Below are 72,089 nucleotides of genomic sequence, written 5' to 3' on the forward strand. Positions count from 1 at the left end.
TTTTAATTGCTATGAATAAACGCGTGTAAAAAATAAATGCGAAATTAATTCATATGCTAACGAAATTATTATTGTTATTATTAATTTTTAGTTTCGTATACAGAAAAAAAGGAAGTGCCAAATCAACACTGATATAGTTGTATGTACGCAAGAATATATATATAATCTTCTTATAAGAAAATACAATTTTTTATTTCAACTTTTTTTTCTTGAATAAACTATGTATATAAAACTTCGTTTAACTATATAAATGACTTCATTCAAGCAAGTTTTCTTTGTTTAATATAATCTCATTTCAAGATTAAATATATATTCTTGCTTATATATAAGTATATATATAAGTATTGATTTGACACTTCTTTCTTTCTGTGTACTAATTGATTTAAAATGTGATGGCCTCTTCGCGACGCGTTCGTGTTTCGCGCATCGTATAAAAGCGTAAAATGTTACGCTTATTGGTGCAGCAGCAGGAGTATTTCTCCTTACTGCCGATCTCTTTCTGGCTATATAAAGCCAGGTGCTGCAAGAGGTGAGTCTATACTCTAGCTAGAAGAATGAAAATGAAGAGGATTAAGGTAGGTTGGTGTACCACACCAATCAATGTATAAAAGTACAGGTAAAGGTAAGCCTGTAAAGTTATCTGTATACGTGCGATTGTATACATAATCAGAGACGCGCGTGGAAAGATGTCGTCTCGTAGTAAATTTCTATTCCGTGTAAATGAAACTCAAATAAAACTTTTAAATGGTCCTTTCAAATGATTTAAAACCGATTAAAAACCCGATTTAAAATTTGCGCGCGTTTGTCTGATTACGGGTAATCGCGGTCGTAACTATAGGTATACTATAATACATAAAGATACGGATGGATAGGCAGGAATACGAGTAAAAATTAGATAAAAATCGGGTAGGTAGGAAAACGAATAAGCAAGGGTACAGGTGGATAGGGATATGAGGATGTAATTTTTGACTATAGAAAGAAACTTCATTATAATGAAGTTTCTTTCTATTAAAAATATTACCTATAATTGTAAGAAACTCAAGTAGAAATAAATGAGCATACGGGTAGGTAGGGATGAAGCGGGATGGTGTAATTCAACAATAAACAAAAATTAATTTTTTTTTGTAATTCTAAGAAATTTAAATTTATGTGTGTAAAACTGTAATAACATATAACGCTAAGAATTATGTAAAACGATATATTCTGTCGCGAAAATTGTCAATTGTATACTGAGAAAAAATGTTCTGGATTTTAGTAAATATTAGTTTGCATACAACTATGACTCCATTTACTAAAATGACGAAAATTTTCCTTTTTATTAGACCTGAATTAAAGAAATTCGTGACAACATTCAATTTCGTTTATTTTTATCATATATTTGTGATTTTATATGATATATACACATAATCTTGGCAGCTATTGTTGCACCGACGATTATCGTTAGGTTTGGCGCGATAAATGCCATTCTACTTTTATATATTCAATAATTTTTAATTTACAGTTATTCAATTTTATTATTATATCACAAGCTTCACAAATAGGTTGTCTTTCCTCTTCTGTCAACAGCTGACCCTAAGTGATCGATGCCGCCGATAGCAATTTCTATTATAACTTGTCTGCTGATAATTCGGTTTAAATTGTGATTGGTAATTTGGGCTCTATATATATCATTTCCTAATTCTTTAACGATCATTACATAGGATATGGTATTTATTGTTACTAAAAGTTTTAGCTCCGGGAAACGTTTTGAGTATTTCACTTGTGTGAATTTGTGTATAGTAGCTATTTCGTTCTTTATTTCAGCTACCATATTATTAGCTTCAACTATGAACTGATATTCCGGATCGGATTCTATAGGTTGTATGATATCAGTTGACTTCCTGGGTACCTCTTTGCTGTACCTCTCAATTTGTGACATAACTTGCTGCAGCTGTTCCGAATCTCGTAACTTGGTTAACTCTTGAATTGAGGTAAATTAAAAAAAAAATGTGTTGTTTATATGCAGTAATATAACAATATAATCCCGACAATTATATATTATATATATTTATATACAGGATATTCCATTTTAAATGTGACCTCAACTATCTCTTGAACAATACATTTTAGAGAAAAATGTTTTAAATAAAAAGAGGGTTTAAAAGGGGCCAATAAACGATCTTATCAAATTTTTGATCTGGGGCTCGTGTTAAGCCCAGTAGAGCCCCAAGTCAATTTTTTCCAATAGAAACTTTTATTTCTATTCTATTATTTTTTTTCTACTAATTAATTTGAACAACTTTTATCTGAAACAGCTTTTATTTGTTTTTTAAATTTTTTGAGATATTCAAGGAAAACTTGGTGACTTTTTTAATATTTAGCTTACGATATTTCAATAATTGTTTGTCAGAGGAAAAAAGTGATACAGAACTTTTTGACTTGATTTGGTCTCAAGAATATGCTGTTGCAATAGTGTCCCAATTCTTTTAAATATTTGTAAGTATACATCTCCTTGGTGCTTTCATGTAGATACATACAAATATTTAAAAAAATTGGGATACTATTGCAACAGCATATTTTTGAGACTAAATCGAGTCAAAAGTCCTGTACCACTTTTCCCTCCGACAAACAATTATCGAGATAATGTAAGCTAAATATTGAAAAAATAACCAAGTTTTCCTTGAATATCTCCAAACAAAAGTTATTCAATTTAATGAGTGGAAAAAAATGATACAATAAAAATAAGGGTCTCTATTTAAAAAATTGGATTTGGGCCGTACTGGGCTCAACATGGGACCCGAACCTAAAATCTAATAAGATTTTCTATAGGTTTCTTTTGAACCCAACAACTTTTTTCTACAACATTTTTCTTTAAAATGTATTGTTCAAGAGATATTTAATTAAGGTTGGTCATTTAAAATAAGACATCCTGTTTACACATACCTTTCAAATTTTTGTATATCTCTGAAATTTCAAGTAAGGCCCGATTGTCAACAGTACGACAGTCATTTAATCTTAAGTGCGTTAGACTCCTGCCGCAATTATCAAGAAAGTTTACAAAATCCGTAACATTAAAGGTGCTTGCTTTAAGCTCCAACTGTTGCAAATATTTACATCTAGATGTAAGGTAACAAAATAAATAGCGCATCTCCCTGGGACATCCCTGTTGAATGTTTAAACGTGTATAGAGGCTAGAGTCCCGTATTAAATCGTTAAAGCGCCTATTTACTTTATTCATGCGGCATAACGTCATCAAATCTAAGTTTTCAAATATTTTTAACATTATTTCATCCTGCAAAATCAAAATATAAAACTTTAATACACGAGATAACATTGCAATAAATATTATTACGAGAAGTACGTAGACTTTTTAGAATACTTTACAGGAAACTCAGATATACTGTATACTGCAACGTGATAGCTCCTTGGATTCATCCGAAGAGAGTTTCATATGCTTTGCATCATTTGAATGACTTTCTAATAAAATATGACGCGAGTTTTTCTCTCCATAAGGTCGCACATAATCAGGGATCACTTCCTGAGATACATCTTGGGGCCTCAAATTATTGTTATAAGAAGTTCTTTTTATATGTAGCTGCAAATAATATTGGAACAATTTTATATTTATTATCAACAGCATAAAAGGATTTGAATATTACCTAATGTTGACGACAATACCTTTTACAAATAATGCAATATTCAGGAAAATTCCTTTGCAGATGAACTATATCCATATGTGCATTTTTTAAATCTGCTGTTAAATTATGAATATCCTCATGGTTTTGAGAGTACATGCAGTTAATTTTCCTTAACAGATCAGTTAAATCCTCGTAAGGATTTCTAGAAAGAATCAGTTCTGATGTACCAATAAGCATTACAGCATCTAGCTTTGTGTTAGCTGTTTTTGATAGCTGAAAACAGCTATTTTTCAATAATAGTCTAAGCATTTTGGTTTTAAAGTTACACGGGTGTGATAAGGGTGGAGAAAATAATCTTGATGTCGAGACAATCTGAGACCATTCATTCCACAACTTAATCTATTCGTTATTAGGACCTCGAGACAGAATTACGTTTCCAGGATTGTATATTTCGTATATAGAAACTCTGATTGGATATACCTACAGCTTCATGAAACTCGATATCTTTAAAATAGAAAATATAATTATATTCTCTTCTAAAAAAAACCTATCTTCTTTAATAATACCTTATTTACCAATTAAAGCATTACTTACCAATATAATTCATTTCGATCATATCATTGCATGTTCTTATAGGGTCTTCGTCTTGCCTCGGAGAATTTGATATTAAAGGGGGGATAAAGGTTATCTCGCTGTTTTGAAAACTAAACATGTATCAGATGATTGACGAATCGGAACGAGTTACCGCTCATTTTCTTCGTTTTTTCAAGCTCTACAACTTTCTCAGGAGCGAAAAAGTGCTATCTATTAATCGAAACGAGATAAATGCAAAAAACCGCGAAAATTTTATTTTTCGGGGGAACCAAAATTTTCGTTTTTTCGCAATAACTCGGCGAATGTCGATAAAGAATGAATGACTAACCCCTCATTTTGTAGCTAAAGGGTTTCGTTCCATCGAACGTTTTTTGAATGGACATTTTTACTCATGAGAAACGTTTCTAGAAATCGGTTATAAAACGTTTCGGAAACGTGTATGTGTTACCTGAGTATTTAGGTTAGGTAATAGTGTGCTTGCGTTTGCAAAAAAATCAAATTTTAACAACATATATATTATTATGAATAATTAAGATATGTATTATTATTAATATAATTAAAATTTTAAAAATAATTAAAAAATTTTTTTCCTAATAATGAAATGGTTCTTTGCAAATATAAAATATCGCAAGCACGTGTTTTGTGTTTTTAAAAAAAATTTAAAAAATAATTTTAAAAATATATATGGTATATATGTATATTATTACACATAGTATATTCAATTCAAAATGGTACTTTATTATCCCAAGAGGTCTAAAAGAGCGTTTTGTAGGGACGTACGTACCCAACCCTGTATAATTAATTTACAATTATTTCCCAGCCTGGCCATTGAGCGACCTCACAACTTATTTCCCTTCCTTCCCTCTTCCATTCTGCATCTCTCTGGCCATCTTCTTCTGCTTTCCTTGCTCAGTACTCCTCGGATTTCCTCCATCCTGTCACGCGTCCATTATATAGATCCTCTTCCCTTCTTTTCGCTGCCTCGTCCTCCTTAGTCCTCTTTGACCTCTTGGTTTCCTCTCCTCTCTTCTCCTTTCTCCTTTCTTTCTCTTCTCTTTCTCCTTTCATTCTCCTCTCCTTCTCCTATCCTTATTTCCCCAATTTTCGTCTATTACTTACTCGCTCTCTCGTTCTCTCGTTCGCTCGCTTGTTCGTTAAGCCTTCGCCATAATCACGATCACCTACGTTAATACGATCGGGAGCAGCAGTTACACTGAAGTCAAGGATCCTGTTATCCACTTTGAACATCTTTCCCTTCTTTGGTTTCTTGGATTTTCCCTTAACCTCTTGGAATTCTGCAGGTGCATTTGGATTAATAGCGGGTGCTGGGTTATTAGCTGGCTTGCACAAGTCATCAGCTTGTACCTGAGGACGTTGCGCTGATCGCAGTTTGCTTTGTTTTTCGAGGAATTGCTTGGCGAATTCCATGCTCTGCTTGGTATCCCCAACGTAAACGCGAACGTACTCTCTAACTTCATACGGTGTTTCGAGGTCTCGCAAGAATGTAACGAACGTAGGGATGTCCACAGACGCCTGTATACTGCTCAATGTTTTACTACACCATTGCGTGAATTCGTCGGTCTTGGCAGTGTTCTGTTCAAGCAATTTCTTCACTAGTTCCTCTTCTTTCTTATTCTTATTTTTGGACGCTTTATTATTACTATTTTGCTGTTGTTGCTGCTGCTGTTGCTGGCTAGATACAGGTTTTGTAATTGTAGCTTGTTTAGCCGGCTGTTTTGTGGTGGTGGACAACTTAACAGCTGTAGAATCGCAGAAACCAGTAGTACCGGAATTTATGGACCACCCTTGGCTGCTTGATGCGCTCGAATTAGCCCAATTCAAACACTGTGATGATGTACCCCATATACCGGCGTTCTGGAGCATACTCGCAGATTCCTTCTGGCCGGCTTTTTCTAATCGTTCTCTTTTCTTTACCTTAGCGACGCGCTCTTGCTTCTCCTGCTGAATCTGCGCTAGACTCTTCACTTGAAGTAATTTAGAAGCAATATATAGTATATATTATTATTAAATAAATTAATATTTTAAAGAAAAAACAATTGTAAAAAATTTTGTTTAATAGAGAAATGTTTCCTTGTAAATCTGAGATATATCGCGAGCACTAAAGAAAAAAATTGTAAGATTTATATTGCTCACGTTCACTACACTTACGCTTATTTTATTGAAAGTGACTCAGATTTTTTAAAATGTATTTTTTACTTTATTTAATGTATCTTATTTTATTTCAGTTTTTGATGCAGATTGTAGTGATTAATTGTAAGTCAAACAAAGGAATACAGAGACTAGAAAATATTACTGGAAATTTGACCCAAAATTGACTGAAATCTTAATTTAAAAAACTTATAATTTGTGCCAATTTATTACTTACTGTTTATCAGCAAAGTAGATTTGATTTTTCCGTCCAAAATGAAAAAATCACGAGAGAGAAAGAATGTTGGGACACGTGGTCGGTGAGTGCATGCACACTTCTGTATGAGTCCACGTTTATATATTTTATGTATACTCGACTCCCACGAAATATATGGACCTATCGATCGTGTATCTTGAAAAGAGATAGAAATTACAAAAGTGAGGAAATTCACTAGAGTATCTACGATTTCAATGGTCGAAATGTAGTAAAACTGTATGTACGTATGTACACTCGGCGTCAATAATCTGTTCGTTTTAGCTGTATTTCTTGCACGGTTCATCTTTCTCCTTTTTCTTTTCATGTTGGAGAGAAAAAGAGAAAAGATGAACTTTGTAAAAAGTTCAGCTAAAACAAACTAATGTCTTCTACCTGAAGTTAGGAATCCCTACCTGAGGGATCCCTAGAGGATCCCTACCTGAAGTTAGTCACGTTTGATGTCAGATAATCGCGTCTAGCTATATTTATGCATCATGACTGTTGGTTCAACCAATAGATTTACTAAATTTTCGGTTGAAACCTACTGAAATATATGCAAACTGGGTAGCGATCATGTAACTTTTTCCCTAGAGCGGAAACGTGAAAAGTGAAAAGTTTCATTTAACTATCTCTTTCTATTAGTGTTGAATAGAAAGAGATAAACTTTTTACTTTTCATGTTCCGTCCTAGAGGAAAAGATACATGATCGATCCCCTGGAATGGAGTGCTATAGAAATCCACGGTAGGCGAGCGATATAAGACAGAAGTCCCAAGTTCCTCTTTTCTTCTTGTCTAGCTCACAACAGGCCGATCAAAAAGACTAGACAAGGACAGAGCGTTGCTCGAGACACTTTGATGACTTTCTCTTATATCATACAGGCAGGTCTATTTTTTTTAAACTAACTTTTTTATTTTTGTTTTATTAAGGTGATGCTTGGAGTCGTCTGGCAAACTTTGGCGAACAAAATTTAATGGCAAAATTGATAGCGTCTGTAACCTTCTCTGTCCACCGACTTTTTATGCATAAGCGCAGCCAAACAAATCTACGAGATACGTACACGTCACTGTATATTGGAGATCAAATAATTTTAAATTTACATACGTGTACTTACCGTTTTTTTTATCAATCTCTATGTTGAAGAGATATACATAGATGATAAATTATTGTATTCTTTAATAAATAAATTTTAAGTAACCTTTAATAGAATTTTAATCCAAAATTTTTGTCTTACATAAATCGCATGGGGGTAATATGCCATTTTGCAACACTTTTGTATTTCTTTCTTTTTAATAGTAAAGAATCAAAATATTTCATTAAAACCATGTATAAATAACAGATAAAAGAAGGAAAAAGAAGACCGGTATGCAAAGATACCCCAAAAAGAAAGAGAAATAAGAAAAAAAGCATATTTTTCTCAAGTGTGGCATATTCCCCCTATAATTTAATTCTATATAATTCCAATTAATGTTATTTCGGATAATTTCAATATTATTTAATTAACCATATGCACCGTACTCAATTGAATATCAACGAACTAAACGAAATAAAGAAACATTACTAATGAGTAGATATAATAAACTCATTAAGATAATAACAAAAATATAATAGTGTACATGAGAACAAAAATGGGTGAAGCTAGTTTTTGAAAATTGATATAATATAAAAAATGTATATATTTTGTTCCGTCTGATCACGCTTTAGACGATTAAATTCTAGCACAATCAATATATTACTAAGAACTAATCCTGATGCAATATCGGATTTTGGTTTATATTCTTAATATTTGCTGTTTTATCTTCAATGAATTAGATAATCACACGCAAATTGGACCGGATATAATATTTAGCAGTTAGAGAATTATTATAAGAAATGATCATAGATTTGCATTTCGATGCGTTGTTTTATTCATTGATTTAGATAAATAACTTCTGCAAGATATTTCTATAAAATTGCTTCGCAAGATTCTGTTAAGTCATTTTCAAATATTGCACTTCTTTTCGAGATTCATTGAACCAATCGGGTAATTATTCGGCAAGTTGTATTAAAGTGATCTAAATTCGATGCAGAACCTATAACTTCCAGTTACCAAATGCTATATTATTGTTCTTGTAGAGTTCTGTTAACTCACTTGAATCAATTAACGCTTCGCACCATAACTATACATGTTATTACTTAAATATAATTAAAGCACAAAAATATAATTGATTGTTATTTTCACATGATAAAATTATGATGAGCACTTCAAACCTGTAACGGAAAAAAATGTACGAGTAAATGTAAATGTCTTTACATTATATGCCTTATTATAATATTCATCGATACGTATAGATATACAACTTTTGTCATTTATTTTATATTTTCGTCAAACATTGGCAAGTTTAATTTATAATAAACGTATAAGTTATTCACTTCCAGATATGGCATTTCTTTGAGGGATTCATTGCACTGCCGATCGGGCAATTGTAAGCTTCGGCGAAGTCTTGTGAATTTGAAACGCTTCCTATAATTCTCAACCGTCCGGGGCTATGTGGGTCACGCTTAGCTTTATTTATAGTACTATTCATTTTTGCAGCTTCGCAGCACAACTGCAAGCGTTACCTCAATTTTATACATACATATATTGACGCACATAATTATTCTTTAAATTTAATTATTACAGCTTTGAATTTAGCAACTGAATTCACGATACTTACGTTAGCAAAGGATAAGAAGAAAAGTTGATCGTTAGTGAGATCCTCAAGACCTGGCAATACAGTATCCGGTTTCCCGCATTCTCTTTGTCTCCTTTGATATGCTTTAAACGCTGCCTCTAATCCCATTGTATCCGCGATATTCTCTCCTGCAGTCTGATTGCCATAGTTCTGCAATTGTTGACAATTTTGAATAAGTATGATCAATTATTTTTAAAATGTACGTCGAAAAATAACGGTAGTGTAAATTAAACAGTAATTAAATGTAGAATAGATAACGCACCTCTATTGTGTAATTCGATGTCTTGTCAATGGAATAATTATTAAATTGCTCGACAAAACATTCTGCCCTCTTGCCATATGCTTCGGCCATTGCGGATAACCATTCCACAGCATTTCCGTTTTTATCATATAAGTGTCCTAAAAATTATTTAATATTAAGTATTCTTTGTTGTTCTTGTCATACTTTTTAAAATATTTTCAAAAAGCTTTTGAGATGCATTTTAAAATAAGCTGATGGATATTATTATATTGTTGCAACAATAAAGCATTACAATTTAATAAAGTATTTAATAAAGTAAACCATCTAATAGCAAATATTACTTCATAACGTTACCTCTATTATCAAATCCGTGATTAACTTCGTGACCCATGATCATTCCAATAATACCATAATTAATAACTCTGGAATAAAGAGTAAGTAATTAGACAAAATTTTATTAAGAATTATAAAATTTTTAGAAATTATGTAAGCTTATTTGTACTTATCGTTATAGTCACGTTAATAATTTTAATTGTTCGAAATTGTTCACTTACTGTGGTCGACCATAAGCAAATAATGGGCTCTGGAAATCCGCTGCCGAGATAGCTATAATCGAAAAAGAGATTAATGTCAATAAACGTGAATATAGTTGTAAATTATATTATAGATTTAATTCCACTAAAAAGAAATATTATGAACCTATGGAATTAGCACCCGGGGAGAAATAAGCATCTACCGTTGTGGGGTTTATCATCATTCTGTAACACGGAATTTATTATATGAATTTGCTTTGCAAATTAAAGAATAAAGCTGTAATTACACTGGAACAAATACAAATGCGTTATCTTACGTGTCATCAGTACCTTCGTCATCTTCTAATAATTCTCGAAGGCTTTTCCACTTGCTATATCTATCATAGCTGAGTATATTCTCGTAATACGATTTGCCGGTAACGAGCTTTAACAGAACAGAATAATTAAGTAAAACAGTCACTATGTAGTGGTAATTAATACATTTTGAGAAACTTACTCCTTGAAAATATTGTTTAACCTTAGTGTTATTCTTAAACCAATCTGGATATCCGATAAATTTGTCTAGATTTACTAATTTTGCTAAAACAAAATCCTTAGTATTCTCATCCATCCAATTTGATTCTTTAATTTGATACTCGACTTCTTTTTGTATATCGTCCACCATGTCCGATGCCTGCAGTAGGAATAAATGATATGATTGAATAAATATATGGTGGTCTATTTTTTATTGCTGAACTGGCTGCTGCAATAGTTCAGAGTTTAACTTTTTTACTTCACATTAGAAGGAAAAAGATAAACTCTGAACTAGTACAACCAGTTTAGCTATATAAAACAGACCCATAGTCAGAATAGGTATTGTTATAAACGTCAGATAAAATAAAACTTTCAGTAATCAAGATAAAGTATTTACAGTTGCCGTGATTTCATCTGAGAAATGGTTCCTGACATATTCGTACGCCAGAATGACACTCATCTCGGCTACTTCGCGTGTGCATTTGTGCGATCTATGAATACGATTTATAATTTATCAGTATAATTTAAAACAAACTCAATTTTGATTTACGCGTTAAGATTATATTAAGAATAAATAATGTGACATAAAAATAGAATGTACTAAAAACGAATTATATTTCTACCGACTTGAAGAGCAAATGGTTACTCTGATAATCATGTATGAAACAATTTCCAAAGATGTAAAAGCTTGTATCACACCTCAAGGAAATTCCGAGAACCGCTTTATCATCATTCTCCTCTCTTCCTTCCCATGCATAGTATAATTTTCTCATTTCACTTGTGGTAGTTTTTATTATTCTGCTTAAGAAGTTCCAATGTATATAGTTTACTGAAACATATCTCGCGTGAGCACGTTCATCGACGATATTTCCTTATTATCGATGTATTTCTTTTAAAATTTACCGATCGTTCGACTTGATGTCTTATCCAGCAAAGCAACAAGATCCTTGAAGTAATTTTGTTGACTAATTCCTACAGTTAAATCATCACCTATTTGCACGTGGGCCTCATCAAATAATTCCCCAATTTTGTACACCCAGTTAATCTGTGTTGCGTTAATCAAGCTTAGTTATTCAGGGAGATATAATTTAACAAATTAAATTTGTCAATTAAGGAACGCTACTTACTGCGCTGTTGGGAGTTTTAGGTTTCTTTTTATCATACCATTTCTGAAAATTATTGAGCGTCATACTCTCAACATCTCTGTATCTTATAATATCTGCTCCTGCAGTAATCTAAAATATATTATTATTCAGGCTATTATACACTCTTCTCTTTTCATTGCCTGTAAAGTAGATTGCACTTACCTCGACTAGTTTCAGTTGAAATTCGATCATGTCTTGGATATCTTTATCCATATGTTCCTCTGAGACTTCGACGCCTCTTGTTTTAGCTATAGCGCGAGCTACTTTCGAGATGTAATTAGCGTATTTTTTCAGATCGTTATCTTCGTCGATCATTTCTTTTGTGTTATCCTGCGATGTTGTCGCCTCTAAAGTTTCTTTCGGTCTTTTTATACGTTCTTGCTTTACGTGATTTTTTTCGGTCTTCCATACGCGTAATTTCTCGCGAATATTTGTCGGTATTGCCCGTTTTTTTATCTCTTCTTTTTTCGTCTTATGATGGTTGTTTTTGGAGTGGGTATTAGTCTTTATCTTTCTACTATGTTTTAATTTTTTGTTTTTCGCTAACTTGCCAGTCTTTTTCTTCGCATTATCATCGTCATTCTGTTCGTTTGTATCGATATCGTCATTTTCTTCGTCATTATTATCATTATCTTTATTGTCATTGTTGTTAACACTTTCATCGTTATCGTTATTATCATCTCCATTTTCACCGTTTTTATTATTACCACTCTTGTCATCGTTTTTTTCTTTGCTTCCACGTTCTTGGCTATCTTTCTGCTCGTCGCTGACATTCTCGTCGCGTTCGTCTTCTTTCTCTTCGCTGTCGGTTTTACTCCAAAGTCTATTTGAACCCGTAGGTAGATCCGGAATATTGATCTAGCAACAAGTACTTAAACTAAAGAAAAATTGATAGTAAAAAATTAAGACGAATGTTTTGAATATAAATTTACGTCCACATATAATGCAAAGAGCAACGTAGAATATAAGCGCTCGATAATACTCGATAATATACTCTATACATTATAGAGACGCCAATTACATCGCAAACACGCTTTTGGATTTGAGTAATGTTATTGCAAGCATAATGATAATCTTAACAAGAAGCTTATAGGCCGATATCACAGTCTCCGATTAACGTGATCCTCTGATTAAACTCACTCTTTATCTCTTTCTAGGGGGATAGTTAGAAAGAGATGCAGAGTGAGTTTAATCGGAGGATCACGTTAATCGGGGACTGTGATATCGGCCCTATGTCGTGATAAGTACATGTACTACTTTCCGAGTCTTGTTCAAACCATAATCGATTGCCACTCTCACGTCGTGAAAAGCATTTCTTCCTGTCAAGCGCACATATTGATCATCCACTTTTTGCCAGCTGTACTCCTGCTCGTTCCATTCGTCCTGTTCCATTGTCAATGGCCAGCCGCCTATCCGCGATAAGGTAAAGACGAGCGGCTCGAGCCCATCCCTCTCAGTTGCATCTGGAAGCATTTCGTGAATCAGAAATCATATTGTAGAACGCGATTATGTATAATAATAATAAATATTAGAATTTTCGCACAACGTTTTAGTGATTCGAGAGCCTTTCGCGCTTACCTGTATCCATACACACCGCATACCACTTCTTAGCGAGTTTCACCGCCAAAAGATCGTTTTTCTTCGGACCCTCGTCAAGAATTTCTACAAAATATTATTTAATTTTTATTTTTTTAATATCATTACACACACACACACACACACACAAGTTCAGGCTGATTTGGCTTTTACCTTTTATTTGTTTCTGGACATTTATTTGCGCTCTTCTAAACATACTCCAGGATTCCAACCCATTTGGGATAGGATTATGTTCTGGCCATTTTCCACAAGCGTATTCATAGAAATCGTCGCACGGATCCGCAGATTTGTCCATGCTCTCCGATATTATCCGAGCTGGAAGAAGAGATAGAAACAAAGAAAAGACAATAAATAGATATTGATTTAAATTTTCAGATTAGGCGTTAATTAAAATACAGCTATATATCTATTGCCGTTTAATAAATACCTATTTTTCTGCACTCCTGAGATTGGCATACAGTCGGCTTGTCATCTTTCTTTTCTTTTTCCTTATTTTCTTTCTTATTTTCATCTTGTTCATTATTTACGCCAAATAACCAATCCAAACGTGAAGAATATCCCAGATTGTTCGATGGTGCGGCATTTTTTACTAGAAGCACGCCAATAAAGGCGCTGAAAAGTGCGATTCAAAATGAAATAAGTATAATGTATTACACTGAGGGAAAAATTTTGTTGAATCAACAAAACAATTTTGCTTGGCAACATACAATCTTCCGGTTTTATTAAATCAACAAAATTTTTTTTGAAAAAAATAATTATTTCTCTTATCAGTGTATAGAAGTAATAATGTATATGAAAATAATAAGCAAAAAATAAATATAATGTATAAAGAATAATTCTTAATTAATTTCAGTATTTGTCAGAAAGTAAATCTAGAATTCAAAACAGGAAAAAAATGTCATGTAAATATGAATCGTTTAGACTTTACCTTTCCTGAGTTACAATCAATCAAGGCGAATTAGTTCCTTTTAAAAAAAGTTAAGTATCCGATTTGCTTATTATTGATACCGTATTAAAAAAGAAGGATTATTATAAGTTACTTACAGAAGGATAAACCATCTCATTGTCGCAAAACTATCTGAGGTTGATATAAATTTTAGTTGTGCTATGTGGTAAATACGTTCTCTGTCGCTGCAATGTAAAATTATTTGTTGCACAGCATACTTTTATACATTACTATTTGCAGGAAGGATCCTGCAACGCAATCATATCAAATTGATAGAGCCGAAGGCCGGAAAGGCCGGAAAGGCAACTTTTGTCTTTTTGATTTATATTAATTAAGCGGTACTTGTGATAACGGATATCAATGCTGTATCTCAAACCCACATATTAATTTAAACAATTTTCTGATTTTTTCTCGCGTAAACTTTTATTAATATTGAAAAATAAAACACGACTTTTGAATAGTAGATCTCTAAGAATAAGGCCTTTTTCTTTGATTTCAGAAACGATATGTAAGGAATAATGATAAAAACGTGTGATATAAATGCCGAGTAGTTCTTTAACAGCTTTTTATGGTTAAGTTATTTTATTTACAGGTATTATAAGGTGATTATATTATATAAGAGTGTAAGAAATATATTTAAATATTGATTTAGTTTTTCTCGAAAAAGATATTTATCATTTCGTTAATAGTAACAATGCAATTTTAATTTTATTTGTCTACTTATCTACTGAATAGCTTTCTAATGGGAAATATAATTTGTTTCATTACCAACGGAATCTTGTATATCTGTTTAATAAGCGTATATACAACAAGTTTTTAGGTCATTTGTTCGTCATTATGTTTATCATATATATTTATGTAATGTAATATAAATAAAATACAAAAGTGAGGACAAATTGTTTGCAGGAAATTGTGTTGCACATTACACAAACAAGATTATTACAACGCTTTAGAATCTCTTTCACATTTATTAATCACATATCGCAAACGTAAAGTAAATTAACATTTTTTAAATTTTCTAACAAAATATTATTATTATTTCGTAAATATAAATCTCTATTGACATTTGCAAAAAACTAATAATATTTCTTAAAAAATTTATATTAGAATGGAAATAATTAATAATCGTCATAGTTCTACAATGACCGGCAAAAATAAGATGCCTCATCTATATGTGACTGGATTGCTTAAAACTATGTTGAAAATTATTTATTTATGACTAAAATAAAAAATTTATTTGTTAATTAAGTGTTTTTAATAAAAAAAATTAATTTTTTATTTAATATACTGTGTTTATTTGTAAAAAATTATGTAATTAAAAGTGACAAAATGAAAATGCCAGTTAAGATAATATAGTATTTCAATTTAAAGATATAATAATATTAGTCTAATTAATATTTAATATGATTTTTATTAGCCACAATAACTTTTTGGAGTCTTCTTGGTATACTTTCAAGTAAATTTTACGAATGTTGTAAGTCTACAGGTTTTCCTATGCTAGTTGTAGCTCTTTAAAGTAAGAGTATATATTGGTTATTCTGCATCAACACTTATTATCCAGGATCTCCCACAGATTTTCGATCGGATTCAAATCTGGAAACTACGGAGACTGTTTGAGCTGTCCGATATTGCAGGAACGAGAAAAAGCTTGACTTTTTTTATTGTGTGTTTTGAATCGTATCTTGCTTGAAAATACAATTATATTCTAACTAGAACCTCAGCAGAAAAAGACTACTCCTTTTCAAAATATGTCAATGTAGATATCTGCCGTCATATTTTCATCAATTTTTGCAAGATTTCCTATTCCTGTCTATAGTAAACATCCCTAGACCATAATATTTTCTCCACCAGGCACCCTCCATTTTACACTGAGGAACCCATTTTAGTTGAATCAACTAAATTTTTTGGTTGGAAAACCGAGGATTCTTTGGTTGGATATGAACAAACAAAATTCCTTAGTTAATATAACAAAAAATTTAGTTCACATAACAAAAATTTTTCCAACCAAAAGATTTAGTTGATTCAACTAAATAGGTTTCTCATTGTACACAGTTTTCCGAATATGATGATCTTGAAGTTCCTCTCCGTGCTTTCTCCAGACTCTAATCTGCTTTTTTTGTCTAAATAATTTGAATTTGCTTTCATTTGTCCATGGAATTTTTTTACACAGAAGTTCAGTGACATATTTGCGAACTTCCGAGCAAATTGCAAAGAATTTTTCTTAAGTTCTGGTCAAAAGTCGTTTATCACGCGCGAACCGGCCGTGTAAATTTGCTTTACTAATTGTAAGTCTACGTATAATGCGGTTAGAAACATTCAGATGAGTGTTTTCCTGAATTTCTCTGACAGTAATCTTTGGTTATTTTTATTTTTGTCGGTCACTGCATATTGTAAATGTGTAATTTAATTCTATATATAATTTCGAATAATACTATTTTGAACGATTTTTACATTATTCAAATAATGCACAGTGTTTAACCCAATATTGATAAATTAAATAAGAGCAATAAACTTATTAGGATGTAATAAAAATATAATAGTATACATGAGAACCAAAAAAATAAATATAATTTTCAAAAATTGATATAATATCCAAAGTATTATTTCGTTCCGTCTGATTACGTTTTATACGAATAAATTTTAGCACAATCGAATATAACTAAAAATTGTCGGATATCGGACATATCGGATTTTGGTAAATATTTTTAAATATCTGCTGTTTTATCTTCAATGAACCAAATAATCGCACACAAATTGAGATATAGAATATTTAGAAGTTAGAGAATCATTAGAAGAGACGATTATAGATTTGTATTACAATACGTTATTTTACTCATTGATGCATTTAGATAAATGACTTCTGCAAGGTATTTCTTGCAGAAATTTTGTGAAATTGTTTCGCAAGATTCTGTTGAGTCATTTTCAAATATTGCACTTCTCTTCGAGATTTCCCGAATTGCCAATCGGACAATTATTCAACAAATGGTATCGAAGACATCCGAATTTAATACAGAAACTAGCTCTTAGTCACCAAATACTATGCTTATCGTTTTTGTCGAGTTCTGTTAATTGACTTGACTCAATCGCTTTGCACCATAACTATACACATTATTACGTAAATATAACTGAAGCAAAAATATAATTAATTGTTATCTTTATATGATGAGATTATATGATGAGCACTTCAAACCTGTGATGAAAAAAATGAACGAGCTCTTTATTTATGCTTTATTTTATTCATCAATATATGTAAATAGACAACTTTTGTCATTAATTATACATTTTTTTTTAAGCATTGGCAAGTTTAATTTATAATATTCGTGTAAATTATTCACTTCCAGATGTGGCATTTCTTTTCGGGATTCATTGCACTGCCGACCGGGCAATTGTAAGCTTCGGCGAAATCTTGTGAATTTGAAACGCTTCCTATAATTCTCAACCGTCCGGGGCTATGTGGGTCACGCTTAGCTTTATTTATAGTACTATTTATTTTTGCAGCTTCGCAGCACAACTGCAAACGTTACCTCAATTTTATACATACATATATTGACGCACATAATTATTCCTTAAATTTAATTTATTACAGCTTTGAATTTAGCAACTGAATTCACGATACTTACGTTAGCAAAGGATAAGAAGAAAAGTTGATCGTTAGTGAGATTCTCAAGACCTGGCAATACAGTATCCGGTTTCCCGCATTCTCTTTGTCTTCTTTGATATGCTCTAAACGCTGCCTCTAATCCCATTGTATCCGCGATATTCTCTCCTGCAGTCTGATTGCCATAGTTCTGCAATTTTGACAATTTTGAATAAGTATGATCAAATATTTTTAAAATGCATGTCGAAAAAATAACGGTAGTCTAAATTAAACAGTAATTAAATGTAGAATAGATAACGCACCTCTATTGTGTAATTCGATGTTTTGTCAATGGAATAATTATTAAATTGCTCGACAAAACATTCTGCCCTCTTGCCATATGCTTCGGCCATTGCGGATAACCATTCCACAACATTTCCGTTCTTATCAAATAAGTGTCCTAAAAATTTAATATTAATTATTCTTTGTTTGTCTAGTCATACTTTTGTAAGTATTTTCAAAGAGCTTTTGATATGCATTTTAGAATAAGCTAATAAATATAATTTATTGTACCAATAAAGTACTGTAATTTAATAAAGTAAACGATCTAATAGCAAATTTTACTTTACAACGTTACCGTTGTTATCGAATCCGTGATTAACTTCGTGACCCATGATCGTTCCAATAATACCATAATTAATAACTCTGGAATAAAGAGTAAGTAATTAGACAAAATTTTATTAAGAATTATAAAATTTTTAGAAATGATGTAAACTTATTTGTACTTATTGTTATAGTCACGTTAATAATTTTAATTGTTCGAAATTATTCACTTACTGTGGTCGACCGTAAGCAAATAATGGGCTCTGGAAATCCGCTGCCGAGATAGCTATAATTGAAAAAAAGATTAATGTCAATAAACGTGAATTATAGTTGTAAAATTATATTATAGATTTAATTCCATTAAAAAGAAATATTATGAACCTATGGAATTATCACCCGGGGAGAAATAAGCATTTACCATTGTGGGGTCTATCATCATTCTGTAACACGGAATTTATTATATGAATTTGCTTTGCAAATTAAAGAATAAAGCTGTAATTGCACTGGAACAAATACAAATTCGTTCGCCTCCCAAAAAAATAATCTTAGTTTTAACGGAATTTTCTAAATCTTAGAGGATTTTATTCTTATATATGGCCTCAAGAGGAATCCTCTAAAATCAAGAGGAAAATATTCTAAGCACTATATTTTTACAATTAGAGAAATTTCGTCTTGCATCTACAATCTTGCTCTTCTTATTATCATTTTCCTCTTGTATACAGATTATATTCCGTTTCAAGTTAAACATATTTTTCTTAATACAAGAGGAAAACCGTTAGAATAATATGTAATAAATTTTTGATGAATAGTCCACTTTATTGACATAGGAATACTCTGTCTGTCAAAGTTTTTGCTTAGAATATGGGATTATAGGAAACCACTGCCAAGGGAACGGGGGCTTGGAAAAACTAGCGGGGAAAGAAGACCCTGTTGAGTTTGACTCTAGTCTGGCACTGTTCTACTTGGTACTAAATGATAGTCTATAATGAGTTATGAATCCTCCGAAAGTTTCAGATTGAGCCGGCTTTTTATTTTAAAGATATGGAGGGTCAAAGTTGGTTGCGTATTCGCTGTTTTAAAATGTTGAAATGGAAACTTACATAATAATAGGTTCAAAAAACGTATTCGTTTGCTGTTATGTGATTATTCACAGGTATACGCGAATATATGTTAGTATAAATATGATTAGAGTGAGTTCCCTCGCCTCTCACTTTCGGGGTGATTGATTAGAGTAAGTCCCCTCGCCTCTTTTTTTCAAAGCCGGCTCAATCTGAAACTTTCTGAGGATTCATGACTCATTATAGACTATCATTTAGTGCCAAGTAGAAGTCTAAATTCAAAAGTGAAAAAAAGACAAGGGTGAATTAGGCTATTTTTGGCCTGTTTTTGCGGTCACTCTTTCACTTTGTAAATAGAATACTTTTTTCTGGGTGTATCTTACATGTCATCAGCATTTTCGTCATCTTCTAACAATAATTCTCGAAGGTTTTTCCACTTGCTGTATCTATCATAGCTCAGTATATTCTCGTAATACGATTTGCCTATAACGAGCTTTAACAGAACAGAATAATTAAGTAAAACAGTCACTATATGTAGTGGTAATTAATACATTTTGAGAAACTTACTCCTTGAAAATATTGTTTAACCTTAGTGTTATTCTTAAACCAATCTGGATACCCGATAAATTTGTTTAGATTCACTAATTTTGCTAAAACAAAATCCTTAGTATCCTCATCCATCCAATTTGATTCTTTAATTTGATACTCGACTTCTATTTGCATATCGTCCACCATGTCCGATGCCTGCAGTAAGAATAAATGATACAATTGTATAAAGATATGGTGGTCTATGTTCTATTGCTGAACTGGCAATAGTTCAGAGTTTAACTTTTTTACTTCACATTGGAAGGAAAAAGTTAAACTCTGAACTAGTACAGACAGTTTAGCAATAGAAAATAAACCCAAAGTCAGAATATATATTGTTATAAACGTCAGATAAAATAAAACTTTCAATTATCAACACAAAATATTTACGGTTTTCGTGATTTCATCTGAGAAATGATTCCTGACATATTCGTACGCCAGAATGACGCTCATCTCGGCTACTTCGCGTGTGCATTTGCGCGATCTATAAAAACGATTTATTATTAAATTGATATCAGTATAATTTAGAACGAACTTAATTTTGATTTACGCGTTAAGATTATATTAAGAACGCTGATTTACGCTGATAATCATGTAAGAAACAATTTCCAAAGATGTAAAAGATTGTATCATACCTCAAGGAAATTCCGAGAACCTCTTTATCATCATTCTCTTCTCTTCCTTCCCATGCATAGTATAATTTTCTCATTTCACTTGTGGTAGTTTTTATTATTCTGATTAAGAAGTTCCAATGTATATAGTTTACTGAAACATATCTTGCGTGAGCACGTCCATCGACGATATTTCCTTATTATCGCTGTATTTCTTTTAAAATTTACCGATCGTTCGACTTGATGTTTTATCCAGCAAAGCAACAAGATCCCTGAAGTAACTTTGTCGCCTAATTCCTACAGTTAAATCGTCACCTATTTGGACGTGGGCCTCATCAAATAATTCCCCAATTTTGTACACCCAGTTAATCTGTTTTTCGTTTCAAGCTTAGTTATTCATAGAGATATAATTTAACAGATTAAATTTGTCAATTAAGGAACGCTGCTTACTGCGCTGTTGGGAGTTTTAGGTTTCTTTTCATCATACCATTTTTGAAAATCATTGAGCGTCATATTCTTAACATCTCTGTATCTCATAACATCTGCTTTTGCAGTAATCTAAAATATATTATTATTCAGGCTATTATACACTCTTCTCTTTTCGTTGCTTGCAAAGTAGATTGCACTTACCTCGGCTAGTCTCACTTGAAATTCGATCATGTCCTGAATATCTTTATCCATATGTTCCTCTAAGACTTCGACGCCTCTTGTTTTAGCTATAGCGCGAGCTACTTTCGAGATGTAATTAACGTATTTTTTCAGATCGTTATCTTCGTCGATTATTTCTTTTGTGTTATCCTGCGGTGTTGTCGCCTTTAAAGTTTCTTTCGGTCTCTCTATACGTTTTTGCTTTACGTGATTTTTTTCGGTCTTCCACACGCGTAATTTCTCGCCAATATTTGTCGGTATTGCCCGTTTTTTTATTCTTTCTTTTTTCGTCTTATGATGGTTGTTCTTGGAGTGGGTATTACTCTTCATCTTTCTACCATGTCCCAATTTTTTGTTTTTTGCTAACTTGCCAGTTCTTTTTGTACTAACTTTTTTCTTCGCATTATCATCGTCATTCTGTTCATTTGTATCGTTAGCGTTATTTTCTTTGTCATTATTATCATTATCTTTTTCGTCATCATTGTTATTACTTTCATCGTTATTATCATCTTCATTTTCATCGTTTCTATTATTACCGCTTTTGTCATCGTTTTTTTCTTTGCTTCCAGGTTCTTGGCTATCTTTCTGCTCGTTGCTGGTGTCCTCGTCGCTTTTGTCTTCTTCCTCTTCGCTGTCGGTTTCACTCCAAAGTCTATTTGAACCCGTAGGTAGATCCGGAATATCGATCTAGGAACAAGTACTTAAGTTAAAGAAAAATTGATAGTGAAAACTTAAGACGAATGTTTTGAATATAAATTTACGTCCACGTACAATGCAAAGAGCAACGTATAATATAAGCGCTCGATTATACTATGAGATACAATTGGTGTATATGTGTATAATAACATTATAGAGACGCCAATTATATTGCAAACACGCCTTTGAATTCAGATTTGAGTAATGTTAATGCAGGCATAATGATAATCTTAACAAGAAGCTTATGTTGTGATAAGCTACATACATATACTACTTTTCGAGTCTCGTTCGAATCATAATCGATGTTCACGACGCTCACGTCGTAAAAAGCATTTCTTCCCGTCAAGCGCACATATTGATCATCCACTTTTTGCCAGCTGTACTCCTGCTCGTTCCATTCGTCCTGTTCCATTATCAATGGCCAGCCGCCTATTCGCGATAAGGTAAAGACGAGCGGCTCGAGTCCATACCTCTCCATTGCATCTGGAAGCATTTCGTAAATCAGAAATCATATTGTAGAACGCAATTATGTATAATAGTAATAAATATTAGAATTTTTGCACAGCGTTTTAGTGATTCGAGAGCCATTCGCGCTTACCTGTATTCATACACACCGCATACCACTTCTTAGCGAGTTTCACCGCCAAAAGATCGTTTTTCTTCGGACCCTCGTCAAGAATTTCTACACAATATCATTTAATTTTAATTTTTTTAATATCATTACACACACAAGTTCAGGCTGATTTGGCTTTTACCTTTTATTTGTTTCTGGACATTTATTTGCGCTCTTCTAAACATACTCCAGGATTTTAACCCATTTGGGATAGGATTATGTTCTGGCCATTTTCCACAAGCATATTCATAGAAATCGTCGCACGGATCCTCAGATTTGTTCATGCTCTCCGATATTATCCGAGCTGGAAGAAGAGATAGAAACAGGGAAAAACAATAAATAAATATTGATTTAAATTTTTAAATTAGGTGTTAATTAAAATACAGCTATATATCTATTGCCGTTTAATAAATACCTATTTTTTTGCACTCCTGAGATAGGCATACAGTTGGCTTGTCATCTTTCTTTTCTTTTTCCTCATTTTCTTCTTTATTTTTATCTGGTTCATTATTTACGCCAAATAACCAATTCAAACGTGAAGGATATCCCAGATTTTTCGATGGTGTGGCATTTTTTAATAGAAGCACGCCAATAAAGGCACTGAAAAAAGCGATTCACAATGAAATAAGTATAATGTATTATAGAAGTAACAAAGTATATATGAAAATAATAAGCAAAAAATAAATATAATGTGTAAAGAATAATTCTTAATTAATTTCAGTATTTGTCAGAAAGTAAATCTAGAATTCGAAACAGGAAAGAAATGTCATGTAAATATGAATTGTTTAGGCTTCATTTTTCCTGAGTTACAATCAATCAAGGCGAATTAGTTTTTTTTAAAATAAGTTAGGGGTATCCGATTTGGTTATTATTGATACCATGATACCATATTAAAAAAAAAAGATTATTACAAGTTACTTACAGAAGGATGAACCATCTCATTGTCGCAAAACAATCTGAGGTTGATATAAATTTTAGTTGTGCTATGTGGTAAATATAATCTTACGTTCTCTGTCGCTGCAATGTAAAATTATTTGTTGCACAGCATACTTTTATACATCACTATTTGCAGGAAGGAACCTGCAACGCAATCATATCAAATTGATAGAGCCGAAGGCCGGAAAGGCAACTTTTGTCTTTCTGATTTTTATTAATTAAGCGGTACTTGTGATAACGGATATCAATGCTGTATCTCAAACTCAAGTATATCAATTTTCACAATTGCCTCTTTTTTTCTCGCACAAGTTTTTATTAACTTGGAAAGTAATGCACGAATAATGGACAAATATAGTAGATCTCCAAGAAGTGCCCTTTTTTATAAAAATTGGAAATTATAAATAAGGAATAACTATAAATGTAAATAACGATTGGGTTTAAATGCCAAATAAATGTTTAAAAGTTATTTGGGTTAAGTTGTTTTATTTATAGATATTGTAAACGATTTTACGTATTATATAAAAGAACTTGTCACAAAGATGTTTTTTTAAATACGTTTTTCTCAAAAATGTATATATGACCTCGTCCAGTAACAATGTAGTTCCAGTGATTTATCATTTATCTTATTAGAGATGAATTTAATTGGAAGCATAATTATTATCATGGTCAACGGAATTTTGTGTATCTATTTAATCAATGCACTTACAACAAGGTTTCAGAACATCCGTCGTTTCATGATTACTGTATCACGTATTGCAATGTAAATAAATTGTAAAACTGTGAAGATAAGTTGTTTGCAGAATTGTGTGTTACCTATTATATGAATAAGATTATTATAATACTCTAAAATTTCTTTCATGTTTATTAATCACGCTTATAAAAAATGTATCGTACACATAACCGAGCAAATGTTCAAATTTTTAGAAATATATATCGAAATACTTATTATTTTGTAAATACAAATCTTTATTTACATTTGCAAAAAAATAAATTTTTTTTTAAATTCATGTTAGAAATAATAAACGATCGTATATGATAGTTTCACATTGTAAATGTAGGGGGAGTCCGGGAGACTTGACCATAGAGGAGAGTTGAACCACTTCAAATATCTCGTTCATATTTTGAACAAAGAGCTCAATCTGAGCACGTGACAACATGACGATTGGTAGTGCGTTTCGACTGTGATTGAGACAAACGTGTTTTAACGTGCTCGGATTGAGCTCTTTGTTTAAAATTTGAACGAGATATTTGAAGTGGTTCAACTCTCCTCTATGGTCAAGTCTCCCGGACTCCCCCTATAATCTTATTCTAATTCTGCTTCATATTATTTTGGATAAATTTTATATTCCATTGATACATTGTGCTTAATTAAATATTGACGAACTGAACAAAATAGAAATGATAAACTTGTTAAGGTAATAAGCGATATATAATAATGTACGCGGAAAGCAGAAAGAGCAAAGTTAATTTACGAAAATCGATATAATATTCAAAATATAAATTTTTTTTTACCACATATTTTAGACAATTAAACTTAATACAATCAGATGTTATTAAAAACTTATCCTAATGCTATTTATAATTATAATTATCGGATTTTGCTTTGTATTCTGAATATCTATTGTTAACTAATTTTTATCCTATGGTAGGATCGAATAATCACACGTGGTTGAGTTGGGTACAATATTCAGAAGTTAAAGAATTATCAAGAGAAATGTTTATAGACATGCGTTATATTTTATTTATCAGTGTGAGTAAGTACTTCTATGAAAGATTCCTTGCAAGATTTTTTTTTATTATTTCCAGATATTGCACTTTTTTTCGGGATTCATCGGACTGCCAACGGGGCAATTGAAAGCTTTAGCGAAGTCATCTGAATTTGATACGGAGCCTATAATTCTCAGTCGCGCAACGCTATGCTCATCTGTCAAGGCGTTTATTAAAGCCATTAATTCACTTGGGTCGACGACCGCTTCGCACCATAACTGTAAACATTTTTATTTATTAAAAAATAATATAATTAATTAAAGTGCAAAAATATCATTAATTATTATGTTCATAATCTTGAATTATAGTTCCCTTAATGCCTGTAACACTCACACTGGCAAAAGATAAAAAGAGCAGTTGATTGTTGGTAAAATCTTCCATGCCCGGCAATGTGGCGTCCGGTGTTTTGCTGTCTTTCTCCTTGCGTTCATAAGCTTTAAATATCGCCTGTAATCCCATTGTGTCCGCGATGTTGTCGCTCGTCGTCTGCTTGCCATAATCCTGTAATTTCAGTCAGTAAAAAATGACCAATAAAATTTCAGTAAAACAAAATTGATTTGATCGGTGATCAATAAATGAACGACCAAGTAAATCTTCAGCGAAATAAAGATAATTAAAATATACAGCGAGCAATATACCTCTATTTTTCTATTTGTATTTTTATCAATGGGATATTTATTAAACTGCTCCACGAAACAATCCTGCCTTTTGTTATAATACTCGCCGGCCATTGCTGATAACCATCCCAGGCGTTCACCGTTTTTATCGTACAAGTGTCCTAAAAATTATTTCTATATATATATTTTTTTTTCTTTTTTATTAAATATTCTCAAAGAGCATCAAAGTTAAATAATAAATCATTATATTATCACAATAACTGTAGCTACATTATAGTATAACAAGTAAGCATAGAGCTTAATAGCAGTGCTATTTCCTAACATACCTTTATTATCGAATCCGTGATTAACCTCGTGAGCTAGGATGAATCCAATAATACCAAAATTAACGAATCTACAGAAAAATAGTTATTAAAAAAAATTCTATTAAGATTTATTTTTTTACATTAACATAAGATTTAATATAAAATAATAAATTTAATTAGTAGGTTAGGTTACATATTTTACTATACGTCGAGTTTTAATAAAAATCATTAATTTTTACCGTGGTCGATCGTAAGAGAACCATGGGGTCTGAAAATCCGCTGCCGTGACAACTGTTGAAAACATTAGTTTTTAGGTAAATAATTACAGTAATAAAATTAATTTTTAAGTATGTTATTTCACTAAACAAGAAAACATATTACGCACACATGGCATTCCTCAAGGAGAGGTAAAAGGCATTCACTTCAACCGGATTTAACCCTTGTCTGTAATTTCATTAAATTCAGTTCTTTGTTAAATTAGTAAAGTGTGTCATATGTATAAAGATTATTTAACTCGTTAAATATATTAAATAATAAATTGGTATCTCACTCTTCTTCGACTTCGTTAATATTTTTCGATAACTTCCGTAGACTCTTCCATTTGTTGAATTTGTTGTATCGAAGAGTATTTTCATAATGTGACGAGCCGATAATGAGCTTTAATGGAATAATTTTACATAAGGCGGTTGTCATGTAATAGCAGTTAATATTAAATATTACAATTTTTGAAAACTCACTCCTTCGTAATACTCTTGAATAACCGTGGTGTTTTTGTACCATTTCGGATATCCGATAAATTTTTTTAAATGCTTTACTTTTGCTAAAGCAAAATCCTTAGCTTTGTCATCCATCCAATCTGATTCTTTAATCAGGTATTCGACTGCCTTTCGTATATCGCTGAGTAAATTCGATGCCTATGATATAGAAGTGAATAATTGACTTGGGCAAATTTATCAGCACAGAGACAAGATTGTAGGGAAAAGACAAATAAAATGAAACTTACCGTTTCGATGAGATCATCGGAGAAATATTTTTTTACAAATTCGTACCCTAGAATTTCTTTTATCTCTGCTGATTGCATGCAAGTAGACACTCTATCGCTGCATTTTAATATAATTGAATCAGATTTTAAATTAATAATACTTTAGCAATAAATAATAAATTATAATATAAAAGAGAATTATTTATTTAAAAATATATCAAACCTCGGCTCTGTGCCCTCCGCAGCTGTCTCCCAGAAATCGTACAACGCTCTCATTTCACTCGTGGTAGTCTTTATTATTCTGCTTATGAAATTCCAGTGTATATAATTCACTGAAATATATTTCTTATGAGCGCGTGTGTACTAATGACTATGACGTTTTGTATTATTATCATTCCATTTTTAAAACTTACCGATTGTCCGACTCGACGTTTCATCCAGCAAGGAGACAAGGTTTGCAATGTAACTTGGCTGAATAATGTCTAGATTTAAATTGTCATCCACGGACTCGTTTGCCTCATCAAATAACGCTTTTATTTTCTTCACCCAGTCAATCTACATTCGGAAAAATTTTTTTTATATATAATTATACATGAAATATGTGTAATATATAAAATATTTGTTTTTTTTTTGTATAATTTCTGTTTTATATGTACAAGAAAAATAATTAAAAAATTTTGCATTATTTTTTTTACAAAAAGTAAAATTGTGATTAGATTATACATAATATTCTATATATAATCATATTGTATGATCATATTTTATATATACGATTATTATATTTATATATAATTATGTACGGGCAATTTTTTTCAATTTCTCAATCTATTTACTTTTTTGTAAAAAGAAAAACAATACAAAAGTTATTCTTTTAAATATTTTTAAATTTTTCTTATTATAATTTTTTTTGTATATACGAACAGAGAAGTTGTATAAAAGAAAGAAAACATATTTGAACATATTTTATCGTATTTATGTAATTATAAAAATTGTTTCATAAATAGTATCATTTTTCATTGTATTAGTCATATTTATCCAACTACAAAAATCGCAAGAATAATGTATTATAAAAATCGAACTAAATTAATCGTTTGAAAAAAATTACTTACCCTGCTGTTAGCTGTTTTAGAGTTCTTTTTGTTAAACCATTGTTGAAAATCTCCAAGTGTAACTTGCATGTTGACGGGATTGGATAACGACTCCAACGTAACCTCTGGAGAAATCTGGAACGTTAATTATTCAGATCGTTAAAAGTCTCTCTTTGCTCGTTTCTTATGTTTCGCAAAGTAAAGCAATAGCACGATCTTCACCTGGATCAGTTTCAATTGGAACTCAATCATATCTTTAATATCTTCATTGAGACGTTCTTCTGAAATTTTAGTATCTTCTTCTTTGGCTATAACACGAGCCACTTTCGAAATGTAATTCGCGTACTGTTGTAACAATTCTGTTTCATTCTCATCATCTTCATTTGTTTCTTCTGTGTTAACTTGCGGTATCGCCGTTGTGTATACCGTTTCCCCATTGTCCAAAATTTTCTTCGTCTTTTTTCTATGTACTTTTCTTACGTAGTTTCTTTTACCTTTTCGTGCGTGTACCTTCTCGCGACGACTAAAACGCTGCGCGCGTTTATCGTCAACTTCTGTTATCGTCCATCTTCTTATTCTCTGTCTTTTCGTGTTACTGCCATGTTTCTTAATGATTTTAGTGCCGCTTTTTCTAACATGTAATTTTTTATTTTTCTTATGACTGATCTTGTCGGTGATTTTTTTCTTGCTTATTTCCTTCTTAACATCTTTATTCCCGTTTACATCATCATCGTTCTCATCGTCGTCATCGTCATCGTCATCGTCATCGTCGTCGTCGTCGTCGTCGTCGTCGTCGTCGTCGTCGCTATTGTCACTGCCATCGTTATCATCATCGTTATCATCATCATCGTCTTCACTATCGTCATTATAATCATCGTCATCATCATCAACGAATTTAGAATGATCTTCGTTTTCGCTTCCAGGCTGCTCTTTGCTTTGCTCTTCCTCGTCACTGGGGTCTTCGTCACTTCTGCTGTCTCCCGTTTCTTCTGCTTCAATGGCAAGTTTTATCACAGCTCGCAATTGGTCTGAACCCGGTGGTAAATGTGGCAGGTCAATCTAGATATATAGATTTAAAGAAAAAGAATCGAATGACTGATAGAAAATTAATGCAAATGTTTTAGACTTTATAAATTATTTTAACATACAACGACTAACGGTAAAGAATACAACTGGAAAATTATGTATACGATATATGTACGTACACGAACGAAATTATAGAAATTGCATCTACCATGGATGTACTTTTTTTTCAAACCAAAAAGAGCGTTAATTCGGACGTAATAAGTCTAATTGTATTCTTTGTAACAAATCTAATTAGCTGACTGAATGTATCACAATAAATACCTCTACTACATTTGTATCATTTATTTGTACGCCTACGTCGTAAAAGGCATTTCTTCCTAATAAACGCATGTATCGATCGTCCACTTTTTGCCAACTATACTCCTGCTCGTTCCATTTATCCGGCTCCATTATCATCGGCCAGCCACCTAAACGCGATAGGGTAGAAACCAGCGGATCGATTCCTTGCTTTTCCATCGCATCTATAAGCATTGGCGAATAATTACGTTGTGGAATGCGACATAAAATGTGCACATTTTTTTATTTCATACTTTAATTAGTACAGGTGCACTCACCTGTATCCATGCAAGCCTTGAACAACTTTTTCGCAAGCTTCACCGTTCTGAGTTCGTTCTCCATAGGTTCGGCCGTTATAATCTCTGCAAAGAACTTAATAATGTTAAGATAATAATGTTAAAATATGCTAAACAAATCTCGAATTTTGAATTTTAGCAAAAGATAGCAGCGTGTAGATAAGCTGATCACCTTTTATTTCTTCATTAGTCTTGTCAAACAGCATCATGCTCATACTCCATTTGGCATATCCTTCTGGAATGGGATTCTGCTCCGGCCACTTTCCGCACGCGTACTCGTAAAAGTCGTCACATGGATCTGCGGATCTATTCATGGCTCCTAATATCGTATCAGCTAAGAAATGTGAAAAAGACGAATAATAACGATTGACGATTTGAATTTTTAGAGCAGTCGAGCTAGTTGTTTAATGAAATGTAAATACCCATTTTCTTGCATTCGTCGGATTCGCATACAGTCCGCTTTTCTTTCTCATTATCACTTAATTTACTTGAGCTGAACAACCATTCCAAATTCGAAGGATATCCATGAATTTTTGACAGCGTTACGTTTCTTATTAGAAACGTGCCGATAAAGGCGCTTCAAAGATGAAAAAATATATCGATTAGTATATTAATATGTATATTAATTGTATATAATAATTATTAAATATGTAATATATTACAATTATTGCAATATATGCAATATACAATTAATATATATTTTTTTCTTTTAAATTATGCCTTAAAATATTCCTATTTATGCGCATAAGAAGGGATTATTATGCGTATAAGATTCTGGATTTATCCTCTAAAGAATCATCAAGAGACATAATAATATAAATATACATAAATGTATTGTAATTATTTCTTAATTATATCAAATTTCGAACTGCATTATTAAACGTGTACGTGATTTTGCTTTTCTGTCCAAGATAATTGGATAAGAGATTAGACGAAGATGGAAGTGTCTTTCGATATTCGAAAAAAGGAGGGGCGAATTTACAAGCAGGAATATTTTAAAGCGCTGCAGTTTAAATTAATAACTAAGTTAAAGTTATTAAAGTAAGAATATAGTTATAACTTCTAATGGCAATAGTAATTAATATCCATAATAGCGTAATAACAGCGTGCTTACAAAGTGATTATATATAATTATACAAATTGTATAATTATAACTAATGTGATTGTAATTAATATCTTAGGTAATATCATGCTTAAAAGCGATTGTTACTTAAGTTACGTACAGAAGAATGAGTCGCTTCATGTCAGAAATAACTTGTCGGCCGATATAAATTTCAGTGATACCGTACAGTAAATGTTTCGTAACGTTCTCTGTTACAATGTGAAATTATTTGTCGGCGGCTTACTCTTTTATATGTTACTATATGAGCGGAAAAACTTGAGAATGCAAACATATCAAAACTGATAAGCCGAAGGTCGGAGATACATTTTTCTCGTCCTGTTGATTTAAATAATTTATGCGATAGCTCGCACACGCACTTTTTCTTCGGAAGAAATTATTAGTTAGAAATTATTTTTCGCGTTTTTCTTCTTTCAAACATTTATTTCAATTAATAATGGACCCTCGAAATTCAAAAATAAGAGAAGAAAGGGCTATCAGGGTCGACCGCAGATTTTGGTTCGTGATGTCAATCATTAGATTTATTCTTCTAAATACAGTAGTCCGAACGTTTCGGCTCCATTCGAGCCATCCTTAGCAATAACAATAATGTGTCACACGTTCTAAATGCCAAATGGCAAGTTTACCGATTAGAATTGTCGAAAACATCGACCAAATAATTGATATCTGAAAAATATCTTTGTTAGAGTCATGTAATAAAACAGAAACTTCAGCAACTCACCAAAAGGCCGAAAAACGTGGGAAAAACATAAAACGAAAGGCCGAAAAACATAAAACGGTGTAGAGAAAAAATAATTCGCGAGGAGACTTAACGTGTCAAAAGTCAAAACAACAGTGCGGATAATACATAGTGTGTAAAGTCGATGAGATAAATATTAGACTAAATGTAACCAATAGCAGGGCAGGATCCGGCCGCGTCAACAAGTTTTATACGAATGGTAAAACGTTCATGGGTGCGGATTATAATTTATTTAAGACATCTATATATGCGTGGAGTAAAAATTCAGTATCATTTTGTGAATTAATCCCATTTTTTTTGTAGCTTAATGTGAGACATTTCGGAAACAAGTCTTCTGGAGAGATATCTTTCACTGTCCAAAATTTCGACGTTTTCCCAGTCAAAGTCATGATCAAAATTCAATCTGTGTTCTGTAATAACCGATTGAGTCGTGGTGTTTCTGTGAATGTGGTTGCGGTGTTCTGAGACTCTCGTTCTCAATTGTCTCTTCGTCTGGCCTACATACGACGCGTCACAGTTATTACAAGATATTTTGTAAACCACATTCTTATTAGATTGAATTGGGAGAACGTCTTTTTGTACTTTGATAAATTTCTGAAGTTTATTTAAACTGTAGAAGTTATTGCTGAGGATGACTCGAATGGAGCCGAAACGTTCGGACTACTGTATTTAGAAGAATAAATCCAATGATTGACATCACGCACCAAAACATTTATTTATATTAGAAAATACTGCTTGACAATTTCTATTTATGCCAAAGAAATACTTTTCACAATGTATAAATGATAACTAATAAAAACAACAATAAAACGAGATATTAAAATCAAATAAGGTCACTTATTGATAAATTATCCTACGCGTTGTTGGGCGAGCGGATTTCCAACAAGGACATGTGATTGTTGCTTATTGCTACATTCCAGAGAAAAAGTTTTTTATATATAATTATATATAAAATATAAAAAGAAATTCAGTTTTAGTTTATGTATATTTTATTTCTCATGTAATCTCTGTTCGTGTATAAGAAAAATAATAAAGAAGGGAAAAATATTAAAAAATTACGTTTGCATTTTTTTACAAAAATTCAAATTATGATTAGATTATACAATATTCTATATACAATACATAACCATTTTGTATATAAGATTATTACATTTACCTATATATGATTATGGGCAATTTTTCTCATTTCCTGAAATTTCAACATTTTGTAAAAAAAATAATGCAAAAATTATCCTTTTAATTATTTTTTAATTTTTCTTATATTTGTCTTACATATGCAAACACATATCATACAAGAAAAAGAAAATATTATGTATATGGACATATTTTATATATAATTATATATAAAAAATTATTTTTTGGGTTATTATTTGATTTTCTATCCCACGCATATTGAGCGAATTTTACAACAAAGATATGTATATTTCCGCATTTCCTGAAGAAGAATATAATTCAAATAATCATATGTTACATAACAAATTATGTTAAATATATAATAGGAGAGACCGGGGCTAGAGAAGTCACACGGGTAAGTTGTCACAAAGCTTATATCTCACTTAATAGATTGAGTGGAATATTCTTCTTTATAGTGTAGGTTGTTCCTGTCAGGTTAGTCGGATGTACGAATAGTTTGTTTCAAAAACATCGCATGTGATATTTGCGAGCACTTTTTAAAAACTGGAGGTTGTGAGTAAATTTTTCTTGTCTCTATTTTTATTGTTTCGTTGATTTTTGGAATTACTAGTCGTAATTTTTTTTTGGTCATAAGAAATATTATAGTTTTAGATAATTTTTCCTGTATTTAGTTAACCGTCATTGCAACATAGTTTATAAATATAATCTTCTTTGTTCCAAAATGATCGTTCAGGGTAAGTTGTCTCAAATGAGATGGGATTCAAAGTTTATGAGAATTATTATTCTTTCACTTACTTTAAGTTTATGAGAATTATTATATTCTTTCACTTACTTTAAGTTTATGAGAATTATATTACAAAGTTTATGAAAATTATTAATTTTTTGTTTAATTCATGCTGCAATATATTATTAAGTTAAATTTACAAAAAACAGGTACTAACTTATTTTAATAAAATATTAAAACAGAAACTATTTGTCGTATGTTTCCTCTACATAAAAGATACATGACAATCAATCCAGAGTCATGTGACAACCAACCCTGGATATGGAGTAAGTTGTCACATTTGCGCGGTTTTACTTAGAATTAAATAACTTTCTTTCTCTAGAACTAAATAACATTATAAAGTAGTATACGATATTATAAAAATTGGTAACATTTTTTTAAAAATCAGTATTTGAAAAGTGTGACAACTAGCCCCGGTCTCCCCTATCGTAAACAAAACCGAGCAAAGATTCAAATTTTTAGAAATATATATCAAATACTCATTACTTTGTAAATACAAATCTCCATTTACATTTGCGAAAAACTCTCTTCTATGAATTTTCTTTAAAAAATTCATGTTAGAAATAATAAATGATCGTATATGATAGTTTCACATTGCAAATGTATAATCTTATTCTAATTCCGCTTCATAATATTTCGGATAACTTTTATATTCCATTGATACATTGTGCTTAATTAAATATTGACGAACTGAACAAAATAGAAATCAACTTGTTAGGAAGATAAGCGACATATAATAATGTACGGGAAAAGCAGAAAGAGCAAAGTTAATTTACGAAAATCGATATAATATTCAAAATATAAATCCCACATTTTAGACAGTTAAATTTAATACTAAATTTAATACTAATAATCAGATGTTATTAAAAACTTATCCTAATGCTATTTATAATTATCGGATTTTGCTTTTGTATTCTGAATATCCACTGTTAACTAATTTTTATCCTATGGTAGGATCGAATAATCACACATGGTTGAGTTGGGTACAATATTCAGAAGTTAGAAAATTGTCAAAAGAAATGTTTACAGACATCTGTTATATTTTATTTATATTACATGAATAATTTTCGTGAGTAAATACTTCTATGAAAAATTCTTTGCAAGATATTTTTGGATTATTTCCAGATATTGCACTTCTTTTCGGGATTCATCGGACTGCTAACGGGGCAATTGAAAGTTGCAGCGAAGTCATCCGAATTTGATACGGAGCCTATAATTCTCAATCGCCCAATGCTATGTTTTGGATTTGCCTTGGCGAGAGGTATTAATAGACTTGGGTCGGCGACCGCTTCGCACCATAACTGTAAACATTTTAAATTAATTAAAGCGCAAAAATATCATTAATTATTATGTTCATAATCTTGAATTATAGTTCCCTTAATGTCTGTAATACTCACACTGGCAAAAGATAAAAAGAGCAGTTGATTGTTGGTAAAATCTTCCATACCCGGCAACGTGGCGTCCGGTGTTTTGCTCTCTTTCTCCTTGCGTTCATAAGCTTTAAATATCGCCTGTAATCCCATTGTGTCCGCGATGTTGTCGCTCGTCGTCTGCTTGCCATAATCCTGTAATTTCAATCAGTAAAAAATGACCAACAAAATTTTAGTAAAATAACAATGATTTGATCAGTGATCAATAAATGAACGACCAAGTTAATCTTCAGCGAAATAAAAATAATTAAAATATACAGCGAGCAATATACCTCTATTTTTCTATTTGTATTTTTATCAATGGGATATTTATTAAACTGCTCCACAAAACAATCCTGTCTTTTGTTATAATACTCGCCGGCCATTGCTGATAACCATCCCAGGCGCTCACCGTTTTTATCGTACAAGTGTCCTAAAAATTATTTCTCTATATATATTTTTCTTTTTTATCAAATATTCTCAAAGAGCGTCAAAAGTTAAATAATCAATTATTATATTATCACAATAACTGTAGCTACATTATAGTATAACAAGCAAGCATAGAGCTTATCAGCTTAATATAGCAGTGCTATTTTCTAACGTACCTTGATTATCGAATCCGTGATTAACCTCGTGAGCTATGACGAATCCAATAATACCAAAATTAACGAATCTATAGAAAAATAGTTATTAGAAAAAATTCTATTAAGGTTTATTTTTTGACATTAACATGAGATTGAATATAAAATAATAAATTTCATTAGTAGGATACATATTTTACTGTACGTCCAGTTTTAATCAAGATCATTAATTTACCGTGGTCGATCGTAAGAGAACCATGGGGTCTGAAAATCCGCTGCCGTGACAACTGTTGAAAACATTAGTTTTTAGGTAAATAATTACAGTAATAAAATTAATTTTTAAGTATGTTATTTCACTAAACAAGGAAACATATTACGTACACATGGCATTCCAGAAGGACGCGTAAAAGGCATTCACTTGAGCCGGATTTAACTCTTGTCTGTAATTTTATTAAATTCAATTTTTTGTTAAATTAGTAAAGTGTGTCATATATATAAAGATTATTTAACTCGTTAAATATATTAAATAATAAATTGCTATCTCACTCTTCTTCGACTTCGTTAATATTTTTCGATAACTTCCGTAGACTCTTCCATTTGTCGAATTTGTTGTATCGAAGAGTATTTTCATAATGTGACGAGCCGATAATGAGCTTTAATGGAATAATTTTACATAAGGCGGTTGTCATGTAATAGCAGTTAATATTAAATATCATAATTTTTTAAAACTCACTCCTTCGTAATACTCTTGAATAACCGTGGTATTTTTGTACCATTTCGGATATCCGATAAATTTTTTCAAATTCTTTACTTTTGCTAAAGCAAATTCCTTAGCTCTGTCATCCATCCAATCTGATTCTTTAATCAGGTATTCGACTGCCTTTTGTACATCGCTGAGTAAATTTGATGCCTATGATATAGAAGTGAATAATCGATTTGGGCAAATTTATCATCACAGAGACAAGATTGTGGGGAAAAGACAAATAAAATAAAACTTACTGTTTCGAGGAGATCATCGGAGAAATATTTTCTTACAAATTCGTACGCTAGAATTTCTTTTATCTCTGCTGATTCCATGCAAGTAGACATTCTATCGCTGCATTTTAATATAATTGAATCAGATTTTAAATTAGTAATACTTTAGCAATAAATAATAAATTATAATATAAAGGAGAATTATTTGTTTAAAAATATATCAGACCTCGGCTCTGTGCCCTTCGCAGCTGTCTCCCAGAAATCGTACAACGCTCTCATTTCACTCGTGGTAGTCTTTATTATTCTGCTTATGAAATTCCAGTGTATATAATTCACTGAAACGTATTTCTTATGTACCAATGACTATTACGTTTTGTATTATTATCATTCCATTTTTGAAACTTACCGATTGTTCGACTCGACGTTTCATCCAGCAAGGAGACAAGATTTGTAATGTAACTTGGCTTAATAATGTCTAGATTTAAATTGTCATCTACGGACTCGTTCGCCTCATCAAACAACGCCTTTATTTCCTTCACCCAGTCAATCTACATCCGAGAAAAATTTTTTATATATAATTATACATGAAACATGTGTAATATACAAAATATGTGTTTTCTTTCTTTTATATAATTTCTGTTTTATATGTATAAGAAAAATAATTAGAACAACTTTTATAATTTTTTTACAAAAAGTAAAATTGTGATCAGATTAGGGGAGACCGGGGCTATCTGTCTACGGGGGCTATGTGTCCACACTGTCCACAGTACTGCTATCTCAAGTTTTAAGAGACAGGTGTCTTTACCATTGTAACAAGCAGTTGAAAAATGCCCTACGTAAGATATTTAAATGTTATTTGTTTTCTTGCAATGCCTCTCGCAGACGCTATATATACGTTAAAAGAAAAGCGAAAACAATTGTAACATTTTTTAATGGTCGAAAAATTGGCTGTGCGACAGTAGTTTAACTCAAATTAAAGTAAGCAATTCATAATATTATCAATTAATATATAGTTATCAGGTGTAAAAAGCGTCAAATCTTAATTCCGCATTATCAAAAATTAACAACATGTTAAAGACTAAAAAACGAGGTCGGGACTACCTGTCCTATATGTGTCCACACTTCAATGATGAATTGTTCTTTTATAAATAGATAATGGTGCGTAACTACAAAAGAAAGACTAAAAACAGCGTTAGACTTTGGAATAAATGTCCGGGCTCTTACTCGCTACTGTAAAAAGTGACCTACGAGCAACTACTTGATCCTGCGATTGAAGAATCGTCACCAAATTTTTATTTTAAAAATACATGTCAAGTGAAATATATGAGTTTGTCTTAAATTATTGAATATTTTTTATTTCAAACGCTGTCGAGGATAAGGTAAAGGCCCTAAAAAAAATTAAAGAATTAAGGAGACAAAAGAAACTCATCACATTGATTTTGCAACGGACTCAAAATCAGTTTGATCCCACATGCCACCGTATATAAAGAAAAGTCAGCTCTACGCAGGAAACTTGTCAAAAATCTATACACAAAGTGCCTACTACTTCTCTGACTCCAACGACTAGGCAGTTTTTTCAATATTATATATTAATAATAAATAATATTATAAATAAGTATAGAAATTGATATAAATAATGTATTTTTTATTGGACAGATAGTATAGCCCTTCGAATGTGGATAGATAGCCCCGGATATGGGGCTATTTGTCTACGCTTGACTTGTCCACTTAAAAAAATCGCCTCTTTAAAATGTTAAAAAATCAACGATTCTAATTATGTTTTGTTTTAATAGTAAGGTTGAAAGGTTATACCATTGAAATTTTAGCCAAATATATTTATTAGTTTTTTAGTAAACTTGAAAAAAGCGTAAAGTGTAAACACATAGCCCCGGTTTCTCCTATACCTACATAAAAACAAATGTCCTGACTGACTGACTGACTCATCAACGCCCAGCCAAACCCCTGAACCTAGAAACATGAAATTCGGGTGGTGTATTCCTCTCATGATGTAAGCACCCACTAACAAGAAGGGATTTTTAGAAATTCGACCTCTAACGGGATGAAAAGGGGTAAAACGTGTTTTACGGATACCGTAGCGAAGCACGGGTGGTATCAAGCTAGTATTCCATATATAATCATATTGTATAATTATATTTTATATACGATTATTATATTTATATATAATTATATACGGGCAATTTTTCTCATTTTCTCAAACTATTTACTATTTTTCTTGTATATACGAACAGAGAGGTTGTATAAGAGAAAGAAAACATATTTGGACATATTTTATTGTATTTATGTAATTTTAAAAAATTTTTTCATGAACAGTATCATTTTTCATTGCATTAATCATATTTATCCAACCACAAAAATCGCAAGAATAATGTATTTTAAAAATCAAGCTAAATTAATCGTTTGAAAAAAATTACTTACCCTGCTGTTAGCTGTTTTAGGGTTTTTTTTGTTATACCATTGTTGAAAACCTCCAAGTGTAACTTGCATGTTGACGGGATTGGATAACGACTCCAAGGTAACCTCTGGAGAAATCTGGAACGTTAATTATTCAGATCGTTAAAAGTCTCTCTTTGCTCGGTTCTTATGTTTCGCAAAGTGAAGCAATAGCACAATTTTCACCTGGATCAGTTTCAATTGGAACTCGATCATATCTTTAATATCTTCATTGAGACGTTCTTCTGAAATTTTAGTACCTTCCTCTTTGGCTATAACACGAGCCACTTTCGAAATGTAATTCGCGTATGTATCTTCATTCTCGTTTATATCATCATCGTCGTCATCGTCGTCATCGTTGTCGTCGTAGTCGTAGTCGTCGTCGTCGTCGTCGTCGTCGTCGTCGTCGTCGTTATCGTCATCGCTATCGCCACTGCCATCATTATCGTCAACAATGACGATTACAAGATCATCGTCATCATCATCAACGAATTTAGAATGATCTTCGTTTTCGCTTCCAGGCTGCTCTTTGCTTTGCTCTTCCTCGTCACTAGGGTCCTCGTCACTTCTGCTGTCTCCTGTTTCTTCTGCTTCAATAGCAAGTTTTATCACAGCTCGTAATTGGTCTGAACCCGGTGGTAAATGTGGCAGGTCAATCTAGATATATAGATTCAAAGAAAAAGAATCGAATGACTGATAGAAAATTGATGCAAATGTTTTAGACTTAAATTATATTAACATACAACGAGTAACGGTAAGGAATACGACTGGAAAAATATGTACACGATGTATGTACGTACACGAACGAAATTATAGAAATAGCATCTACCAGGGATGTACTTCCTTTTCAAATCAAAAAGAGCGTGAAATTAATTCGGACGTAATAAGTCTAATCGTATTCTTGGTAACAAATTTAATTAGCTGACTAAATGTATCACAATAAATACCTGTACTACATTTGTATCATTTATTTGTACGCGCACGTCGTAAAAGGCATTTCTTCCTAATAAACGCATATATCGATTGTCCACTTTTTGCCAGCTATATTCCTGCTCGTTCCATTTATCCGGCTCCATTATCATCGGCCAGCCACCTAAACGCGATAGGGTAGAAACCAGCGGGTCGATTCCTTGCTTTTCCATCGCATCTGTAAGCATTGGTTGTAGAATATGCTACATAAAATGTGCACATTTTTTATTTTATACTTTAATTAGTACAGATGAACTCACCTGTATCCGTGCAAGCCTTGAACCACTTTTTCGCAAGTTTCACCGTTCTGAGTTCGTTCTCCATAGGTTCGGCCGTTATAATCTCTGCGAAGAACTCAATAATGTTAAGATAATAATGTTGATATGCTAAGCAAATCTAGAATTTTGAATTTTATAGATAGCAGCGTGTAGATGAGCTGATCACCTTTTATTTCTTCATTAGTCTTGTCAAAAAGCATCATGCTCATACTCCATTTGGGATAACCTTCTGGAATGGGATTCTGCTCCGGCCACTTTCCGCACGCGTACTCGTAAAAGTCGTCACATGGATCTGCGGATCTATTCATGGCTCCTAATAGCGTATCAGCTAAGAAATGTGAAAAAGACGAATGATAACGATTGACGATTTGAATTTTTAGAGCAGTCGAGCCTAGTTGTTTAATGAAATGCAAATACCCATTTTCTTGCATTCTTCGGATTCGCATATAGTTCGCTTTTCTTCCTCATTATCACTTAATTTACTTGAGCTGAACAACCATTCCAAATGCGAAGGATATCCATGAATTTTTGACAGCGTTACGTTTCTTATTAGAAACGTGCCGATAAAGGCGCTTCAAAGACGAAAAAATTATTAACAAATATATCGATTAGTATATTAATATGTATATTATATATAATAATTATTATATATGTAATATATTACAATTATTGCAATATATGCAATATACTATTAATATATATATTATTATATTTTAAATTACGTCTTAAAATATTCTTATTTATGCGCATAAGAAGGGATTATTATGTACGAGATTTTGGATTTACATCTAAAGAATCAAGAGACATAAGAATATAAATATACATAAATGTATTGTAATTATTTCTTAATTATATTTAATTTCGAACTGCATTATTAAACGTGTACGTGATTTTGCCTTTCTGTCCAAGATAATTGGATAAGAGATTAGACGAAGATGGAAGTGTCTCTCAATATCCGAAAAAAAGAGGGGCGAATTTACAAGCAGGAATATTTTAAAGCGCTGCAGTTTAAATTAATAATGAACTTAAAGTTATTAAAGGAAGAATATAGTTATAACTCCTGATGGCAATAGTAATTAATATCCAGCGTAAATAACAGCGTCCTTACAAAGAGATTATATAATTATACAAATTGTATATAATTATAACTAATGTGATTGTAATTAATATCTTAGGTAATATCATGCTTAAAAGCGATTGTTACTTAAGTTACGTACAGAAGAATGAGTCGCCTCATGTCAGAAATAACTTCTCGGCCGATATAAATTTCAATGATACCGTACAGTAAATGTTTCGCGACGTTCTCTGTTACAATGTGAAATTATTTGTCGGCGGCTTACTCTTTTATATGTTACTATTTGAGCGGAAAGACTCTAGAATGCAAATATATCAAATTGATAAGCCGAAGGCCGGAGATACATTTTTCTCGTCCTGTTGATTTAAATAATTTATGCGATAGCTCGCACGCACTTTCTTTCTTCGGAAGATATTATTAGTTAGAAATTATTTTTTGCGCATTTCTTCTTTCAAACATTTATTTATGTTAGAAAATACTGCTTGACGATTTCTATTTCAAATTTCTAAATATATGCCGGAGAAATACTTTTCAAAATATATAAATGATAACTAATAAAAGCAACGATGGAACGAGATATCAGAATCAAATATGGTCGCTTATTGATAAATTATCCTACGCGTTGTTGGATGAGCGGACTTTCAACAAGGACATGTGTGATTGTTGTTTATTGCTACATTCTAGAGAAAAAATTTTATATATATAAAATATAAAAAAAATTCAGTCTTAGTCTATGTATATTTTCTTTCTCATGTATAATCTCTGTTCGTATATAAGAAAAATAATAAAAAAAGTAATTAAAAAATAACGTTTGCATTTTTTTTACAAAAATTAAAATTACGATTAAATTATACAATATTCTATATACAATACATAACCATGTTGTATATATAACGATTATTACATTTACCTATATATGATTGTGAGCAATTTTTCTCATTTCTTGAAATTTCATCATTTTATAAAAAAAATAATGCAAAAATTATCCTTTTAATTATTTTTTTTCTTATTTGTCTTACATATGCAAACACATATCATACAAGAAAAAAAAATTATGTATATGGACATATTTTATATATAATTATATATAAAAATTTTTTTTTTGAGTTATTATTTTATTCTCTATCCCACGCATATTGAACGAATTTTACAATGAAAATATGTATGTTTCCGCATTTCCTGAAGAAGATATTTTATATCACCATCCAGTAATCATACCATGTATAACGTGTTTCAGATAATGTTAACTGAGAGCGCCAAACGTATCGAGACTAACAGTATCTCTTCGGTGCACGTGTGAGATACGCAATGAATGAATGAATTATCTTCTTCGGGATCGTCTGTCATTCCGGTAATTGTCACGCTCTTTCACGTAACGCAATTTGAGGAAGCGTAAAAAAAAAAATAATTTATGTAGAATGTTGTAAAATGTAGTTGCGTTCTGCTCCGATAATGCTTTTTCTTTTCCGTTATATTTTTCTTTCAAAATCAATTATTCAATTCAATTGAATGGCGCTACAGCCCAAGTCGGGCCCTGATTTCCTGCAGCTTCTATGCGCCTTCTACCTCCGACCGTTCTGAGGCTTTCGCTGAGGTTCCGTCACAATAAAGAATCAATTATATCATGTGTCAATCTCGCATTTTGGTCAATTATAACTTTATTTGCAAAAAGTTGAAAATATTGGAACAGTAAAAGTACAATATCTTTTTTATCCTTAAGAATAAACGTCGTATCGTATGTTTGCGTCTCCACGGATATTTATTTAAAAAATGCTTCTCTCTTCACGATTTTTTCTACAGAGATTTATGTCAGAAAGAAATTAAGCGATAAACAATTTATTTAACAATTTATTTAATTTAGATAATTATATAAAATAATTATAAGTATAATTTAAATAATCATGTTACATTAACAAATTATGTTAAATAACAGTACATATCCATGCATTAATAAGCAAATATAGAAATATATTTCTCAATTTTTTATTTAATTTGTATTGAATTAGTATTGCGTCTGTAAAGTTGGTCCATATTCTACGAATTTCAAAAAAATACTAAGAGTTCTAATTATCTAACACACTTTTCGTTCTAAAGTACCAAAACGCTAAATTGAATTCTGAAATGTGCAATTCAACATAGGTATTCATAGAGATCATGAGTAAGAAAGTAATAGGAATAAGTAATAGGAATACATTTTATTTATGTGTTATTTACATGAATAATTTTATAATACTTTAGTAATATCACATCATATTACAAAAAATAATATATCTTAAGAAAAATAATATATCTTAAAATCAAGAACTTGCACACTTTAACGTGATTTAACCGTTGGCGAAAGTGTCTCCCTTTTAAGAAATGGCATATTTCTTTATCAATTTTCATGTTACATTTATTATAGATATTAATAAATAGATATTAGTATATTTACGTAATTAACTAAAATGATAATATATACAATTATACATATTATATTATATGTTACTATTTTAATTAATTATTTTATATAACAGACAATGTATAATTTACTCTAAAAAAAGCATATTAAATCGAATCGAATTCATTATTGCATATGGAAGAAAGAAAAGGAAAGACAGATGATTGATGATTATATAAAGGCGGGAACGAAATGAGAGGATACCAGCATTAAGGAAAGGATACAGAAAGGAATTATTAAAATAATTATTACTTGCGCAGTAGAAAAACTACAACAATTCTTCAAACTTTTGTTTTTACTAATTTATGCGTAAATTATGAGTTTTATAAAAATATATTTATAGAGAAAATGAGAGAATGAATTGTGCTTCATAACTTTTTATTTGTTCTAATTATTTTTGTTTTAATTATGTCTTTATTTTAACTTCACTGAGAATATTTTTATCAATAGCAAATGTTTTGATTAAGAAGAGTGAAAGCGTGCTGTCGCCATCGCGTCGGCCGGTCAAAGGATCGTAATGTTAAGAATGATTTACGGTAATCTCCTTTTCCACCGAGAAATAATCACGACCCAAGCACATGCATACTACTGTCGACAAACGAAACAGACACAGGGACAAATGGACATGGCATAGGCCTACAGGCCCACGCGAATGCACTCTCTTTGCCTCCCACGATTTTACTTATATGTAACAAACCGCTGTATACGTAGGTGAAGATGTTGCGAATCAGCTGAAAATTCAGTACGTAAACCTGGTGAAAAAAGGCTACAGCTTTTGCCTAAAAGTTGACCTATATAAAGTACGTTATATACCGAAAAATTGAAAAATATGTAACATATACTTTTCACGATTATAAAATACATCATATATTTGAATATAAAATAAAATTTAAATAAATTTGTGTACTATATATACATGATATGTAACATAAGTGACATTAACAATAACATTTTGTAACATTTTTATTATTCTATTGTATATATGGAATGAAGATCGAGCTCAAACCTGAGCCAAACCTGGCTCGACTGCTTTCACACAAAGCCACGTATCCTCCCACACATATATCATATTGTATATGAAAGAAAAAATATATCTACTCTGATATTATTACAGTAATATATTTAGTCATTTCTAAATTAAAAGAACTGACATTATAGATTGATTAAAATATACATGATTTTTTGAAATTCCTCAGAGGATATTGTACGTTGTAAAGCTGACATTAAGTCTCATAATGTTCTTTTGGAAAAGATAACATATTAATTAAAGATTATACACACACAATTCTTATTTAAATTTTCATTATAAAGTTGTTTGGGAAATAATTATTTGAGCGCGTTAAATACAACATTTTCAACATTTTGTAGCACTAAAAGCATATCGAATAATAGTTATATATACTATATTCGTCAAATTGCGTTGAGAAAGCGACAACAATTTATAAATCAGTTATATTAGAAAATAAACATCAACAAGCCGCTTCCTATATATCTTTTTGCGGTTATGCTGTTATTATTGTCATTGAAACAAGATTCGAAACATCTTGTTGCTAGACGTGATCTCGCTACCCTCCGGTGTAATCTACGCTTTTCACATCAAAGAACGCGAGAATAAACTCACGTGTCAGTGAACCCGTGTGCCACGCGTGAATGTGCGCTTGTGAGTACGCTGCAATAAACCGCATGTACATATATTATGCAGTTTCCTTTTCACGAGGACCACCTAGACGGCCGTGACCACGACCGACGATAATTTAACCGGATTCAACGGTGCAAGAACCTATGTGCTCGCTATAAAAGTTGTGGATAATTTCTAGCACACAGAACATGAACAATTTGTTTCTGATATTGAAAATAAAAATACCAAAAATATCAAATTTTTTTGAAATTTTGAATTAGGATTTTTACAAGATAACAGTTATTAAACACATTAATTTAGCGTCCTTTGTATTATTATATACTCCGTTTTCATATAAATTAAATAAAATGTTAAATATAAAATTTATAATGTAACACAAGAAGGCTTGCACGATTAAAAATCACCTAAATAACAAAGACCTAAGAGCCGTGACAGGATGTTTGTATCGATAATAATGTCTCGATCTGTATGAATTTTTATATTCCAACTCAGTGAACTGCGCGTCGAATATTTTTCGGTCTTGAAACACAGCTCTAGTTTTGTCGGAACAGTAAATTCACATACTTCAATCGATTATATCGATTAAGAATGATCATAACTAATAAAGATACTTGATAATAAAATATATATTCGAAAAATTCCAATAAATTCCAATATTGCCTATTTTCAGACGACTAGTATATTTCGCGGTTAGTGCTCTGCGGTGTAATGAACATTAGATGCATCAATAAATGATTCGTTAACATAATAAACTCTATTGTGAGCTTGATACGTGCTTACGAGACCATTTTCCCATAAGCACAATAAATCGATAAATAATAGAGCTCCAGGATTAATTATTCAGTCTAGTCTGATTTAGTCTATCCATTTTAGGACAACGGATCTGTGAGAAGTCGAGTTTATCTGCATTATTATATGAGTCCTATAATACAGGGTGTTTATCGTAACGGTCCGTACGATTTATGAGATGCTTTCGACAGTTTAAAGAAATAATTGTAAGGTGAACATTCATCTGTTTCATGCAAGCTATCACTCGCAACAAAAGAAAACTAAAAAAAAAACGTAATAAAAAATCAATATTACTTTGAATTTTTTAAACTTAAACGGTACCATGCTATTTTTTCATAATATTATAGGAGACCTTAAGACAAAAATTCAACGCAACATCAGAAATATCACTTCTATTAATTTTTAATATCAAAGGACCCCGCAACGGTCATGGGGGGTTTTGGCTCCCAGTCAAATTTAACAATAATGTAGGATAATTTAGTTCATAAAATGTTGATGAAAAGTGTCTATAGGCAAAAAGCCCAAAAATGGACAGTTTCCGAGATATAAGTCATTAAAGAGTGGAAAAATGAGTTTCAGGTTTCAGCTAATGGCAGTTTGCAACAGGCTGAATGCCATGCTTTCACTAAAACATTTACTTGATTGCTGAATGAATTATACTTATGCACAGTATGCGTGTTCACATAGTCAAGTCAATGATCAAACCATACATAATATAATGTTATTGCATCGAATGACCGATGCGAATACCCGCCCACCCCTTTTCTTTCAAAAACTAAGCATTTTAGAGAAAAACGTTCCAGACAAAAATTGTATGGTTTTGAGGGAAACATAAGGACAAGTCAAGGACACCTTCAGTTTCTTAAAGGGAACCCCCTATTTTTTATTGCATATTCTTATAGCTTATGTCGAGAGCTTTCCAAAACACTATAATTAAGTATTTTTTCATTAAGTACTTTTTGAGTTATAAGGCTTGAAAGTTACAGTATTGTGACATAATATTTTGTTAAGAATTTATAATTCAAATTCCTTACTTTTTATTTTTGCAAACAATATGAATCGATTAATGTAAAAAAACAAAATTTTCTTAAAAAAAAACTTGTGCAAGAGCGTAATGTGGCACAGTAGATAACGCTCTAATCTACAAAGCTGAAGAACAATTTTAATGCCATTTATAATGAGTGTAATTCTTGTACTGTTGTTAAGAACAGTGTCTAAATACCTGAAATAAACTATTGCGCGCTGTGTAATTTCTGTAAGCATTCATATTCATGCATTAAGTTTCATTCTTACAGAATGTCTATTCACCAAGTACATATTGAATTACTTTCGATAAAGACTTAAATTTAGCGTATACCATGAAAGAAGAGTACCGATTTTTTATTGTGTGATTGATAGTTATTGAAAAAGCATTTTTCCTAACGCGAGCGTAAAATAGGCCGCTCACCCCGAATCGTGAGAGGCAAGGGGACTCACGCAAATCAAGCACCCCGAATCGTGAGAAGCTAAGAAAATAATGAATATGCAATAAACAGTTACACAACAAGTTTTTCTTTAAGAAAATTGTGTTTTCTTTACATTAATTGATTCATATTGTTTGCAAAAATAAAAAGTAAGGAATTTGAATTATAAATACTTAACAAAATATTATGTCACAATACTGTAACTTTTAAGCCTTATAACTCGAAAAGTACTTAATGAAAAAATACTTAATTATAGTGTTTTGGAAAGCTCTCGACATAAGCTATAAGAATCTGCAATAAAAAATAGGGGGTTCCATTTAAGAAACTGAAGGTATCCTTGACCTGTCCTTAACGATGCCACTCAAAATCAAATCAATGACACCATCTTATGTTTCCCTCAAAACCATACAATTTTTGTCTGGAACGTTTTTCTCTAAAATGCTTAGTTTTTGAAAGAAAAGGGGTGGGCGGGTATTCGCATCGGTCATTCGATGCAATGACATTATATTATGTATGGTTTGATCATTGACTTGACTATGTGAACACGCATACTGTGCACAAGTATAATTTATTCAGCAATCAAGTAAATGTTTTAGTGAAAGCATGGCATTCAGCCTGTTGCAAACTGCCATTAGCTGAAACCTGAAACTCTCATTTTTCCACTCTTTAATGACTTATATCTCGGAAACTGTCCATTTTTGGGCTTTTTGCCTATAGACACTTTTCATCAGCATTTTATGAACTAAATTATCCTACATTATTGTTAAATTTGACTGGGAGCCAAAACCCCCCATGACCGTTGCGGGGTCCTTTGCAGCATTATTTTGAATTAGAATAATGATTTATTGTTGCTATTAAAACAACAATTAATATCCACTTTGAAAGAAAACTCGGAGAATACTGATATTATGCTTTTACTATAATTTTATATATTTGCATGTTAATCAATTCTATGAATTTTTTTCTCGAGAATCTATTGTGTATTATTCAACAGGTTGTTTGGATCAGTAGAAATAGCACGGGAACGAAGAAAGTTAGTTTTCGGGCTCGACTCGTGACACGTTAATTACGTGCCGTAAGATATTTGGCTAAAATATATATGTATCAAATTTATTATTAAAAAGGTTTATCGAGATTGAATATATTTCTCGCGTTTGTAAGCGTATGGTATAAAAATACACAGTCTGGTGTATATATAGGTACTATGACTTGAGCATATGCTATTTCAACGCATAATTACATTCATGATTGCATTCTTATAGGTGCTTTTGATTATTATGAGCTTATTTAAAAGAAATATAGTACGGTATTCACATATTAATCTTATGTACACATGCGCTTTTTAGTATTACGCAAAATGTATTCAATTCAGAAAATTTTATTTTCATTGATATTTCACGAAAAATATTTTAATACCTATTATTACTGATAAAATAGAAATCTATTAATGTATCAGTATATAATGTAACGTGTCAATATTATGCATATTTTCCCGTAATGGATTTTATAATAAATGTTTTGAAAACGACTAAGCTATATCAGTCAGCTTATGCATCACTTCTCACTTAAATATAATCTAAGAACTAAAAAATAATTATCTTAAGTATTCATACACTCTACAGATAATAAATTTCGATACCACATAAAAACGAATTCCTCCTAGACGTTTAAGGACGTTCTCTCGTCCTTATACTAGAGAAAATCGATTTTCTTTAAATTTTCTTGAAACTGTGAATATACGTTAATTTAGGTGTGCTTTATGCGTGGTATAAATTTCAGTACCTCTTCCGGTATAAAAAATAAAGATACTGAGCCTCAAAGTTTAAAAAAAAAATTTTTTAATTTAATTTTTTTTAGTTTTGGCATTTTTTCCTTATAGAACTCGACGAGAGGAGAGGACTTTGGTCCTCTTGGATAATCTCGTATCTCTTACCGTTTGGCCTGAAAAACCTTTTCATTAGTAAAAGTTGAAACTTTGAGGCTCAGTATCTTTATTTTTTATACCGGAAGAGGTACTGAAATTTATACCACACATAAAGCACTCCTAAATTAATGTATATTTACAGTTTCAAGAAAATCTAAAAAAATCGATTTTCTCTAGTATAAGGACGAGAGAACGTCCTTAACGCAACGTTTAAGGCAACTGTTAGTACAGTTACTCGAGCACGTACTCAAAAATCTTTATTCGGTCCAATCGTCCATTTTCTTTAAAATGCTTTCATATTGTTATCAAGACGAACCGTTCCATACTTGAGTTACAGATCTTATTTACTTCTTCGTGAGGCTTTTAAGTTTCACCAAGCTATAAAAGTACCTGGCGTACCCTAAAGATGCTTAGATCGTTTTAAAGGGCCCTGCAAGATTCAGAGTGTGGCTCGCAATAAAGAGATTGAAAAAATGACGTTATTACGTCTTCTTTCAAGCAAAAAGTTAACAATGAAGGACTTTTTATCGATAGTGTTACTCCTAGCAATCGTATCGGATATATTCGGGGAAATTCGTATTTCGCCAAGAAACAGAACTTTTTTGCGGAAGCCGCATGTGGTCGTCGTGAAATATCGTCAGCCGATCTGTATAATGCCCGTGGACGACATTCTACTACCGTGTCCTTCTCAGGAGAAAATCCTGGCTAGTAACGAGTATTTGAGGGCAAAGAAGTCCGATCAAACGAAACTAATTAAAGCGGAAACGAGTGATGCCGTTCCCAAAATGGGGGACAGGATCGTTAACAACAGTGAAACATTGCATAACAATAGTGTTCGATCTTTGTTCGAATTGGTCTCGGAGTCGGTAAACGACGACAACGAAGAATTGACGGACTCCGGTAGGACTTCGGAGTTGCATTCGAAAACGCCGGAAATGAATGTTAAATGGCAACCCAATGAACGTTCGACCAGATCAACTCAAAAACGAAGTGTTCGAATAAAAAACACACTATCGCAAATAATCGTCACGAAGGTATACGATTTGCCAGTGACCGTCACTTTAGTAGCACATGGATGTTTTCCTAATATTGATTTTCCTTTGTGCGAGGACCATCAAGCCAGTCTTCCAATGACGGTCGTGATGGAAAAAAAACAGGAGGAGGAGGAGGAAGAGGAGGAGGAGAAAGAGGAGGAAGAGGAGGAGGAGGAGGAGGAGGATCACATACCTTCCGCATCTATCAATTTGACTTCCAGTTTTGAAAAGTTGAATAAGTTGCGTAATCCTTCACATGGGGCTGGAATTTTGAACACGTTAATAAATGAGTACTTCCATACTACTATATTAAGTATGCCTTTGGTAGATCTCTTGTTGCCACAGAAGTTTAATCTGTCTGACGAATTCTGGAAGAAAAAAGACTTAGAGCATCCGAAAGATGTGGAAGACCCCTGCGATAAAGCGAGAAGAACCAACGTCCGTCAATTTCAGCTTCGCATTACAGAAGATGCTAACTATTCAAACATCATTGATGAAGTAGAAGCTTGCTTGCAAGACCTGAAGCTTCGTGTTAAGGCTGTTAAGCAATCGCCGATGGACATCAAACCAAATAAATCACAGAATACATCACCATCAGAGCCTAAGTCGAAAAACTGGTACGATTGGTTGCCCTGGATAGGCTAACCTATGCATTTCTCTGAAAGTAGAATGGCCTATGTCTTTGACCATTTGCGAATAATAATCTAATCCTGGTCTACCTCTATCTCTCTTTATTTCCAATACGTCGCGAACTAATTTTTCGTGTCTCAGCAGGTGTTCTATTATCCTATCTCTCCTACTCTTTATTGTTTTCCACATATTTTTCTTTTCCTTAATTCTTTCTAATATCTCCATATTAGCTAAATCTATCTATCCACGGTTTCCATGTTAAAAAAATAATTTGAACGTTCCGGAAATTACACAAACTAAATCTGAGAATAAGAATGAAACATCTACGTTAGTGAAAATGGAAATTCCACGTGAGACAGAAGACCATGGTTTCCAGTGAAACAAAAGCATTAAATTTTGCTGCCATCAAAAGGAATGAGGAAAAAAACTAGAAATAAAACTAGAATTGAAACATATAATTGCAAATGTATTTAGTTGGGTAAAATTTTTCATTGTTCTACTTATTCTAAGTAAAATTAAATTCCTCCTCTAGCTCTTCTTACTATTTTATATAATTAATATATTTTGCAAATAAAATTGTGTAATCATCTTTATGCAATAAAAATTATTCTAAATTTTTGTTACGTTTAAGAAAAATCATGCGTTTCTACTATTTTATAGTAAGTTTAGAAGTAATTTAGTTGTAGTTGAAGAGATAATAACTTAGATAATATGTTAGATAAAAGGCCAAGTTGAGTTTAAATTGGAATCCTAGTTTTAATTGGAGCCGCTTTTATCAGATAAGAAGTTTAAACTTCAAAACATTAATCGTAATATAGAATATAACACTTAAGTTCGCCAAAAGTTCAGAAGTCGAGTGATTCAGTCGAGTGAAGCAATATCTTCCATAAAATCATCTATTAACAATAAAAACGTACATTTAAAGATATCTGACATTTACTGAGTTATATGCAAAGTATATGATAAAAACAATACACAAAATTTTCGTAATATCGTATGTATGTAGTATACATATAAGTAATTTAACAATAGGTATATTTTTTATAATTTAATACACTGATTGCGACATATTGGTTTTTACAACACAATACATATGAAGATATCTGAAGTAAATGAGAATATAAATGTAAAATTTAATTTTTTGTTAACGCAAATTCTTATATTTTTAGAGCTTCCTAATATCACTGTGATTATAAGCCCTAATTACCACGTACTACAATAATTACAATAATTGGAAACTATAAATCTAAAAAATAAACAATAATATTCTTTTGTTACATCAGCCAAAATGTCCGCTACGTTCGATGCATTTATGTAACGGCTATTTTTTTTATGTACGTATATCATTTATAATGATTTTAAAGGCGTGTTTATAATGGCGATGCTCGTGCTCGAATTGGGGATGTATCATAAAATATATCACGTTTCCTTTATTGCACATCGTTGATTATTCTCGCCTTTATCAATAACTTTCCTGTGAATGTAAATTGCCTTATATTATTCAAGACTATCCGATGTATGTTCTTGCTTGATTGTAAATCATAAATGCTCCACAGATTACCGCGAAATCTATAATCGATCAGCCTCTCTCGACATTGTTTTCCATTGAGTTCCCAATATCTCATCGTATTACTTTTAAATGCGTTGCGCACTCGTTCCTTTGCTACTGTTATATTCGGTAACGTTAAGAAATGAAAAGATAGTTTAGAACATAATTGTACGTAAAATTCTTGCTACAAAATATTCGAAATGAAATTATTTTATAACATTTAATATTTTATTACATTTATTAATGTAAGTCTACATCGCAATACAATATAAAATATTAGTAACTTGTATAAGAAATATTTTGCGTGGCATCTTAGCACGAGGCTGTTAAAGTCTGTCACGTTCAATGAATATAATTCACGCATGAAAGTCCCGCGCTCGAAGAAAATTTCTTTCCTCCTATCCGCAAGTGAACTAATTATTATTCTTAAATAAGCTCACGTTATTTTTAATTTTGAAATAATTTGAATCGTTTCTTACTCAGATCGAAATATCTATTAGCTGTCGGAGAAATTATCGTCTCAGACAATGTGCTAACACAGGTCCACGAAACAACGCGGAAAGTATGCGATAATAGCCCATTCATCGAAATAGAAGGAATGGAATATTTGGCAAACATGAATTCTGTACCGCTAGGTATATTAAACATTATCGTAATGTTTAAATATTATTGGCGGCGAAACGGTTGACACGCGGTGCTCGATACTTGTTTTCGTGTACGCCGGTGCGTTACGTCACGTGACGTCACGCCGCGCGCCGCGCGATGTTTACAAAAAACGTCGCCGCGCTATTACCTATTCTCGTCATTCTCGTCCCGAGACACTCGAGCCGACAGGCAGCCGAGTGAACGGCTCCGTGCCGTAGTGTTATTACACCGCAAAATGCGCCGCGATAAGTATCACGATAATATTGTAGATATCAAAAAGATGTAGCATTCTTTATTAATCGTCGGATTATTCATTTGGGCGACCAACTGATTCCCGTCGCGTTCGCGTCGACTCATGAACGTGCCGAAGCGCTGATGGCCATTGCGCAGCACACGTCTCGCGCAGTTTACAGAAAGCAAAGTGAGAGGATGATCGGAATATACTAAACTAACGTTTTGTCGCGATTTATTATATATAATGGACGACGATTATTCATTAATTTGAGAATAATTTACGTCACCGCGCTTTCGTACTTCGAGAACGCGGAGTATAATACGTGGAATCGTCGGGGAAATAATCACGCGATTTAATGTGACAGAGTAAACGAATCGCATCATGATTTAGATAACGAAGCTCAGTGATGTGTCGATCGTTTAATTGCATTCGCATCTCGCGGAATTTGCGCGCTCGAGTTGTATCGCAAGCGTGTCTCGAGCGTGTAATTCCGAAACGGTTCGCTCATTTCAATTCAGTTGCTAACTCGACTCGCGTTGTATCCGCGCGGCGTCGGTATGAAGTTGGCCGCGTTTAGCGGAGACAGCAGCTCGGTCGAACCGTCGCGCGTCGGATGTAAGCACGCCGTAATACGTCGATTGTTTCATCTTGGGAGTGCCTAATAAAATCGTGATCGTATTATACGACAATTACTTCGCTCTCGGTCGCAAAATATTGGGCAGTTGTCTTGTGAGTGTCCTGTGCAACGAAAGGAGGAGTCCTGACAAGCCAGATAACCTAAGAGGAGGAGGAGGTCTGGGAAAGGCATCGGGCTTCGGCGGAGCAATCTTGGGGTAGTGAGTATAATTTCTTATTTTAAAATTAATAGTTCTTTTACACTTATTCGTTTTATCTCAATAAATTAGAAATAAGAAAAATAAACTAGAGAAAGAGAAATCATCTAAAATTTTATAAAAGATTCTTGTAAAGATAATATATTCTTGTAAAGATTCATTTCTGAAAATATATAAATTATATTAGTAAATACTTAATTGAAAGATGAATTAGACGTGAGGAAGAATTTTCTGAAACATTGATTATTTTAAGCACCTCTTGAATTTGAATTTTATGTCTGCATGTTACAGTTTACAGTATCATCATCGTAGCTACGTGGCAAAACTCCGCCTGTTGTGCATCGGTCGGTAAGTGAACGAATTTTTTATAATGAGTTATAATTTACTTCTTTATTACAAATTTGTAAATATTAGATGTATATTTATGCACATATTGAATATGTGTTGTGTGCGCGCGCGTATAAGAAAATGAAAATATATGTATAATATGTATATCTATAAAATATGTATGCCCTAAATATTTTGTAGCAAGAATTATACAATATCGTTCTAAACTATATTTTAACCCATTGGCTGTGTAAGAGAATTTTACTATTTGGGCCAAAAGTGTGTTGAAAAAAAAGTTCATTGGATAATTATGAAACTTGTTACCCTTATGTTTTTTGGGTCTCTGAATCCGAATATGATGTCAGATTTACAAAATTCAAAATAGCGGGTCCAATATGGCGGATCAAAATTACAAAAAATAGACAGAATTTTATTATTATTATTTTGAATTTTGAAAATCTGACTTTATATTCGGATTCAGAGACCCAATAAACATAAGGGTACCAAATTTCATGAAAATCAGACCTTTTTTGTAATTTTGATCCGCCATATTAGATCCGCCATTTTGAATTTTGTACATCTGACTTCGGATTCGTAATCAGCGACCCCAGAAATCCCCGAGTAACAAGTTTCAAGCAAATTCAGAAAGTTTTACTTTGTTTTTTCTACGTTGCGGCTATAGCCATACACAGTCATACACAGTCAACGGGTTAATTTTGTAACAGTTACCGAAAATAACAGAAACAAAGGAACGAGTGCGCAACGCATTTAAAAGTAATACAATGAGATATTACACGCAAGCAATGATCAAACTTATTAATTTTGCGAAAATATATTATATAAAACTGTATTATTAATAATAATTAGACTATATTATTATTAATAGTTGATATATAGGTTATTTCATTCAATCTATGATTTGTGTATTTACATCTTATGCTTCTTAATTAATTTTTTTACAAATTACAATTTTTAGACGAGAAATAAAAAATATTCCAAAATTTGTAATTTTCGTTTATGTCGCTTCTAGTGTTAATTGGCCGAATTTCTTTTTGAAACGCAACAAAAACTGAACATTTATGAAACATTTTGAAAAGCCAGAGCTTTTGCAAATCGCATTGTTGACTAACGAATTTTTCTGATTAAAACATACAGCACAAATTGATCATGTTAGTCACTGATATTACAAACTTATCAAATTATAAACCCTTTAGCAATTTAATTTGTAAAATATCGCGAACGATACGTTGGATATAAATAACAATTATTGCATATAATAGTTATACTGGCGGATACTTAGCGTATGATATAAAAATACATAGTCTAGTGTATATATAGGTACTATGACTTGAGCATATGCTATTTCAACGCATAATTACACTCATGGTTGCATTCTTATAGGTGCTTTTGATTATTCTGAGCTTATTTAAAATAAATATAGTACGGTATTTATACATATTAATCTTATGTACACATGCGCTTTTTAGTATTATACGCAAAATGTATTCAATTCAGAAAATTTTATTTTTATTGATATTTTACGAAAAATATTTTAATATCTATTATTACTGATAAAATAGAAATCTATTAATGTATCAGTTTGTAATGTAATGTGTCAATATTATGCATATTTTCCCGTGATGGATTTTATAATGGATGTTTTGAAAACGACTAAGCTATATCAGTTAGCTTATGCATCACTTCTCACTTAAATATAATCTAAGAACTAAAAAATAATTATCTTAAGTATTCATACACTCTACAGACAATAAATTTCGATGCCACATAAAAACGAATTCTTCCTAGACGTTTAACGCAACGTTAAGGCAACTGTTAGTACAGTTACTTGAGCACGTACTCAAAAACCTTTATTCGGTCCAATTGTTCATTTTCTTTAAAATGCTTTCATATTGTTATCAAGACGAACCGTTCCATACTTGAGTTACAAATCTTATTTACTTCTTCGTGAGGCTTTTAAGCCTCACCAAGCTATAAAAGTACCTGGCGTACCCTAAAGATGCTTAGGTTGTTTTAAAGGGGCCTGCAAGATTCAGAGTGTGGCTCGCAATAAAAAGATTGAAAAAATAACGTTATTACGTCTTCTTTATCAAGCAAAAAGTTAACAATGAAGGACTGTTTATCGATAGTGTTACTCCTAGCAATCGTATCGGATATATTCGGGGAAATTCGTATATCGCCAAGAAACAGAACTCTTTTGCGGAAGCCGCGTGTGGTCGAAAGAGTGAAATGGCGTCAGCCGATCTGTATAATGCCCGCGAATGACATTCTACTACCGTGTCCTTCTGAGGAGAAAATCTTGACTAGTAACGAGTATTTGAGGGCAAAGAGGTCCGATCAAACGAAACCAATTAAAGCGGAGACGAGTGATGCCGTCCCCAAACTGGGGGACAGGATCGTTAACAGCAAAGAAACATTGCATAACAATAGTGTTCGACCTTTGCTCGAATCCTCGGAGTTGGTAAACGACGACAACGAAGAATTGACGGACTCCGGTAGGACTTCCGAGTTGCATTCGAAAACGCCGGAAATGAATGTTAAATGGCAACAAAATAAACGTTCGACCAGATCAACTCAGAAACGAAATGTTCGAATCAAAACCACACTATCGCAAATAATCGTCACAAAGGTATACGATTTGCCAGTGACTGCCACATTAGTAGCACATGGATGTTTTCCTAATATCGACTTTCCTTTGTGCGATAACCATCAAGCCAATCTTCCAATGAAGGTCGTGATGGAAAAAAAGCAGGAGGAGGAGGAAGAGGAGGAGGAGAAGGAAGAGGAGGAAGAGGAAGAAGAGGAGGAAGAGGAGGAGGAGGAGAAAGAGGAGGAAGAGGAGGAGGAGGAGGAGGAGGAGGATCACATACCTTCCGCATCTATCAATTTGACGTCCAGTTTTGAAAAGTTGAATAAGTTGCGTAATCCTTCACATGGGGCTGGAATTTTGAACATGTTAATAAATGAGTACTTCCATTCTACTGTATTAAGTATGCCTTTGGTAGATCTCTTGTTGCCACAGAAGTTTAATCTGTCTGACGAATTCTGGAAGAAAAAAGACGTAAAGCATCCAAAAGATGTGGAAGACCCCTGCGATAAAGCGAGAAGATCTAACGTCCGTCAATTTCAGCATCGCATTACAAAAAATGCTAACTATTTAAACATCATTGATGAAGTAGAAGCTTGCTTGCAAGACCTGAAGCTTCGTGTTAAGGCTGTTAAGCAATCGCCGATGGACATCAAACCAAATAAATCACAGAATACATCACCATCAGAGCCTAAGTCGAAAAACTGGTACGATTGGTTGCCCTGGATAGGCTGACCTATGCATTTCTCTGAAAGTAGAATGGCCTACGTCTTTGACCATTTGCGAACAATAATCTAATCCTGGTCTACCTCTATCTCTCTTTATTCCTATCTCCGCCTCCAATACGTCGCGAAATAATCTTTCGTGTCTCAGCAGGTGTTCTATTATCCTATCTCTCCTACTCTTTATTGTTTTCCACATATTTTTCTTTTCCTTAATTCTTTCTAATATCTCTATATTAGCTAACTCTATAATCTATCCACGGTTTTCATGTTAAAAAAATAATTTGAACGTTCCGGAAATTACACAAACTAAATCTGAGAATAAGAATGAAACTACCATGGCACCACTTCAAGTAACGGAAGCGCCGGAAACATCTACGTTAGTGGAAATTCCACGTGAGACAGAAGACCATGGTTTCCAGTGAAACAAAAGCATTAAATTCTGCCGTCAAAAGGAATGAGGAAAAAAACTAGAATTAAAACTAGAATTGAAACATATTATAATTGCAAATGTATTTGGTTGGGTAAAATTTTTTATTGTTCTACTTATTTTAAGTAAAATTAAATTCCTTCTTTTAGCTTTTCTTACTATTTTATATAATTAATATCTTTTGCAAATAAAATTGTGTAATCTTCTTTATGCAATAAAAATTATTCTAAATTTTTGTTACGTTTAAGAAAATCATGCGTTTCTACTATTTTATAGTACGTTTAGAAGTAATTTAGTTGTAGTTGAAGAGATAATAACTTAGATAATATGTTAGATAAAAAGCCAAGTTGAGTTTAAATTGGAATCCCAGTTTTAATTGGAGCCGCTTTTGTCAGATGAGAAGTGAACTTCAAAACATTAATCGTAATATAGAATATAACACTTTTCATCAAAAGTTCAGAAGTCGAGTGATTCAGTCGAGTGAAGCAATATCTTCCATAAAATCATCTATTAACAATAAAAACGTACATTTAAAGATATCTGACATTTACTGAGTTATATGCAAAGTATATGATAAAAACAATACACAAAATTTTCGTAATATCGTATGTATGTAGTATACATATAAGTAATTTAACAATAGGTATATTTTTTATAATTTAATACACTGATTGCGACATATTGGTTTTTACAACACAATACATATGAAGATATCTGAAGTAAATGAGAATATAAATGTAAAATTTAATTTTTTGTTAACGCAAATTCTTATATTTTTAGAGCTTTCTAATATCACTGTGATTATAAGCACTAATTACCACGTACTACAATAATTACAATAATTGGAAACTATAAATCTGAAAAATAAACAATAATATTCTTTTGTTACATCAGCCAAAATGTCCACTACGTTCGATGCATTTATGTAACGGCTATTTTTTTATGTACGTATATTATTTATAATGATTTTAAAGGCGTGTTTATAATGGCGATGCTCGTGCTCGAATTGGGGATGTATCATAAAATATATATCACGTTTCCTTTATTGCACATCGTTGATTATTCTCGCCTTTATCAATAACTCTCCTGTGAATGTAAATTGCCTTATATTATTCAAGACTATCCGATGTATGTTTTTGCTTGATCGTAAATTATAAATGCTCCACAGATTACCGCGAAATCTATAATCGATCAGCCTCTCTCGACATTGTTTTCCATCGAGTTTCCAATATTTCATCGTATTACTTTTAAATGCGTTGCGCACTCGTTCCTTTGCTACTGTTATTTTCGGTAACGTTAAGAAATAAAAAGATAGTTTAGAACATAATTGTACGTAAAATTCTTGCTACAAAATATTTGAACTGAAATTATTTTATAACATTTAATATTTTATTACATTTATTAATGTAAGTCTACATTGCAATACAATATAAAATATTAGTAACTTGTATAAGAGAAATATTTTGCGTGGCATCTTAGCACGAGGCTGTTAAAGTCTGTCACGTTCAATGAATACAATTCATCCATGTGCATGAAAGTTCCGCTCGAAGAAAATTCCTTTCCTCCTATCCGCAAGTGAACTAATTATTATTCTTAAGCTCACGTTATTTTTAATTTTGAAATAATTTGAATCGTTTCTTACTCAGATCGAAATATCTAGCTGTCGGAGAAATTATTGTCTCAGACAATGTGCTAACACAGGTCCACGAAACAACGCGGAAAGTATGCGATAATAGCCCATTAATCGAAATAGAAGGAATGGAATAATTGGCAAACATGAATTCTGTACCGCTAGGTATATTAAACATTATCGTAATGTTTAAATATTATTGGCGGCGAAACGGTTGACACGCGGTGCTCGATACTTGGTTTCGTGTACGCCGGTGCGTTACGTTACGTGACGTCACGCCGCGCGCCGAAGCACAGTGATGTGCCGATCGTTTAATTGCATTCGCATCTCGCGGAATTTGCGCGCTCGAGTTGTATCGCAAGTGTGTCTCGAGCGTATAATTCCGAAACGGTTCGCTCATTTCAATTCGGTTGCTAACTCGACTCGCGTTGTATCCGCGCGGCGTCGGTATAAAATTGGCCGCGTTTAGCGGAGAAAGCAGCTCGGTCGAGCCGTCGCGTGTCGGATAGAAGCACTCGTAATACGTCGATTGTTTCATCTCGGTAGTACCTAATAAAATCGCGATCGTATTATGACAATTACTTCGCTCTCGGTCGCAAAATATTGGGCAGTTGTTTTGTGAGTGTCCTGTGCAACGGAAGGAGAAGTCCTGACAAGCCAAATAACCTAAGAGGAGGAGAAGGTCTGGGAAAGGCATCGGGCCTCAGCGGAGCAACCTTTTGGGGTGAGTATAATTTCTTATTTTAAAATTAATAGTTCTTTCATACTTATTTGGGCTGTTTTATCTCAATAAATTAGAAATAATTAGAGAAAGAGAAATCATCTGAAATTTTATAAAAGATTCTTGTAAAGATAATATATTCTTGTAAAGATTCTTTTCTGAAAATATATAAATTATATTAGTAAATTCCTAATTGAAAGATGAATTAGACGTGAGGAAGAATTTTCTGAAACATTTGATTATTTTAAGCACTTTTTGAATTTGAATTTTATGTTTGCATGTTACAGTATCACCGTAGCTACGTGGCAGAACTCCGCCTGTTGTGCATCGGTCGGTAAGTGAACGAATTTTTCATAATGAGTTATAATTTACTTCTTTATTACAAATTTGTGAATATTAGATGTACATTTATGCACATATTGAATGTGTTGTGTGCGCGCGCGTATAAGAAAATAAAAATATATGTATATCTATAAAATGTGTATGCTCTAAATATTTTGTAGCAAGAATTATACAATCGTTGTGTTCTAAACTATATTTTAATTTCGTAACCGTTACCGAAAATAACAGAAACAAAGGAACGAGTGCGCAACGCATTTAAAAGTAATACAATGAGATATTACACGCAGGCAATGATCAAACTTATTAATTTTGCGAAAATATATTATATAAAACTGTATTATTAATAAAATAATTAGACTATATTATTATTAATAATTAATATATCATATCCCGGTTATTTCATTCAATCTATGATTCGTGTATTTACATCTTATGCTTCTTAATTAATTTTTTTACAAATAACAAATTTTTAGACAAAAAATAAAAAATATTCCAAAATTTGTAATTTTCGTTTATGTCGCTTCTAGTGTTAATTGGCCAAATTTCTTTTTGAAACGCAACAAAAACTCTGAACATTTATGAAACATTTTGAAAAACCAGAGCATATTCGCATATTTGACTTTAATGTATTTTTTTGATTAAAACATACAGCACAAATTGATCATGTTAGTCACTGATATTACAAACTTATCAAATTATAAGCTCTTTAACAATTTAATTTGTAAAATATCGCGAACAATACGTTGCATATAAATAATAATTATTGCATATAATAGTAATACTGGCGCATACTTACATTTCATACATAATTAAAATTTTATTTGAATTTAATTTAATTTGAATCTCTGAAGAATTTAATTGAATTTCTGAAGAAGCAGAATAAACTGCGAAAGAAAGACAAATATAAAAAAATTAAATTTTTTAACCATTTAAAAAAATTGTAATATAAAGCAATTTTTGAAGTGATATACAATATAACACGCAAATAAGCTACATAGAGTATATATTTAGGTTAACTTATTTCAACCAGAAACATAATGTTCACATAGAAGTCAGGTGAGAAATCGACACTGTTTAAATTTCATCATCTGTAACTGATGATTTACCGTGCCGGATCTCCTGGTGCATTACGAGAGCAAGTACTTTAATTACAGGATGTCATTAGTTTATTGCATCAATCGGCCGCGCGAATGACTTCATCTATGATGCGTGACGGCAGGCACTACTATCCAACTACTATCGTTGTCAACTTATAAGTTCACGTTGTTAATCGTTCGTTGTATTGAGTATCACAGACAGCCTTTGCAGTAACGCACTTCAAATATTTTAGGCTCAAACATTAGTACAATCTTTTGCCGAAATTAGATATAATTTACAGACGTGAGCATTTTTAATTATAATTATATATATATTTTTGTCAATATTATCGCGAACAAAATAAATCTCTTTAACAGGACGAAGCTCGTCAGATTTTATTACTAATTTAGATTAACTTGATGTTAAGAAATCATCTTTTTTAATAATTAAAAAGTTTTTTTTTCTTGTAATTAATAAACTGTAATATTGGACTATACATTAACGTCACTTAGAGTTAATTGCTTAATTTAAACGCTTCCCTTTTTTTTAGTTTGTTTCCAAAAGTTTTATAAACAATTAATTTTAAACGCATTACAGAAAATCACCGAAATTTTAGACAATGTTTATCGTAACAATATGTACATACAATGAAATGCAAATCAATCTAATCTTAAACACCTTATCCGATGCAATTGACCTTTAATAAGTGTTTTATTATATCGAGTGAATCGAATTTTACTGCAATATCAAAGATACAGGTAAAAGCCGTTGAGCCGGGAGGCACATGCAACAATTAAATAAAACGATAATAAACAGTTACGCGTAGATGATAATCGATATTTTCCGCGAGACAATAATGACAATTGCGATCCGCGGTTCAACCGTGTTGCTGCCGCGATTATTGCGTAACACGTTACGCAAAGCTGACACGTGGAATCGCGTCAGCTGTTGGAAACATGCGTTTCCTGGGGATATTATTCGAGAACAATGATCTCTTGTTACCTTGTTAATTTATAGAAGAGCACTTTTTCAGCGGAGACATATATAATTAATATCTGTAACGCAGCTATTGCACGTGTATGACAGCGAGTTTGTAGTAAGTTTGCAATATCTTATAGTACGATCAATTATATAAATATGAATATTTAAATATATAGTGAATTCTCCGATATCATTGATGTCGATGACAAAATTTTTCTAAGTCTGTGCACTTAATGAATTATTGATGCTTAAACATACTAAAATATTTAAATATTTAAAAAATTGAGGTATATATAAAAGTGCTTTACAATGATCTTTACGTTGTAAAATTTTCCATAGAGAGATTAAACAATAACGAATATATTGCTAGTAATATTATTTGTTAGAGCCTGTTATATAGACATAGCAAACTAAATTTTAACCTGATACACTGTACAATAAAATTAGCAGACACTATTTTGTATGTTGTGAATTATAAGATACACGAAAGTAATGACGTTTTTTTCATGCGAGTGTTCGAAAAAAAGCATGTTTTAGTACCGAAAAGCATGGTAGTATTGTCTATTGTTTAGAGATCTAACATTATTGATTAAACGTCAACAAGATAGTTCGATCTTTGTATCAATTTGATGCTTTAATTAAATCATTAATATTTAAGCGCTTCAATTTGATTTTAATCTATAATTTATAGAGCTTATTTTTTTATATAAATAGAAATTGATAAATTCACACTTATACTCCTTCGTGCTCTTTGATACATTTGATACATCTTATCTTAATAAAATCAAGCAAAAATCGCCGTGTCATCATTCGATCATTCAAGACTGGAAACTATCAATGTTTCATTTATTATCGTGAAATTCGAGATAGGGTAGCAAGTGTTTTTTTCTTCGATCCTTATAAGAACCGAGCGACGCGACACTCACGTCTCGGCTCAAGCGGAATGAATTTGTGCCCATGGTGCGTGCAGCATTATCGCACCCACGAGCAACGCTATAATCGAGCGCAACGTTACGTCTTTATCGCCCAGTATAGTGCACGTGTATGTATATGGGTATGCGTGTCTGTGAGGGCAAAAAGCAAACGCCAATTTGCGACGAGGGCGTGGCGCCGTTCAGCGAGATTCGCAAGGACAAAGACATTAAGCTTTATCCCGTTGCACCACGATTTGCATCCTGTGATACATACGCGCCGGCCCATCTCGCCCACATGGCAGGTTCGTAAAAAATTCAGTAAAATCGGCGAAACGAAACCGAAAGTGTGACTCAAGTATAGGTATAGGTCAGTACAAATACTTTTGTTATTTCGATGGTATGACGAATAACTTTATTATTATGAAATTTATTTCAAGTAAAATGTTATAGGTAGATAAATAATAATTTATAAGTGTTACTGGTAAGATAAAAATACTTTCTTAAATTTTCACAAGTTACGTAACGCTTACCTTAAAGAATTGCGATATTTTCGCATAATACAGTGTTCGTGTGTTGCTTTTATATGCAGCTGTGCAGAGGGAAAACCTTGTAAAATATATATTATGTTAAATCTAATTTTTCAACGTTTCCTCTTGTGTGAATATTGACCTGGTTTTTAGTCCCGCATAATATAGTTTCGCATATTATACGACGTTATATACGTACGAGTTTATAGGAACTTAACTACTCTGCGTTATACGAGGGTTATCTGTATCTCGAATCGGTATAGTCGACCAGTGGCCTTCTTTTTGCAACGAGTCATCAGCCGTGAATCTCTTCCGCCGTTTTTTTTCTTGCTTTTTTTGTCTTGTTTTTTCTTCTACCGCTTCTTCGTTCATTAAGTTATTCTTTGTGCTATCGCGGCTTGATCGTCAGTGTGCGTTCACGCGGCGAATGTAGTGCGTTTGCTCCGGCTCTATATACGACGCTGCAAAAAAAAAACGAAGAGAAAGAAAATAACTTTGCGAGCGGGAATGAATGCGGAGGACAAAGGCTCTCGAAGTCTTCATACGCATATACAGGCTCTTGATGGCTTAACGTTACATCGCGCGAGCAACAAAAAACGTGCGCCGTAAATGTTGCCTCAATATAGACAGGATCGTAGAAATCCACGAGAGGTTCGACGCGCGGCGTTTAGTATCCGTCCAACGAAATATCGACGATTTCTTGCTGAGGAAGAACGTATAACAGCATCGCCACAATTCCGGAATAAATATTTTAACAAACCAATATATAAAAAAAAGTATATAAGAAAATGCGTAATACAAATAATCACATTTTATAACATCAGAGAAGGAGAAACACTTGTAAAAATTTGATATAAAGTGTTTTTTCATACGATATAATTTGGGTGAGATTGTCGTGTAAGTTATTCTTCGAATACTTCAAGTTAAACTGCATATCGGACCAAAGCTTGACACCGTTGCTGAACATTTTTCTGGTAAAAAATAGTTATTTGTGTAACAAGTGCTCTAAGATGGAAGTTGGACGTGCGGAGTGGACGCACGAGCCGGAGATGAGTCGCGTCGCGTGCGTAATGGGCCACTTTCCATGCACGTGTGACATAAAAGTACTTTAGCTTATCTTCGATTGCATAAACACGGCAAGTGAAGCCACGGCTTGGTTTGTAAAGTACTACCACAATAAATTAAGTGTATACTATTTATTTGATAACGCGGCAATGTTTTGCAAACATATAGTTTAATATTCGAAATATATAAAAATGCACATAAATCTCGTTAATTCTATTACAGTGACCGTGAACTGCAAGTTTAATGTCAGTAACCTTAGATCACCGTAAACGTGACACACGTTTTGATCCATCATTTATGAAGCCACAGACGTTTCCGCAGATAATCGCGGCTCGAGGATGCGTAAAACTATGTAAAACTGTCCGCGCAATCTCCGCGCATGCAGTCCTTGGTAACGCGTAAGTGCGTTAGTAAACTGGCACGCGTGACTCTTCAGATGCAACCGCAGTCGCGTTGTAAATTGCGGAAATGTTCATTTTTTGCATCGTGTATTTGACCCGGGTAAATTTCTAACGAGCGTGACGGGCTTAAAAAGCTAGAGTTTTATATTTCTACATCGTAATTTTACGCATGCGCTAAATGGAAACCACAATTGACTCTTTTTTCTACTGGAAAATATACATATCGTAAACAATCATTGAAGATCAGATAGGAAAATTCACACAATAAAATATATTCTTCTTCAACCTTGAATTTTATTCGACTAACAAGGTATAGATCGTTTTTTATTTAATCATAAAATTAAAATACACTTTAGATCTATAATTTACATTAGATTTCAAGATAAAATTCTATTTCTAGTTTTATGCTGAAAAGCACTATTTTGATATATGTGTGCATTTGAACATATTAGATATTTTATGTGCTGCATTTCTGATTCTGCAAATATTGTTCGTATTACGTGATACATAAAATTATAAGTAGAATTCTATCTTGAATTCTGACACAGATTACAGATCATCTAAAGCGGGTTCAACATTAGATAATCGCATTTGATATCCGGCTTAAATGTGAATCAGTATTACTATCATATGTCTTGAGAAGGAAATAACAAATTAAACGCAAAGGAAAGACGCATGTCCGGTAATGTGTAAAATAAGAAGGAAAAATCTCATTTTTATTTGAGTCACATATCGTTGGACGTTCTTTAGCATCGTCGCTGCAAGTCCGACGCGCCGTTTCGATGCGCTGAAAAAGGGATACCGCTTGCGAAAGATTCGATAAAGATGATTTTACAGCCTGCGCGCCGTTTCTCCGCGTTTTCGGAGAGATTTACGTTACGAGAACGAGGCGAACGGTAAATCCTAATTGTTAAGTCGGCCGTACGTCTGCGTCGAACGTTTCTTCGTTATTTTCGTTGTAACCTTATACCGGGGGTAAGTACCGTGGCCGTGGACTCAGGACACGTATAAAGTGTAACGTGTGCAAAACCTGCGCATCGTGTGTAGCATATGCGATACACGACGGGTTTGCAAACGTGGCAGAGAATATGAAGTGCCATAATTCAAAGGGTTTAGAGCGAGAACCGTAAATTTTGGAATTAAAAATGTTTACAGGTTCATTGGTCGATAAATTGATCTCATTTTGTCCACATTTACGGACAAATTATTTTCACAATTGCTCTGTGAGTATTATTACAATAAAAAAAGGTTTTGGAATAATTTTAACAATTTTATAATTTGGCTATAATTTGAGTCCAAAAAGAAGGACTAAACTTAATTTAAAATATTCTTTAAATATTACTACGATTTAAGCTTTAGAGATTGCCTGATTAGATTTAATAAATCTCACTTTAGTAATGGTGTGACATATTTTTTCCTTATATAACGCCGGGTTAAGATATAAAACTGTATTCTGATTATGAGTATGTTGCATGATACACTTTAAGACTTTTAAACTTTAAGTAATGACATTAAATCTGGCTTTTTAATTGCGATGATTTACATGGTACTTGATGCATATTATATAACAGTAAGATAGAAAAATGAAAGCTAAGTAGATTAAATGTCGATTTAAAGTGGAACAATCGTGATTCTTGATAAACGATATTGAATTGACGCATTTAATAATAAGCGATCTTCTGAGCACGTAAATGCTTTATTCGCAAGATAACAATATGCATGTCAGAATTTCGCTAGATCGGATAATTGTTGTCGTTACATACACCACGCTGTTAGATTAACCTCGGGTAACCCGGTCGTGTCCATCGCGAGATCGCGATAACACGATCTCTTTCTCTCGCATTATCTATCGTCAATTCGTGGTGCTGCACGTTCACGGCAAACCCCTCTTGCTCAACAAACTTGGTCAATGATTCACGATTCGTGTTATATGTTACGATTTCAACGCGATACACAAACACACATAGATACATACGTGATACAGTCAAGTATATATATCATATATCTTTCTTAAGAGATACATTTTAATTCGCTCTTTAATTACTCGCGTTTTCCTCCACGAATAGAGAGCGATTAGAACCATCATATTTTTTCACGCGCATAGGGATAAAGATTTCTAGTTTATTTACATTTTTTTTTTAAAGGACATGTGCATCATGCGGAAAAATCTGAAAATGCTTGAAAAAGGACCATTCTTAATATGGCTAGAATGTAAAATATTTTATGGTTCATAGGGCCGCCAGAGGCGTAACGCTCATTGGACAGTAATTACGACTTGCGAGGATCGGTCGGCCGATCGAGGTATCGCTCTCGCTATACGGAAAGGCGGCGGTTGCGAAATGACAGACGTCTGTTTTTTCTTTTATAAGTATCCCGGGCACGAAAGTGGCCGCTGGACGAGACACGGACACGTGGGAACGCATTGACATCTACTTAACTCTGCCCGAGTGTACTTCTAACGTGCGCGCATGCTGTGTCCGACAGAAAGATCGATTAATGCGGCACAGCGATCTCGGGCAGCAATTGCGCGCCGTGCGTGATCACGCTCGCCACGAAAGCGGGAAGTAAAATAATTGCCGCGCCACATCGCGGATCCGGGCTGTCGCTATATCGAAATAAATTGACGATTAAGTAATTGTCAGATTAGATTCTCGATCAGAGAATACAGGGCAGAAAAACGATTGTTCGACCATTAAACATGCACGATCGTATCGTCCGATATCGCGATCTTTCTGAAGAACATTCTGAATCGTGTATCGTGAGATGAGATAAGATTATAGCGATATACACATATAGGTAACATTGAGTCATAGTAAAAAGATTTTATAAGATTTTGATTAAAGGAAACAGAGAAATGAATATATCTATTCAGACGAGATAAGCCTAATCATTAATCATTTATATCTATGAAAATTTTGCAGAAAATAATAAATTAAAAAAGATTATCATATTTTTAATTTATAAAATAAATACTCTTTTTGTTTGTGCGTAAGTGTATTGTATTTTATTTGTTAAGCTTGATATTTTGAAGGCATTTTTTATGTTTCTAAATAGAATGTTTTTTTCTCTCTGTCCCTTTCTCTCGTAAACGTCTCGTCATTACATTTTACCTTTGCAAAAAACATGTATATTTACGAAAATTAATTATATCTTATAATCTTGGATACTATCTTGTCGGACATATTTGGAATTCGCGCAAAAATGATGCGGCAACCTCTTTTAATTCGGTTGAACGGTACATCAGGCCGATCTGTACGTTTTCTCTGCCCTTTTTTCGTAACCAGTCCCGGTTCTTCTCGACTTTCGGTCGGAGAAGTCTAGGGTCATCACCGTCGCCCACGGCACGAGCCGACCTGCTGCATGAATGAACGCCAGGGAACGGGAAAGCCCTTTTTGAGGGTGCTCACGTGGCCGTCACGTGAAGAAGGCACACCCATTGTCTTCTGTGGGGTGGAGGTGCGTGCTTGTATAAGTGTATAACGTACGTTTTTACTCTTTTTATGGCGTACGTGTGCATTCGCGATGTGGCACACAGGTTGCAATAACGGCGGCTGAACATAAAAGAGTCGCGGAAATAAAAGATTGGACGTGGCGTGCGAGGAAGCGAAAATGCGGAATAGCATTAATGCTAATTGCGAAATATGAGAAGCATTTTGTCACACCATCGTTTTGTTCTTGTCGTGTCAGAACTAAACGTGCAAATATTTGAAACTATATCTCTTTCGGGAATACGAACAAAAGAATTTGTCGATTCTTCTTCGCAGCAATTTTCGCTTAATTCATTCGCGGAAGTTCATTATTTTATGTGCAGGAAATCATCTTTCCAAAAATCTACAAAATCTATAACGGTAACTTACGTTAACATTACGAAAAGCGGTTTTCAATTTTTCTCGAATAGGGTATGGTGGGGCAGGTTGAGACGGATTTTTTGTTTGGGCTCATATTTCTTGAACTAAACTATTCGAGTGTGATTAATTATCTTCCAAACTCCTGCATTTGTCCCAATGTGCTTCATCCATGGATTTTTTCGCGACTCCGAATATATCTACAGAAGACAATACATATGCATACACAATCAAACATCCAACATAATTAGAGCAAAGCTTAAAAGAATGTTGAAGTGGAGGGCAATAAACACGTTCGATATCGGAAAATCTCAATGTCTCACTGATATTCGTCATATTCTTTTTATGTTCTGACTACTAGTATTTTTGCATTCGATAATTATAGATTCGCAAATTTCATTGTCTTTTGGCATTATCTTTTGAATACTCTTGTAAAAAAAATTTTTCCTTGTCTCCTCTTTTTCTGAATCTTTCCGATTAAACGCGTCACAAAAATTTGATCTTTTTTTTTTACGTCTGCACGTGCATTGTTGTATTTATTTTTATTATCTACTTCTTCATTTATAACGTGATATATCTCGTAATACATGAAATATTTAGAATGGTTACACAACCAAATGTATTTTTGCGAAAGATAGATTTTTATCGTAATGAAAATGTCTTTATTTTCATAGAAGTTTGTAAAGTCATAGTCATTTTATTTATCCGCGATTTTATTATGTTTCTTATACATTTGTCACAAAATTTTTCGTTTTATTCTAATGGGGCACACTTTTTAATTTAGCGTTTATTTTCCTTAGGAAATCAATTTTTTATTAATAGAAAATTTGTTTTATTAAAATTAATATACATGTAATTATATTTTGTATATAAATAAAAGCTAGAAAAACAAAGTTCAATCTTTGGAATCTGAAAGATCTCATCAAGCGCGCGAAATATTATTAAGATCAATTAATTTTTAGAATTTTTCGATTATATACGATATATAGAGTTTAATTATATCGATTACACACTACGTATCTATATTTTGTTATTCTTTTCTACAAGAAGAAACTGCCTGAATCTTAAGTTATAGTAAACTGAAATTTCTAATTCATAATTTCTAACTTATAATTTGTATTTTTATTGCGATCGACAAAAGCACTTCATGATTCTTACAATTAAATCAACGGCTAACATTTTTCAATTATGGAGTAAAGTTGTTTAGATACCAAGCGCAAAAAACGTTCCGCGCGAATTACTCCGAACAATCGGAAAAGTAACAAAAGCCGGTAAAACAGAAAGTTTCAAAGATTTTTCAACTGATAACGAGACGCCCAGGTGTGCGCGCTTCATTCAAGATATTCCGTTTCGTCGCGTTCAACGAAAGCAGGCAGCGCTCGCCAACGGCTCGTGGCGGGCCAGGCGGGCGGGGGGGAGGGGGCGGTGGCCGCGACTCGCGAGAGCGTACCGCGCCGGTTGCGTGTGTCGCGTGTCAGTTACATCGCGGCAGCGGACGCCGGCGGGCGCGCGGAGTGTACGGAGTATACTTTCGATCAGCGTGATCCGTGAAAACTGCTATTATCGTGGCACGACAACAGAACGCCGAACGATTTTTCGCGTCAGGATGAATCGGAGTAATCGAGTCGGCGAAAGGTGGCCGCCAAGGAGCGCGCCTGTCGGACGCGAGTGACGGAAAGTCGCAGGAGCGAGGGGTACCACTCGTCGCGATTATCACGTGCGCGGCCCTTCTGACGCTTTTGACTAATGCTATATTTAAATCGC

The 72,089-nt window shown here is 32.7% G+C and overlaps 5 protein-coding genes across 6 annotated transcripts; all 5 read right to left on the reverse strand.

The window, feature by feature from the left end:
* Positions 1-4,956: 4,956 nt before the first annotated feature.
* Positions 4,957-7,225, reverse strand: LOC139816140 (uncharacterized). The gene is made up of 2 exons (XM_071783504.1): positions 6,598-7,225; positions 4,957-6,196 (listed from the first exon to the last, which is right to left on the reverse strand). Exons 1-2 carry the CDS (start codon positions 6,938-6,940, stop codon positions 5,301-5,303), a joined length of 1,239 nt encoding a protein of 412 aa, XP_071639605.1. The 5' UTR covers positions 6,941-7,225; the 3' UTR covers positions 4,957-5,300.
* Positions 7,226-8,941: 1,716 nt separating this feature from the next.
* On the reverse strand, positions 8,942-14,544 carry LOC139815549 (membrane metallo-endopeptidase-like 1). 2 transcript variants are annotated; one of them, XM_071782527.1, is made up of 18 exons: positions 14,400-14,544; positions 13,783-13,967; positions 13,509-13,670; positions 13,338-13,421; positions 13,008-13,222; positions 11,922-12,617; positions 11,742-11,849; positions 11,518-11,659; positions 11,314-11,443; positions 11,012-11,105; positions 10,598-10,774; positions 10,419-10,525; positions 10,268-10,326; positions 10,123-10,174; positions 9,923-9,990; positions 9,590-9,726; positions 9,310-9,477; positions 8,942-9,201 (listed from the first exon to the last, which is right to left on the reverse strand). In XM_071782527.1, the coding sequence occupies exons 1-18, from the start codon at positions 14,417-14,419 to the stop codon at positions 9,022-9,024; spliced, it is 2,784 nt and encodes a 927-aa protein (XP_071638628.1). In that variant the 5' UTR covers positions 14,420-14,544; the 3' UTR covers positions 8,942-9,021. The 2 variants fall into 2 exon arrangements, with proteins under 2 accessions (XP_071638628.1, XP_071638629.1); XM_071782528.1 differs by having other exon boundaries at positions 13,783-13,944; positions 14,400-14,522.
* A 2,971-nt stretch (positions 14,545-17,515) lies between these two features.
* LOC139815548 (membrane metallo-endopeptidase-like 1) lies at positions 17,516-23,770 on the reverse strand. Its single transcript, XM_071782525.1, has 18 exons — positions 23,615-23,770; positions 23,108-23,292; positions 22,835-22,996; positions 22,678-22,761; positions 22,345-22,562; positions 21,366-22,070; positions 21,186-21,293; positions 20,964-21,105; positions 20,760-20,889; positions 20,515-20,608; positions 20,107-20,283; positions 19,923-20,032; positions 18,863-18,921; positions 18,716-18,767; positions 18,516-18,583; positions 18,202-18,338; positions 17,922-18,089; positions 17,516-17,812 (listed from the first exon to the last, which is right to left on the reverse strand). Exons 1-18 carry the CDS (start codon positions 23,632-23,634, stop codon positions 17,633-17,635), a joined length of 2,799 nt encoding a protein of 932 aa, XP_071638626.1. The 5' UTR covers positions 23,635-23,770; the 3' UTR covers positions 17,516-17,632.
* Positions 23,771-25,345: 1,575 nt separating this feature from the next.
* On the reverse strand, positions 25,346-31,417 carry LOC139815547 (neprilysin-1-like). The gene is made up of 18 exons (XM_071782524.1): positions 31,269-31,417; positions 30,468-30,622; positions 30,218-30,379; positions 30,028-30,111; positions 29,735-29,934; positions 28,610-29,446; positions 28,409-28,522; positions 27,713-27,854; positions 27,523-27,631; positions 27,321-27,417; positions 27,055-27,231; positions 26,868-26,974; positions 26,703-26,761; positions 26,557-26,608; positions 26,339-26,406; positions 26,034-26,173; positions 25,729-25,896; positions 25,346-25,613 (listed from the first exon to the last, which is right to left on the reverse strand). The coding sequence occupies exons 1-18, from the start codon at positions 31,286-31,288 to the stop codon at positions 25,425-25,427; spliced, it is 2,880 nt and encodes a 959-aa protein (XP_071638625.1). The 5' UTR covers positions 31,289-31,417; the 3' UTR covers positions 25,346-25,424.
* Positions 31,418-34,842: 3,425 nt separating this feature from the next.
* LOC139815550 (neprilysin-1-like) lies at positions 34,843-41,848 on the reverse strand. Its single transcript, XM_071782529.1, has 18 exons — positions 41,703-41,848; positions 40,903-41,057; positions 40,652-40,813; positions 40,468-40,551; positions 40,186-40,385; positions 39,425-39,895; positions 39,224-39,337; positions 37,194-37,335; positions 37,014-37,122; positions 36,812-36,908; positions 36,546-36,722; positions 36,359-36,465; positions 36,194-36,252; positions 36,048-36,099; positions 35,837-35,904; positions 35,525-35,664; positions 35,220-35,387; positions 34,843-35,123 (listed from the first exon to the last, which is right to left on the reverse strand). The coding sequence occupies exons 1-18, from the start codon at positions 41,720-41,722 to the stop codon at positions 34,938-34,940; spliced, it is 2,511 nt and encodes an 836-aa protein (XP_071638630.1). The 5' UTR covers positions 41,723-41,848; the 3' UTR covers positions 34,843-34,937.
* Positions 41,849-72,089: the final 30,241 nt, after the last annotated feature.

This window comes from Temnothorax longispinosus, chromosome 7 (genome assembly GCF_030848805.1).
Source record: "Temnothorax longispinosus isolate EJ_2023e chromosome 7, Tlon_JGU_v1, whole genome shotgun sequence".
Lineage (NCBI taxonomy): Eukaryota > Metazoa > Arthropoda > Insecta > Hymenoptera > Formicidae > Temnothorax > Temnothorax longispinosus.

Excerpts from the sequence above, each read along its gene's own strand:
- LOC139816140 (XM_071783504.1), bottom strand. The coding sequence starts at position 6,940 with ATGAAAAGAAAAAGGAGAAAGATGAACCGTGCAAGAAATACAGCTAAA. Across the intron at positions 6,197-6,597 it reads ATCTACTTTGCTGATAAACA|TGAAGAGTCTAGCGCAGATT; the intron begins GTAAGTAATAAA and ends AATTACTTCAAG.
- LOC139815549 (XM_071782527.1), bottom strand. The coding sequence starts at position 14,419 with ATGAGATGGTTTATCCTTCT. Across the intron at positions 13,422-13,508 it reads TGTCCAGAAACAAATAAAAG|AAATTCTTGACGAGGGTCCG; the intron begins GTAAAAGCCAAA and ends AATATTTTGTAG. Across the intron at positions 10,775-11,011 it reads CAGATGAAATCACGGCAACT|GCATCGGACATGGTGGACGA; the intron begins GTAAATACTTTA and ends TTCCTACTGCAG.
- LOC139815548 (XM_071782525.1), bottom strand. The coding sequence starts at position 23,634 with ATGAGATGGTTCATCCTTCT. Across the intron at positions 22,762-22,834 it reads TGTCCAGAAACAAATAAAAG|AAATTCTTGACGAGGGTCCG; the intron begins GTAAAAGCCAAA and ends GATATTGTGTAG. Across the intron at positions 22,563-22,677 it reads TGCGGTGTGTATGAATACAG|ATGCAATGGAGAGGTATGGA; the intron begins GTAAGCGCGAAT and ends AAATGCTTCCAG.
- LOC139815547 (XM_071782524.1), bottom strand. The coding sequence starts at position 31,288 with ATGAAGCGACTCATTCTTCT. Across the intron at positions 28,523-28,609 it reads TCCAATTGAAACTGATCCAG|ATTTCTCCAGAGGTTACGTT; the intron begins GTGAAGATCGTG and ends TTAACGTTCCAG. Across the intron at positions 27,232-27,320 it reads CCGATGATCTCATCGAAACG|GCATCGAATTTACTCAGCGA; the intron begins GTAAGTTTCATT and ends TCTATATCATAG.
- LOC139815550 (XM_071782529.1), bottom strand. The coding sequence starts at position 41,722 with ATGAGGCGACTCATTCTTCT. Across the intron at positions 36,466-36,545 it reads TTCAAGAGTATTACGAAGGA|CTCATTATCGGCTCGTCACA; the intron begins GTGAGTTTTAAA and ends ATTCCATTAAAG. Across the intron at positions 35,905-36,047 it reads TTCTCTTACGATCGACCACG|ATTCGTTAATTTTGGTATTA; the intron begins GTAAATTAATGA and ends ATTTTTCTATAG.